The sequence below is a fragment of the Primulina huaijiensis genome, chromosome 12, assembly GCF_012295235.1.
Source record: "Primulina huaijiensis isolate GDHJ02 chromosome 12, ASM1229523v2, whole genome shotgun sequence".
In the NCBI taxonomy this organism is placed as follows: domain Eukaryota; kingdom Viridiplantae; phylum Streptophyta; class Magnoliopsida; order Lamiales; family Gesneriaceae; genus Primulina; species Primulina huaijiensis.
Window position 1 is genome coordinate 19,040,665 of NC_133317.1, and position 71,351 is coordinate 19,112,015.

At 36.1% G+C, this 71,351-nt stretch overlaps 8 protein-coding genes and 1 pseudogene across 11 annotated transcripts in view; 5 read left to right on the forward strand and 4 right to left on the reverse strand.

Moving 5' to 3' along the window:
- The window catches only part of LOC140989207 (E3 ubiquitin-protein ligase SINAT5-like), a 2,608-nt gene extending 1,582 nt beyond the window's left edge, over positions 1–1,026 (forward strand). Inside the window, exons 2-3 of the mRNA XM_073458345.1 lie at positions 1–163; positions 460–1,026. The exon at positions 1–163 is cut by the window's left edge and continues 224 nt beyond it. Of these exons, the coding sequence (XP_073314446.1) occupies positions 1–163; positions 460–822 (526 nt within the window). The 3' untranslated portion in view covers positions 823–1,026. The remainder of the gene's footprint in view (positions 164–459) is intronic.
- Positions 1,027–1,109: 83 nt separating this feature from the next.
- LOC140989206 (pentatricopeptide repeat-containing protein At3g49240, mitochondrial) lies at positions 1,110–3,247 on the reverse strand. The gene has a single exon (XM_073458344.1). It carries the CDS (start codon positions 3,213–3,215, stop codon positions 1,233–1,235), a length of 1,983 nt encoding a protein of 660 aa, XP_073314445.1. The 5' UTR covers positions 3,216–3,247; the 3' UTR covers positions 1,110–1,232.
- A 3,894-nt stretch (positions 3,248–7,141) lies between these two features.
- On the reverse strand, positions 7,142–8,598 carry LOC140989461 (protein ANTAGONIST OF LIKE HETEROCHROMATIN PROTEIN 1-like; annotated as a pseudogene).
- A 129-nt stretch (positions 8,599–8,727) lies between these two features.
- Positions 8,728–10,156, reverse strand: LOC140989462 (uncharacterized). Its single transcript, XM_073458658.1, has 3 exons — positions 9,812–10,156; positions 9,235–9,634; positions 8,728–8,864 (listed from the first exon to the last, which is right to left on the reverse strand). The coding sequence occupies exons 1-3, from the start codon at positions 10,154–10,156 to the stop codon at positions 8,728–8,730; spliced, it is 882 nt and encodes a 293-aa protein (XP_073314759.1).
- Positions 10,157–10,344: 188 nt separating this feature from the next.
- LOC140989463 (uncharacterized) lies at positions 10,345–18,258 on the forward strand. Its single transcript, XM_073458659.1, has 3 exons — positions 10,345–10,408; positions 17,465–17,688; positions 17,911–18,258. The coding sequence occupies exons 1-3, from the start codon at positions 10,345–10,347 to the stop codon at positions 18,256–18,258; spliced, it is 636 nt and encodes a 211-aa protein (XP_073314760.1).
- A 9,474-nt stretch (positions 18,259–27,732) lies between these two features.
- On the forward strand, positions 27,733–32,237 carry LOC140989254 (calcineurin B-like protein 4). The gene is made up of 9 exons (XM_073458422.1): positions 27,733–28,447; positions 30,344–30,422; positions 30,665–30,747; positions 30,903–30,962; positions 31,071–31,179; positions 31,270–31,322; positions 31,565–31,645; positions 31,728–31,840; positions 31,993–32,237. The coding sequence occupies exons 2-9, from the start codon at positions 30,344–30,346 to the stop codon at positions 32,054–32,056; spliced, it is 642 nt and encodes a 213-aa protein (XP_073314523.1). The 5' UTR covers positions 27,733–28,447; the 3' UTR covers positions 32,057–32,237.
- A 6,328-nt stretch (positions 32,238–38,565) lies between these two features.
- Positions 38,566–45,571, forward strand: LOC140989539 (uncharacterized). 4 transcript variants are annotated; one of them, XM_073458771.1, is made up of 6 exons: positions 38,566–39,025; positions 39,395–39,901; positions 40,407–40,598; positions 42,720–42,749; positions 42,875–43,978; positions 44,841–45,571. In XM_073458771.1, exons 2-6 carry the CDS (start codon positions 39,458–39,460, stop codon positions 45,390–45,392), a joined length of 2,322 nt encoding a protein of 773 aa, XP_073314872.1. In that variant the 5' UTR covers positions 38,566–39,025; positions 39,395–39,457; the 3' UTR covers positions 45,393–45,571. The 4 variants fall into 4 exon arrangements, with proteins under 4 accessions (XP_073314872.1, XP_073314873.1, XP_073314870.1 ...); XM_073458772.1 differs by having other exon boundaries at positions 39,476–39,901; XM_073458769.1 differs by having other exon boundaries at positions 38,566–38,814.
- Positions 45,572–46,508: 937 nt separating this feature from the next.
- Positions 46,509–49,736, forward strand: LOC140990040 (phosphatidylinositol 4-kinase gamma 4-like). Its single transcript, XM_073459625.1, has 3 exons — positions 46,509–46,636; positions 47,208–48,583; positions 49,019–49,736. The coding sequence occupies exons 2-3, from the start codon at positions 47,237–47,239 to the stop codon at positions 49,412–49,414; spliced, it is 1,743 nt and encodes a 580-aa protein (XP_073315726.1). The 5' UTR covers positions 46,509–46,636; positions 47,208–47,236; the 3' UTR covers positions 49,415–49,736.
- Positions 49,737–49,830: 94 nt separating this feature from the next.
- Positions 49,831–52,299, reverse strand: LOC140990039 (probable pectinesterase/pectinesterase inhibitor 61). The gene is made up of 4 exons (XM_073459624.1): positions 51,813–52,299; positions 51,050–51,571; positions 50,769–50,905; positions 49,831–50,638 (listed from the first exon to the last, which is right to left on the reverse strand). The coding sequence occupies exons 1-4, from the start codon at positions 52,235–52,237 to the stop codon at positions 49,941–49,943; spliced, it is 1,782 nt and encodes a 593-aa protein (XP_073315725.1). The 5' UTR covers positions 52,238–52,299; the 3' UTR covers positions 49,831–49,940.
- Positions 52,300–71,351: the final 19,052 nt, after the last annotated feature.

Here is a 71,351-nt window from a genome sequence, read left to right on the forward strand (position 1 = left end):
TCCGTATGCCGGATCAGAATGTGCAGTTACAGGAGACATTCCATATCTTGTCGCTCATTTGAGAGATGACCACAAAGTGGACATGCACACAGGATGCACTTTCAATCACCGCTATGTTAAGTCAAATCCCCGTGAAGTAGAAAATGCTACATGGATGTTGACAGTGAGTCTGACATTTTTTCGTATTCTTTGGTTTTGTTTTGTTGGGTAGTGGTAATAATAATGCAGTTATTTCTATGAGAAATGAAGCATCGACACTTTGATGGGGTGTGTGTGTTTTGCATCAAGCTGGTATCATATAATTGCTTTTTGTTACTCTAATGTGAACACGATCAAGCTCCCTGTGCTGTCCTGCTTAGTTTCCGGACAAGATCTTGACCTTCCCATTCAGCAGATCTCCTTGAATTCTACATAAGTGGGATTAGTTCATTAATCTCTGTCAGTTTCGTGCATTGGCAGGTATTCAATTGTTTTGGACAATGTTTTTGCCTTCATTTTGAAGCATTTCAGCTTGGGATGGCCCCTGTTTACATGGCTTTTCTACGCTTTATGGGTGATGAAAATGATGCCCGCAACTACAGCTATAGTTTAGAGGTAGGAGCAAACGGCAGAAAACTCATATGGGAGGGTACCCCAAGAAGCATTAGAGATAGCCATCGTAAAGTCAGGGATAGTCATGATGGTCTTATTATTCAACGAAACATGGCACTTTTCTTCTCTGGAGGTGACAAGAAGGAGCTTAAGCTCAGAGTTACCGGAAGAATATGGAAAGAGCAACAGAATCCAGAAGCTGGGGTGTGCATACCAAATCTTTGTAGTTAAATCTTGAAGTAATTATGTGTGCTTTGGCTTGTGTTTTTGTGTGGTTTATTTGTTTTTGTGGGATGATACATGACCGTGTTGTGTGTTGCAGAAGTTTATGCTTGTTAATGTATCAAATGTTTTATCACTGCATTTGGCTGCCCAAGTTTTAAGTCAAATTAACCGCATTCCTGTTTTGCTCTCTTTACAATGAATTTTTTTTAAGATTTTCTAATCAATTTTGACATCCATCTTTCTGATTATTTGCTTGATTTTCAAAGGCTTATAACCATAAATACACTGGAAGATACAGAAACGCATTAAATTAGATTTTCAGAAAATATTAATCATCCCCCACAAGTTCATCTCATAGATAATAATATTACAATGACGATAAAAAAAACTACCAAGGACACCCTCATACCACCATATCAAGCTGTAACCCGTTCACTTGCAAGATTTCTTTCAGCTACCACCATTTCTTCTTCAGCATCTCCAATGGCAGAGATAACCTCTGCAGAAGCTTCATGAGCTTCATCTTTTCCCTTCAGGAGTTCCCCGTTTGCAGAAAGTGGTGCCACCTCAGAACCCGCTGGTAACCCATCTTCTGTTTCGTTATTCTCACCATCTTTGTTACCCAACAATTTAGAAGGTAGCAATGAGGCAATTGCAGCCCTAGCACTGGCCTTGGCTCTTTCAGCTTCTTCTGCCACTTTAGCCGCTGCCGCAGCCTTCTCCCTTTCTATTTCCAATTTAAGATTCGTCACCACATCCTCTTTACCTTCTTTCCTCAACCACTCTCGAACAAACTCCTCAACTTCCTCAGTTAATTCATTTTGATCCTCCCTCAACATGCCATCTACGATCTTAAGCACTTCCTCATGCTTACCAGCCTTGAACAAAACATTCATGATGAACTTATAAGCATCATCATTCATCTTCAGCTTGGGCTGCATCAAATCAAAAAAAGACTTTGCCTCATCAACCTTACCAACCTTAATCAAACCATCCACCAACCGGTTATAGACTCCCAAGCTAGGCCTCAACTTTAAGTCAACCATTGTCCTAAAATACAGAGCTGCATCATCTGGCCTATTTTCCTTAAAGCATGTATCCATCAATGTAACAAAAGTATACTCATCCGGACTCACCTTCTTATCGCTCATCCCCTTATACAACTGCTCTGCCTCAGCTAACATGTCATTACTACATAATTGATCAATCAATACATTAAAAGATAACGGATCGGGATTGCACCTCTTCTCCCCCATAGAATTGAAGACCTCAATGGCCTCACTAAATCTCTTCTCTGCACAATACCCATCCACGATCACATTGTAACTTCCCAAGTTAACACTCAAATTTTTCGGTGGATCATGCTCGTTTTTCATCCTCTCAAACAACTTCAACGCCTCCTCAAACTTTCCATTCTTGCTCAAAGCCTCCATAATATAATTATAGGCAATTGCATTCATTTTAATTTGCGAACCCTCCCCTAAAACCTTTTTATAACAATCCATTGCCTCAGCTTCCATTTCTTTCAAGAAATAACCTTTCATCAAATTCCCATAAATCACCCCATCAATAATCTCTCCTGTTCCTAATTTCTCCTTCAATTCCTCATACAACTCAAAAATACCATCCGCATTAGAATTCTTAGCTTGCCCCAACATCAAATAGGAATATATGGTTGGGTCTGGTTGAAACCCCTTCGCCGCCATTTCATCCTTAATCTCCAGAGCCCTTTCTATTTCCTGATTATCAACAAGCCCTTTAATCAAAATCCTATAAGTGGTAGGAGAGGGGTTAAATGGAGCGTCGTTAATCAACTGCTTGTATTGCTCTAATGCTAGATCTGTTTTCCGGCAATCGAGATAAACGGTGAGGAGAAGATTGTAAGTTATTACATTTGCACCCACGCCGGCTTGCGTGATAAAACGGTGGAGGGAAAGAAGCTCCGCATACTTGGACTGCCGCAGCTGCGCCGCCATTACAGAGTTGCAGGTATAAATCGTAGGCCTGCAATTGGAATAAATGGAGTGGCGAGTGAGGAGGGCAGCTTCTTCCAAATCGTTTTCTCGTATAAGCTTCAAGATGCGGTTATGGAGGTTGAGCCGGTTCCCGGAGAGTGCAGATAGAGGTTCAGGAAGTTTGGGAGCATTGGGGTTCTGCGGGGTGGCGGAGGGTGGAGGACGGGGCTGCGGCGATTGCTGATGGCGGAGGGCGGACAAAGGGGGTTCGATACGGAGTCGCCGTTTACGTTTCCGGCGTTCTGCGGCGGCTTCTTCCGGAGTGGCGAAGGAGAAGAGGCGGATTGGGAGGAGGGTAAACGGCGGCGCGTGTAATTGGAAACGCTGGGGTTTTATTAGGGTTTTAGTGAGATGATTGAGAAGCACGAGCTTCGAAATCACCATTGTTACCACTTCTTGTTGACTGGCGACTGAATATTGATTTTATTTTTTTATTTATTTTCCAGAATGAATGACACTAACTGGGCTGGGCTGGGCGGGCTTATAGATGTCTTGGACCATGTGGAATATTCAGCCCACCAACTTACAAAACTATAAAAATTCAAGTTTTGGTTCCAATTTGAATGTAGTTTGTGACTTATTTGACAAGGATTTTAAATATATATATTTCAGATAGAAATTTATTCTAATGTCTCGAAAATTTGAAGTTCTACGTGAACCACATGCATGCAAGTTATCGAATTTTTTATGTATTTTATTAAATTGTTTTAATGCATTAAATGCATGTTTATTACATGATTATGTGTTTTAAATCTTGGTTTATTAAAGTTCATGTATAATGGCTTTTAAGTTGCATTTCACGCTCGAACGAGGAACGGAGACCGGAAATATTTAAGAAAATTGTTTTTTATTAAATAATTATGTTCAATTATTTAATATATGGTGTATTTAAGTATGATTTTTGAAAATGAGCCTTGGGTGTGTATTTTTACTCGTCGGATCGTATTTTTAACCGGTACGCAAATTTTAGCGAATCAGTGGACTTTTTGAGGGCTCGGACAATATTTTCAAAAACGTACCTAAACGAAATATTTTTCGGCAGTGTTTTTGGGCTTGATGGGTTTATTTTAATGATTAATGGGCTCAAAACCCTTTTAATCCACTTAAAATTTTAATTAGGGTCCATTAGTAACTTAATTACCATCTAAACTAAACCCTAAACCTTTTTTTAATGATTGGCTGCCCACCTCACATTTCAGCAGCCACTCCCCAACGCTTTTCAGCAGCATTCCCTCCCCTTCACAGCAGCAAGCTTCGGCCCTTCAATATTTTCAAGAAAATGTCTCCCCCGTCTCTCCAGTTTACGTCCCGCGCGTAGATATTCAAGCTTTTGATCATATAAACTCTAAGGCACACATGTATCTTCTTCCCTCTGCATTCACGCCATATTATTGCCGTTATATATGTAAATGCATGAGGATTCTTTTCGGCTAGCATGAGGGCTCGTTTTTGTGCAAGTTTTTGATATGATTGTGCATTCTTGTGTTGCATCCTCACGTTTTCTTGACTTTATTGCAAGGGGCTGCTAGATATATAATGCAAAGGGGCTGCACACGACTAGGATTAAGGTAACTAGGAGCTGGAGTCACGGCTTGGTTGAGTTGTTGGGTAACCTAGTGTGAAACGTTCGGTTAGAGCTTGTTTTGGCTAGGTCGGTGATTATGTGTGAACCGATGGTGCAAGGGCGGCTCCAGGCCTTGGATCAGACTCTGGTGGGTCTGAGTCATGGTCTGGAAAGGCTCGAACACTGCTGGTCTTGTCCTAGAAGTCGCAAGAGAGAGACGGGTGAGGGTTGGCTCGGTTGTTGCGGTTTCGAGAAATAGCGAGCGTGTGCATTGTGGGGCTTGCATGGGACTGAGGCCGTGAGTCAGGTAGGTCCAATAGGATCCTAAGGTGGGCTAGGAGAGGGGCTAGTGTGTGGCTGGTCCCGTCGGTTGTAGGTTAGGATCGAAAATATGGAAGGTTGTGCGTCTAGGGTTTCGAGTGGTAACTTGAAGATTTTTCCAGCAACTTTCAGCAAGGGTTTGGGGTCATACGGGGTCTAGAATTGTTGGGTTAGGGGCTGGTCCAGTAGATTTAAGACATGAATTGAGTTGGGATAAGATTTGGTTAAGTTTCAAGTTGATTCGGATTAAAACCGGGACCCCGGTCTATGTTTTAAAACGAATCATTTAAGTTTTGAAACGGGCTCGAGTTTACGTCTAAGAAATACTTTTAAATATGTTTTGGGATGTTTTAAAGAGTTTGGTAAGCTTCGGGTTGAAATGTAGAGGTCCAGGAGTAAAATGATCATTTTGAGTTTCTAGAAGCAAAATGATCATTTTGGGTTTCCAGGGGCAAAATGACCATTTTGCATCCAAGTCGAGATTTTGTCCGAGCAGCACCCCGAGCGCAAATTTATCAGGTTTTTAAATTTTATGTATCACGTGTATGATTTTTATGAAATTATGAACAAAATATGTTGTATGCTTGGTTTTAAGGAAAATTACGTATATGCATGATTTTTGTTAAGTGATGAACATGATGATGTTTTTGAAGGATGAGATTTGGTTGTGACTAACGATATATGTATACGATGATGATGAGTCCTAGGATCAGTGGATGGGTAATACTGTCGCTGAGGTCCGACAGCCGCCGGGTACCACAGTTATACGTAAATGGATCCATCATATAGAGCTGATACGATAGAGCTGATACGATTAGAGCTGATACGAAAGTCACAACTAATGAACTGAATTCAATTAAAGTAAATGTATAAGTATATGATGATATGATGAGTTGTTTTGACATGTATGCTTTTACGATATGTTTACGTTTACGCTAAGATAATGAAATGTATGTTGCTTACGGTATTTTTCACTGTTGCATGTTATGTATATGTATTCGATATAACGTTACAAGTGTGTTGAGTCTTTAGACTCACTAGGTGTGAATGATGCAGGTGAGTACATTGATGAGGAGGCAGGAGGTGCCTAGGACTGAGTATGCGGAGTTGGATGTGCGTACGCGAATCCGAGGACTTTGTATTTTTCCGCAAATATATGATTTTATGGGAACACGTTTAAGCAAATTTTTAAATGGTTGACGATGGTTTATGATTAGAATATGCTTACAAATTTGTGCTAGCTTATTTTGAATAAAAGTATGATTTTAATACATACGCCTACATATGTATTATTTGTTACTCGTTGATAGAACATGCTGAGTCATTAGATTCACTAGGTTTGTATGGTTGCAGGTGAGGGTGATATTGAGGGAGGCGCTGACGTTTGAGTGGATCGGATCCGGTAGTACACTCCCAAGAGACATTTATTTTCCGCACTTATTTAAGATTTAAAAGTTTTACGAAAAGATTTTGAAGATTTTCTCTTTAGAGATTTATGCTTTATTTTGAAGTTTAATTTTGGATTATTTTTAAATGTTGACGTATGATTTTGATGGTTGACAATTTATGGAATTTTTATGCATTTACGATTTTTGAAAAGTTGTGTAGTTTTTAATTAAATGTTTTGAATTTTATAAAGAAAAAAAATTTAGTATGATTTTAAAGTTTAAAGGTAGTGGACGATACAAGCTTGGAGTTTCAATAGGTCAGAAATAAGTCCTGTTGAAGTGCGTTGTTGCAAAATGTTTGTGATCGTCAAAGTCTTCTAATGATATACTTGAAGTGTTTAATTTTCCGAACTTCTATAAACAATTGTGTTGTGACTTGTTATTTCAATTTTCATATTCTTACTACTTTTTAATCTCATCCATTTATTATTCTACCGATTTAGTAAGATTATTTTCGCACGGTTACATAATTGCATGCTTATTAAAACCTAACCAATAAAAATTAAAATTCAATTGGTACTAACCCAATTAGATTATTTAAAAATTTTATCGACGTCGTTTATTCACCAGTTTTCGATTCAATCAACCAACTGGTCTTAAAGAGACAGAGATAGTACTATTATTATACCCGAACAAAGAGTCACAAAATCAAATAAAAAAACATATATATAAATACAGTCTCACGAATCTTTATCAGTGAGACGGATCCTCCCTATCGATATTCACAATAAAAAGTAATACTCTTAGCATAAAAAATAATATTTTTTCATAGATGACCCAAATATGATATCTATCTCACACAAATTTTTATCTATATTCAATTACACTCTTATGCCTCGAGAATCTACGCATTTATATCTAAACAACGCATATTTATCAATTACACTCTTTTAAGCCTCGGGAATCAACGCATTACTTATGGTTCCACTGCCACATACTCATTATTTTTACTTATAATACCCACCAACTCATCAAAATCATGGGGTCCACTGCCACATACTCATTATAACAACATATCTCTTTTACCAACATTCCTTTTAACACTCAAACTCATTATTTATGGGTCTCACAGTCCACTCAATCATCTTAAATTTTTTTCATATTAAATAAATATGTTTTAAATATATTTTACATTATTTAAATCATTATTCTAATTTTTAAAATATTCTTACTTTTTAATAAAATAATTTTATTAATTTTAATAAATAATATTAATGTTTTTTTAAATTTATTTATTAAATAAAGTAGATGTTCGAAAGAAATACCACGAGGGAAGAAGAATTTAAACAAGACGTGATCACAATTTATTTAAAGTTACAATATAATTATGAAAATGAAATGAAACAATAACTTACAAATAAACCACACTTTGATGAAATTAAAAATAACATATGAAATACAAATTCACAGATTGTTGTTGTATTGCTCCAGATATGTTCAACTAAGTCTGCAAGAAGTTGGTGATGAACTTGAGTGTCACGTAGCACAGAATTTGTCCGAAGATAATCTTGAAATCCTCGATTTGAGCCATGGATAGTTTGTTCGCGTTCCTCACCTTCATCGTTGTACCAATTTGTCACATGACCTCTCTTATCCTCAACGATCATGTTATGCAAAATAATGCATGCTAACATGATTTGTTTTAACTTTTTCCTATACCAATAAGGAGCTGGACCTCTGACAATCGCCCATCGAGATTGAAGCACCCCAAATGCCCGTTCGACATCTTTTCTTGTGGACTCCTTTCTTTCCTTAAACAACTTCCTCTTGGGATCCTCCGGGCAAGGAAAAGCCTTAACGAAAGTAGCCCACTCAGGATATATTCTATCTGTTAGATAATAACCCTTCGTGTATGCAGTGCCGTTCACCGTGAAATTAATCTCTGGCGCATTTCCTTGCAAGACGTTGTTGAATATGGGAGATTCATATAGCACGTTAATTCGTTACGTGAACCGGCGACCACAAAGAATGCATGCCATATCCACAAGTCATGAGACGCGACCGCTTCAAGCACGATTGTTGGTGACCCATGTCCCCTTGTAAATTGACATTTCCAAGCAATTGGACAATTTTTCCATTTCCAGTGCATACAATCAAGGCTACACAACATGCCAGGGAAGCCGTGGCTATCATCATGCATTTGAAGAAGACTTTAAACATCATCAGCATTTGGTCTTCTCAAGTACCTATCATCAAATATTTCAACCACGTATTCGCAGAAATTGAAAAGACACTTGATGAAAATTGATTCACCCATACGTAGGTACTCGTCAAGATTTTCGGCGGGGACTCCGTAAGCCAGTTGACGAATCGCAGCTGTGCATTTTTGTAGTGGTGAGAACCCTTTTCTTCGCACAGCATCGTCCCTCTGTTGGAAAAACGTTGAATTATTCTCTAATGCATTCACTATGCTGAGGATTAACTCTCTTCACATTCGAAATCTTCTTCGAAATATTTCATCGTGATACACCGGGTTCGTAGAGAAATAATCATTGATGAGCCTCTCATTCCCGACCTCACGATTTCTTTGGATGAACATTCTTCTTCTACGTGTTTCCCTCCTCTAATATGATTCCATAAGTTGTTGGTGTTGTTGAAGTACCAATGACATCTTTTCTTCAACCGGATCATAAGCTTGCTCATCGATTTCGACATGGATTTCGTCTTCGCTTGTCGAGCAAGAATTTGAGCTAGAGCTGCCTGTAGAATGATACATTTTTGGAGGAAACACGTTTTACTATATGTGTTTGCAAAAATGTATGTTAGTCAAATGCATCTATCGTAGCACAATGTGTCTTTATATATTGTTTTCCTTATGCAATGGCTAGATTCCAACGGCTAGTTTCCAACAGCTACTTTGCAACGGCTAATTTCCAACGACTACTTTGCAACGGCTAGTTGACGATAACAATTTTGCAAAAATGATAATAATTAAAAATCACATTAATCGAAATGAAAAATGCAATAATTAAAAATTACAATCACTCTGAAATATAATAATAATAATAGAAAATGAACGTTGAGTAAATAGTTTAGATATTCCATCTCGACCTAATATCCTGGCATAGACATTCATGTATGATAAGTTGTTCCTCTGTCATCTGCGATTTGTCTTTGTTCAAGATTTTGTACTCCTTCAATTTCAAGCGTCGATTCTTAGCTTCAGATCTGGACAAGGCAGCTTTTGCCTTAATCTCCTCTACTTCGAGTTGTTTTCGTTTCAGATGGACTTCGTACTTCTTCACGTTTGTGTACTCGGCGAACTTTGTGAAAATATTACTGTAGTTTACTGTCAGATCTTCTATGGTCGATTTGACTCTATCTTTTCCCTTCCTTTTTGCTGCCTTTTGTCCCATTGGACGAGTATCTTCATCATCAAGGTCTATGCTTACCTCTTGGTTAGAGGAGATGTTGCTTGCACCCGACTCTGAAGTCTTCGTCTTCTTTGTGGCCACATAGTGATCAGCGGACTGTGGAGTAAACATTGGACGGTCTTTGACAATTTTCCACACATTCTCGAGATTGAATGCAACACCATTGTTCTCGGATCGATATTTTTCGTACGCAAACCTCAATATATCTTCGTCACTATGACCACTTCGATATGAACTGTAAACACTATTATAATTTGCGTTGAATCAATATACCTTCTTTTGGATTGTATTGTGCCAATGTGAGCATATAACATTTGCGCTTTTGGTGTTTGAACCTGAGGGACGATTCTCATTGTAGTAGCTTGCAACACCTCCCCAAAAAGCATCCGCCTTTTGATCATTTCCGATTATTGGATCATCGCTGATAGTGATAAAACTTCTCGCTAAGACCTCGTCTTCAAGCTTTGTCCAACTTGAACGCTTTCTTGAACCGTCAGCATTTGAAACCGCTTTTTCTAAATTGACTACCTCAATTGGGGATTCACGATCGGAAAGTTGCGTCTCCAGGACAAAAGTCGGAGTTGCATGTTCATTCGACATTGGAGATGTGAAAGGCATAACATTTGTGAGCGGGGTGCTTCATCCATGAACAACCGGCGACGTGAAATACGGATGACTCATGTTTTGCCAATATTCGGCTAGAAGCGGTTGATATGGACCTCGAGGGGCATAATTCGAATGATTCATAAAATTTCCAGAACCTTGGAAATTTTGAAAATTTTGGGGAGGAAACGTCATATTTGGAAATGGATATGGGTATTGATAATTTGGTGAAATTGGTGGATTTTGGGAAGATGGATATTCTTGCGGGTTGTTTGTAGAATTCAATAAATTTGTAAAAAATGCCTTATTATTTTCATCCATTTTGGGTAGAAAATAAGATTTTTGTAACTTAAAAAAAATAGATGGGAGAATATTAGAGAGTAGAATTGGAGATTGTAGTGAGTTGGAATGAAAATATGTGTGCACATTTGTGGGTATTTATAGAAGAAAATTGAAACTAGCCGTTAAATAGCCGTTGGATTTTTTATAATTTAATTTGAATTTAATTAAATATCTAAAATAAAAAATTAAAAAAAATAATTACAACGGTTATAAAAGAAAATTAAAAAAAAATTAAAATCCTACCGTTAAAGAAATAGTTAATATTTAAAAAATAAAAAAAATTAATTTACAATATGCATGGGGCTCGCATGAAAATAAATTTTTAAAACAAAACATGTGGGGCCAGCCGCCACGCGTTTTGTGGCGCGTGCCAAATAAAAAAAAATTTGGGAGAGGGGCGTTCAAACAATTGAACGCTCCTCTCTCTCTTTTTTGTGAGTGGGCGTTAATGGGTGTTATAATACCCATTTAACTCCCGCATCGTGGGTGCTCTTATAGCTTGAAAATCTCGAAGAGTTACTACTGAATCTTGTCCTACGACATTCTATTTATCATACTTGAGAAATAGTCTTCAAAATAATAATAAATATACACTGATTTTTGTCATTATTTTCGAAAATGTACCTACTAAAATGTATTTATCAAATAATAGTTAAATATGAAAAATAAACACATATTTATATATTACAATATAATTATAATTAATATATTTGCATACACTCTTTGTATATTTTAACTTGGAAGTGATACTTACACTTCACAAATTATTAATATTAAATAATAAATATATAGAATTGCAATTTGACTTTTTGTGTTATAAACGGACAAATTTACTCTTCATACTATTATTTAATTTTTTTAATAATTAAATTTACACTTATCGAACACTAATTTTTGTCAATTATCTATTTTTATTTTGACAATAGTCAGTATTTAGTACGACCTATGTTATATTAATATTTTTTCTGTTCATAAAAAAAATTCAAAACTATCTCATTCTTGAACTAAAAATGATCAAATAAAAGATAATTAAAATGAATTATAAATTTAATATTATTCATCATGATATTAATTGATAGGATAGGTTAAGCTAGTTGGAGTGCTTAAAAAAGGGTTGAATAAACATTCTGGATTTTTGTTTCCTTTTCAAATATGAATCAGTTCTTTGAGGAACTAATCCTGAAATCTTGTTTGTCGATATAAATCAATCAACTGATAATAGTGCGGAAATAAATTGAAATACAGATTGAATACTGATGAATGATAAAATGTAAAACTGAAAGTATAACTGAAATGAACATTCGAATTTTTATGGATGTTCGTTAACTTCAAATGCTTCTACGTCAACATTTTTATCATGAGGATGAGTTTTTACTAAGAGACTTTGATATATTACAGTTCAGTACAAACAAAGTCTTCAGTTACGATTACTCGATTTGTCCGATCAGTTTGGTTCTTCAGTTTTCTTACGGATTATGTTGTTAAAACTCTATAACTCTTCATCACTTGAGCTGCTTGAGTTCTCGGTTTCAGATGCATCACTGTCAGAGTCAGCCCACTTTGACTTATTCTCTTCAGCTACCAAAGCTTCATGCTTCTTCCTAGATGACTTTTTCTCATCCTTGAATCTTCTTTTGTGCTCGAAGGACTTTTTAACCTTCTCAACAAATCTTCGGTCGTCCTTTTAGGCTTTGGACAGTCAGCAATGAAATTGTCAGTCTTTCCGCAGTTGAAGCACGCATTTGATTCCTCCTTGGATTCATTTCTATGATAGTTTCTCTGAAAGGAATCTTGATTCTTTCTCATGAAATTTCCAAAAAATTTCGCAAACAATGACATTGCCTCATTGCTCAGCTGTTCTACTGACCGGTGGGGTGGAATTATTGGTTCACTTTCTCTGGTTTGCATCTTGAATTCGTAGGCTTTTAAATCTACAAATAAGTCATGTAGTTCCATGAAACGTCTGCTCCTTAAAATTCTACTGAAATAAAATTTTTTTAAAGCTATGGCCGAAAATACACAAACATCAGCATAAATAGCATGAATGATGAGAGAAAAAAAGATTTATGGTTTGGGTCCATTAAACCATAAAATAAACCCAACAAGCACAATAACACTCTCGAAAAATATTTTGTTCAGGTACGTTGTTGAAAATATTGCCAGAACCCTCAAAAAGTCCCTCGACTTGCTAAAATTTGCGTACCGGTTTAAAATATGACACATCGAGTAAAAATACTCCACCAAGGCCCATTTTTGAAATTCTCTCTTAATTACACCATAAATTAAATAATTAAAAATAATTATTTAATAAAAATATTTTTCCTGATTATCCTCGATCTCTGTTTCTTATTCGAGCGTGAAATACTGCTAAAATCCTTATATCATGCAATGTTAATGAACCAAGAATTAAACATATATATTCATGTTATCATGCATTAATGCTTTAAAAATAAATTAATTAAAATACATAAGAAATTTGAACTTGCATGCATGTGGTTCACGTGGATCTTTAAATTTTTGGGACGTTACAATCTATTCTCGTTAAATTGAATTTCGTCCCCGAAATTTTACTTATCCTCGATAAACAAAAAGTTTAGACTCTTAATTCTAGTATCTCAATATCCACGCTTCCGCTGCACTACTCTGATAAAATAAGTGTTAGGCCGTCGTCCTTATGTATCCTCAAGCCTAATTAAATTTGCCTTCGACATCCTCATTCGTAAATCGCAACTTAAAACGACCTATGGTGACTTAGTTCTATTTTACTATGACCTTGAATTTTGACTTTTTTTACAATTCCTAGTACTAGAAGTGGAGGTCTAAACTTATCGCATTTTACTTTTCTTTTATTATACACAAGATGTTCATCTATCTATTATATTTCAATATTAAAATTCCACTAGCATCCTTTCTTAAAGTTATTGAACTTAGGGTATGCTAAGTCTTTAAATCCAAATATTAGCATTTATGCAGTTTAACTGAAGAGATCTTAGCACCCAAAGTTACTAATCGACTTCTATCATCGGTAATACACTTAAAAGTTAAACCTTATCTCAACCCCATAATATTATTATCCTAATATCCTTGAATCGAATCTTTATCATATGGCATCAAACTAATGTAACTTAACTATTTACAAGTACATTCCAAATATAAAATTGTTGCAAATATTAAATTTCGAGTAATGTTAATCCGTAAAATCCAAATATACAATATTGATATTCCACCTATATAATAAAACCCTTCTAGCATCAGTTACATGCTTAAACTATTTTCTTCCCAATTACAATATAGTTGAGGCCTAAGACACTTGGACTTTCCTCATTAGAACGAATGTCGCATTGTGACGTATCCTTAATGCTTAATTAATCATAGTGTGTAAAACTTAATAACTTATCACATGTTAGCGTTAGAATAACTCTAATAATTCAACTTTACTTAAAATCCGTAGAATTCTAGAATCCACATATCAAGATTTTAGTTTACTTATCAAGATTTTAGTTTACTTACCGGATAAAAATATCTTAATATTTGTTCATTGGTAACATATGTTGAACACAACTAATTCCTTTTTGTTTTTAGTTCACCCAACATTTTCATATGAACACCTAACTCATAAACTTGAAATTCAAACTTACCCAACCCAAATCGTCTTAGATAACATAATTCCAATACACGTATCCGCTTAATCACAAATTTCTTAATGACTTTCGAAAATTTCTCAAGTACCTTTATAACTTTATTCCTTATAAAACATAACATCTAAATGTTCGTGAGTATACCATATATACTTACTTCCAAATATCACGATATTACTTGCCTTTTAAGAACAAACATTTTTAATTTTCCCAAGACATGGTGTGTATCTCACTTCTTTCATACGTCTCTCAAGTAACCTAACCATCAATCATACCCAACTTTTTTAAAAATTCAACTCTAACAAAGGTATAATTTTAACTCATAAGATCATGACTAAAATTTATGATATATATAAATCAAACCTTAAGCTCCTAAAAATATGTTAACTTAATGTTTAATCCTATAACTTAACTAATTGATCAACTTTATATTAAATTTTCATCGCTCTAAATTTTTAATTTGCTACAAAATTTGTAAGGTCTAAGAAATTCGAACTACGTAACCCGACTGCATGCAATCTAAGGTTTTTATTTAAAATATGTGTTTAATGATTTTTATGCATTTATTTCATTATTATCGTTAAGTTCTTTAAAATGGGCCTTGGTTGGGTATTTTTACTCTCCGAGTCATATTTTTAATCGGTACGCAAAATTTAGCGAGACGAGAGATTTTTTGATGGTTCGAGCAATATTTTCTAAAACTTATCTAAACAAATATTTTTCGAGAGTGTTATTAGGCATGATGGGTTTATTTTTATGCTTAATGGGCTCGAAACCCTTTTCATCCCTTAATTTTTATGTTAGGGCCCATTAGTGCTTAATTAAACTATTTAAAAACCCTTATTAGCAATCCTAAACCTATTTTTTTATTCAATTGGCCGCCCATCCCATTTTCCAGCAGCGACTCCCCACGTTTATCAGCAGCAAGCTTCGGCCTTTGATTTTTTTTCAAGAAAAAGGCTTCCCCGCCTCTCTGGTTCACGTCCCGCGCATAGACTTTCAAGTTTCCTAGCGCTTAAACGTTCAGGCACGCCTTAAATCATCTTTTTTTTCTCATTATTCACACTGTTTATGTTGTTATATATATATTTGCATGAGACACTCTTTGATCTAGCATGAGCTAACTTTTTCGTATGGTTTTTTTCATGGAATAATGGTTGAATTTTTGCAAACTCAAGTGGAGGGGTAGCTAGGCGTGAATCGTTCGAGTAGGATGCTAGGGTGTTGAACATGTCAAGGGCTTTAGGAGCTGGAGTCATGGCTTGGCCAAGTGGAGGGGTAGCTAGGCGTGAATCGTTCGAGTAGGGCTTGTTTTGGTAAGATCGGTGGATATGAGAGAACCGGCTGTGCAAGGACCGTCTCTAACCATGAACCAAACACTGGTGGGTCTGAGACATGGTTTAAGATGGCTCGAACACTGCTGGACTTGGTCATGAAGCCGATCGTGTGCGTGGGTGCTAGGGTAGCCACGAGTGCGTTCTTTTGGTGGCTAGCGGATTGTCGCGTCTTGCAGCATGAATGGGGCTGTGAGATTGGGTTCGATCGGTCCAGGAGGGTCCTAAGGTGGGCTAGGAAGGGTTGGTGCAAGGCTGGTCCTCGAGGGTTAGGTCTAGGATTGATAAAACTTGAGTTTGGCCTGATTAGGGTTTGAGGATTTGCAAGGGCCGAAAATCCAGCAGATTTAAGGATCTGTTAGAGGGGCTTAGTGGACTTGTATAGATGGTTTAAGGGCTGTTAGGATGTGATTAAGTTGTGTTAAAAAGTTGGGAAAAGTTTGGTTAATTTCAGGTTGATTCGGGTTAAAACCGGGACCCCGGTCCAAGTTTTAAAACGAATCGTATAAGTTTTGGAACGGACTCGAGTTTACATCTAAGAAATGCCTATAAATATGTTTTTAGGTGTTTTAATGAGTTTGGTTGCATTTCGGTCGAAATTTTGAGATCCAGGTGTAAAATGGTCAATTAGGGTTTCCAGGGGGAAATGATCATTTTGCACCCGGGTTCAGTTTTTAGTCCTAGCAGCACCCTGATCACAAATTTACCATGTTTTTAAATGTTTACGTATCACGTATACGACATTTTTAGTAAATATGAAAAAGATGTTGCATGCTAGGTTTTAAGGAAAATTACGTATATGCTAGTTTTTATAAATGATAAAAATGATGATGTTTTTGAAGGATGTGAGTTTGTTGTGACTGATCGATATATGTATACGATGAGATATAAAGCCAAGGCTCAGTGGATCGGTAATACTGTCGCTGATATCCCCGCCACCGGGTACCACGTTTATATGTAGATGGATCCATCGAATAGAGCTGATACGATAGAGCTGATACGAAAGTCACAACTAACGAACAGAATTTGATTAAAGAAAATGAACAAGTATATGATGTTAAGATGCGATGTTTTACACGTTATGCTTTTACGATATGTTTGCGCTTACGCTTTTAAGATCATGAAATGTATGTTGATTACAGTACTTTTCATTGTTGCATGTTATGTATATGTACTCGTTATAACGTTACAAGTGTGTTGAGTCTTTAGATTCACTAGGTGTGAATGATGTAGGTGAGCATGTTGATGAGGAGACTGGAGGTGCCGAAGTCTGGGTAGGCGGGGCTGGATGTGCGCACATGAACCCAAGGACCATATATTTTCCGCACATCATGATTTGAGATAGGAGTGGACACGAATATTTTTACTCATTTATTTTATTGTGTTATTGCTTATCAGGATTTTTACTCATTCATATGTGTTTTATTTTAAATTGCAGTATTTTCATCATGTAAATGATCCACTGCCCAGGATCGAGGATTTATTTGATCAGCTTCAGGGAACATCAGTATTCACGAAGATAGACCTCCGATCTGGATACCATCAGCTGAATGTAAGAGAGTCTGACGTGCATAAGACGACATTCAGAATGTGTTATGGACACTATGAGTTTTTGGTGATACCTTTCAATCTGACTAATGCGCCAGCGATCTTCATGGATCTCATTAATCGCGTGTTTCAGCCATATTTGGATCAGTTCTTCATAGTTTTCATTGATGACATCCTGATCAATTCGAAGAGTAGGGAGGAACACAGTCCGCATCTGAGGACCGTACTGCAGACTTTACAAGACAGACGGATGTATGCCAAGTTCAGTAAGTGCGAGTTCTGGCTAGACAGAGTAGCATTCTTGGGCCACATTGTATCTCTGGATGGTATAGAGGTCGACCCCATTAAATTTGAGGCACTCAGAGATTGGCCAGTGCCTAAGAGCGTGACAAAGATCCGTAGCTTCTTGGGATTGGCTGGATATTACAGAAAGTTTATTCAGAGCTTCTCTTCTATTGCAGTGCCATTAACCGCCCTGACGAAGAAGAATGTGAAGTTTGTTTGGGGGCCTGACTGCCAGAAGAGTTTTGACATGTCGAAGCAAGCGTTGACCATGACACCAGTTCTAGCTATGCCATCAGGGCAAGGAGAGTTTGTGGTTTATACAGATTCTTCGAAGCTCGGTTTGGGCGCAGTGTTGATGCAGCATGACATAGTTATAGTTTATGCGTCTCGACAGTTGAAGGTCCATGAGTAGAATTATCCGACTCATGACCTCGAGCTAGCAGCGGTGGTTTTAACATTGAAGATTTGGAGACATTATCTGTATGGAGAGAAGTGCAGGATTTTCACTGACCATAAGAGCCTGAAGTACTTCTTTATACAGAAAGAGCTGAACATGAGACAGCGGAGGTGGCTAGAGCTAGTGAAGGATTATGATTGCGACATTAGCTACCATCCGGTTAAGGCTAATGTAGTTGCAGATGCCCTAAGCAGAAAGACTGTAGTGATCACTCAGTTGTTAGTACAGAGATCGTTGCAGGCAGAGATCCAGCGGTTTGAGCTTGCAGTTTATGTCAGAAGTAGTGCTCCTAATCTTTCTACCCTGAAAGTGAAGTCGACACTGAGAGACAGAATTTGGGCAGGGCAGACTTCTGACGAGCAGCTGCAGAAGTGGAGACAGAGGGATAAAGCTAAGGGCCGGAGGTTGTATACAGTGGTGGATGGCATAGTCAGATATAGGGACCGACTATGGGTTCCGAGCAGGGATTCCATGAAAGCAGGTATCTTGAGCGAGGCCCGGGGAGAAACGTAAGGTCTAGGAAATTCGAACTACGTAACCTGACTGCGTACAATCTAGAGTTTTTATTTAAAATATGTGTTTAATGATTTTTATGCATTTACTTCGTGATTATTGTTAAGTTTCACACATTAGGATGTTTAGATGCATTTCGCGCTAGAACGAGTAACGGAGACCGGGGTATAATCAAGAAAATATTTTTTATTGAATAATTATTTTTAATTATTTATTATGGGGTGTTTTTAAGTATGATTTTTTTAAAATGAGCCTTGGTTGGGTATTTTTACTATCCTAGTCATATTTTTAATTGATACGCAAAATTTAGCGAGACGATGGACTTTTTGAGGGTTCGGAAAATATTTTCTAAAACATATCTAAACGAAATAATTTTCGGAAGTGTTATTGGGCTCGATGGGCTTATTTTTATGCTTAAGAGGCTCAAAACCCTTTCATCCCTTAATTTTTATGTTAGGGCCCATTAATGCTTAATTAAACTATTTAAAAACCCTTATTAGCAACCATAAATCTATTTTTTCTTCGCTTGGCCACCCACCCCATTTTCCACCCGCCACTCCCCACGTTTTTCAGTATCAAACCAGCAGCAAGCTTCAGCCTTTGATTTTTTTTTTGCAAGAGAAAGTCTTCCCCGCCTCTCCAGTTCACGTCCCGCGCGTTGAATTTCAAGTTTTCTAGCGTCTAAACGTTAAGGCACGTCTTGTATCATCCTTTATCTCATCATTCAAACTGTGTATGCTGTTATATGTATATTTGCATGAGACACACTTTGATCTAGCATGAGCTAACATTTTCGTATGGTTTTTTTCATGGAATAATGTTTGACTTTTTGCAAACTCGCGTTTTTATTGAATGGTTGTACAAGGTGCTGCTGGTGTACGTTGCTAGGGTGTTGAACATGTCAAGGGCTTAAGGAGCTGGAGTCACGGCTTGGCCAAGTGGAAGGGTAGCTAGGCATGAATCGTTCGAGTAGGGCTTGTTTTGGTTAGATCGATGGATATGAGCGAACCGGCTGTTAAAGGACTGTCCCTAACCTTGAACAAGACCTTGGTGGGTCTAAGACATGGTCTAAGATGGCTCGAACATTGTTGGACTTGGTCATTAAGTCGATCGTGCGCGTGGGTGCTAGGGTAGCCACGAGTGCGTTCTTTTGGTGGCTAGCGGATTGTCGCGTCTTGCAGTGTGCATGGGGTTGTGAGATTGGGTTCGGTCGGTCCAAGAGGTCCTAAGGTGGGCTAGGAAGGGTTGGTGCAAGGCTGGTCCTCGAGGGTTAGGTCTAGGATTGATAAAACTTGAGTTTGGCGCGATTAGGATTTGAGGATTAGCAAAGGCCGAAAATCCAGCAGCTTGCAGGGGCTGTTCGAAGGGCTTAGTGGACTGGTCTAGATGGTTTAATCGCTGCTAGCATGTGATTAAGTTGTGTTAAAAAGTTGGGAAAATTTTGGTTAAGTTTCGAGTCGATTCGGGTTAAAACCGGGATCCCGGTCCAAGTTTAAAATGAATCGTATAAGTTTTGAAACCGGCTCGAGTTTACGTCTAAGAAATGACTATAAATATATTTTTAGGTGTTTTAAGGAGTTTGGTTGCATTCGAGTCGAAATTTTGAGGTCCAGGGGTTAAATGGTCAATTAGGGTTTCCACGGAGCAAAATGGTCATTTTGCACTCGGCTCGAGTTTTTAGTCATGGCAGCGCCCTAATAAAAAATTTAACATGTCTTTAAACGTTTACGTATCACGTATATGACCTTTTAGTAAATATGAAAAATACGTTGCATGCTTGGTTTTAAGGAAAATTACGTGTATGCACGTTTTTATAAGTGATGAAAATGATGATGTTTTTGAAGGATGAGAGTTTGTTGTGACTGACGATATATGTATACAATGAGCTGTAAAGCCAAGTCTCAGTGGATGGGTAATACCGTCGGTGATGTCCCCGCCACCGGGTACCACGTTTATATGTAGATGGATCCATCGAATAGAGCTGATAGATAGAACTGATGCGATAGAGCTGATACGAAAGTCACAACTAACAGCAGAATTTGATTAAAGAAAATGAACAAGTGTATGATGTTAAGATGCGATGTTTTACACGTTATGCTTTTACGATATGTTTACGCTTACGTTTTTAAGATCATGAAATGTATGTTGATTACAGTACTTTTAACTGTTGCGTGTTATGTATATGTACTCGTTATAACGTTACAAGTGTGTTGAGTCTTTAGACTCATTAGGTGTGAATGATGCTGGTGAGCATATTCATGAGGAGACTGGAGGTGCCGAAGTCTGAGTAGGCGGGTCTGGATGTGTGCACGTGAACCTGAGGACCATATATTTTCCACACATCATGATTTGAGATAAGAGTGGACACGAATATTTTTACTCATTCATTTTATTTTGTTATTGGTTATCATGATTTTTACTCGTTCATATGTGTTTTATTTTAAATTGCAGTATTTTCATCCAGTAGATGATTACTATTATTTTTGAAAAGTGAAATTTTCAGCAATGTTGCATGCATGCATGATCCACGCTATTTATGCTGATGTGTGTGTATTTTCATTCATAGATTTTTTAAAAAAAAATCAGTAGATTTTTAATGAGGAAACGTTTCAGTTGGTATCAGAGCAAGGGTCCTGTATATGGTTGTGCCACCAACAGTTTCAGCAGCTCAGTCTTCAAGCCACAAGTTTGTAAGTTTGCATAATTTAAACGTTTTGAAAGTTTTATGCCATCATCTGCATATTTACATAATATACGTTTTACAGTATATGTTTATCTATCTATATGCATGCTACAACATGAAATGAGAAATTATATGATTTTCTTGCATGCTGGCTTTGTGGTGGAATTGGACATGATTAAGAATCTGGCTAATGGGCGTTAGGAAAAGATTGAAAATGATTTGACTATATGGATTTTTGGTTAGTAGTACTGATGTTCTACTTATTGGGTCATAAGTTAGTCATGAAGATTATGAATACTTTTGGGACATGTAGATTTTCTAAGAAAATACTGATTATTCGTGGCTACTAGTTGAGTTAATTTTTTAGAATTTCATATGAGGAATAATGAGTCGAAGCCTACGACGATCTTCGGGAGTATAAAAATGTATAATTTGGGATTTTAGGTATTGATGGAAATGTAAAATTGGTTATGAAATTGATTTTTGGGTTTAATAAGCTTAAGATGATTGAACTTTATGTTATGAGAAATCTATAAAATGGAATTAAGAATGCCAAGAACTCATGGGAAATTGTAGAATTTTCGAAATTAAGGACCAACTGGATAATTTTCGAGAAAATAATGAATTTATATTGCAATGGTTAAGAAATTTTTGGACTAGTTTAACAATAAGTGAGAATTGAATAGTTTTAATGATAGGAATTTTCGATTATTTAGGCTTGAAGGGATATTTAGAACCTTGAAATAACTGAGTTATAATGTGTTGGAAACTTAATTTCGGCTGTTTGACAAACCATTTATCTATTGGACTAACTGATCAAGTATTCAAATTATACAACTTGCCTAACTGAAGTATCGCGTGAGTTATCAAAGGCAACCGAATCCAGCTGAACTGAACTTTCGAAGTTAACCGACTGATCAGTTGGAAATTGATCGGTTGAACCTAACTGGATTCCTGAAGACATCTGATTAATCAGTTGGAAACTGACTAGTTGATTCACTCAGCACAAGCTTATCAGCTACTATTTATCAGTTGATCGCTCAGCCATACACGTCATCAAATGAAAATGACGTTCAACCGACATTAGTACAAGCAGACTGCAACTCGTAGTGGAACGCCGCATTTCAGAGTCTACAGTGTACGATTGTCAGGAGAATATCGACGTGGCAATCAACGGATATAATATTCAAATATTATATCAAGTTACCGTTGGAAGGGAATCCTATAAATAGGCGAAGAGAACAGCTAAAGAAATAAGGATACAAAAACAACTATTTTACTCAAGCTGTTACTCTGCTGAAATCAAAAGCTCACACTTACTAGTTCTATCTGTAGCATTCAAGGCTACCGTCTTGAGCTTGTTAGCACACTGTAATCCCTGTTATATTGTTAAGTTTTGCTAAGATCAGTCACGAACTGAAATAGCCTGTTGTAACTAAGAGTTTCGGTTTTGGCATTGATAAGACTAAACTGAAGTGGGTCAGTACAAACATTGTATTCGATCAAAGTCTATTAGTGGAAATCCTATCTTCGTGATAGAAGGAGTGACGTAGGAGTTATTCCATTCTCCAAACATCCAGAAACAAATCGCGTGCATTTCATTTCAGTTACCTTTTATTTCAGTTATTCTATCTTTCAGTCAGTTTACTTCCGAAACTGTTTTTCAATTAAACTGATTGTCATCGACTGACGGGATACCGAGTATCAGTTTGTCATTGAACTAAACTCAATTTACGAGAAAAGAACATAATTCGTGAGTGTTTATTCAACCCCCCCTTCTAAACACTTTTCACATCACAACCGATCCTTTCATAATGCTATAAGGAATGGTAATCAAGGGCATGGTAGGATGAATCGATATTGGACTTGAAAATCTAAGCGTTAGTTGAATAATGTTGAATACCCCGTACGGCTTCTCCTCTTCCTCTCTCAAATCATCTATCAACTTTGTTCCTTCCCCAATTCTCATTTTGGCTCTCATATTCGCCTCCCAAATCAAACTCATCCTCGTATTAGCCTCTACCCACATGCTTAGGCTTAGACCTACTCCCTCTAGTATTGCCCTCAAGCCTATCCAACATCTCGTGTAAGGGCTTTAACTGGGTCCTCATCATTCTACTGAATACACCGAACGACGCCTCCATTTGGACATTAAAAAGTCCTCGGTTCCCGTCATCTAGTACTTCCTTCTCCATTTTTCTTTCGAACATTATACTCGCAAGAAATGTTAGTAGATTAAAAAGATAATCCCCACACGAATTCTCACAGTCACTCCAAAAAAAATCATTTGTTTCTCCTTTTTTTTCTCTTCTCACTTCAAATAATCACTAGTCACTCTAAAGAAATAACGCTCGCATCACTCGAATTTGAGAGTTCTCTAGAAGGTTCCCTCAAGCTTTATATTTGTATATTTCAAACTGATCAGATTCAACTCGTGGACACTCGCAATTGTCTCACTCAAAGCTAAGAAATTTGAAAATATTTTTTTTGTTTGTGAGAGATACTTGAATATGACTCACAAAAGAGAATAGAACAAAATTTCAAAACCAAACGATAGAGAATTTTCGAATTTTTGTACTATTTTTTTGGGATTTGCACAAGGATGATTTGTGCAACTGAAAAAAAAAACCTAAGCACGACTCACAAAATTTCAAGAATCAAAAGATTCACAAAAGAAGAAGACGATGGAGCAAGCAGATTTGAAAACAAACGAAATATTAATGCAAATCTGATAATAAAAACAATAGACTTACTTGAATCAAATGTAACAAAAAGCTTTGATACCAAATGATACGATTTTTCAAACAAGAAAAGCAAACACACTCAAAAACAGAGTCACGCCATCGATTCGATGAATTAAAGAATGTAGTGTTGTCCCGATCTTTTGAAACAAGTAACGATCTGTGATATCCACCCTTAAACTATGAAAAGTTTAGTAACAAATAATCACGACTGAAACAATTGAGATTCAGATGAACCTTCAAAGAACTCGTCTTGACAATCTGTGTGAAAAAAATCGACAAACGCCATAAAGATAATATCTTTGATAAGTTTGATTTGTTTGAACAAAAAATATTTGAGAACTTTTGAGAGAAAACTCACAAAAATTTTGTATAAAATCAATAATGTGTTAGATAATACTCAAAATTCGTCTTTATATGTTTACAAAATAAAAAGTTATCAATAATCAAGTTCCCTAAATAATTTGGACTCTAAACTATGAAACAAAAATCTTTTCCGCGCAGCATGGCGCACAGGTGCGCAGGTTCCGGTGTAGGTGCGTGCACGCTACTGTAATTTCTTCACTTCGGGTAGTAAGGGGCACACAGGTGTGAGGCCCGGGGCCGAAGAGGGAGGGAGGTGATTGCCGGTGTCATGAGGTTGCACGGACACTGAGCGGCTCCTGGCAGGCTTCTAGGCGGAGTGAACATGAATGAACCGATCTTACACCAGAAGGAGAGAGATTCCGAGACTGTTCAATGTAATGGACTGTACAGTTGAAGAGGGCTTAAAAGATTTGATATGTACTACTCATACCACGAAGATGCATCTTCTTTTCGGTAGCTTATTACATAAGAACTCCAAAGTTAAGCATGCTTGACTTGGGGCAATTCTGGGATGGGTGACCTCCTGGGAAGTTTGCTAGGGTGCGTGTGAGTGAGGACATAAGCACGCTGGAAAGACTCGTCTTGGTACAGTGAGGACAGTCGTCAAATCTGGGGCGTTACAGTTGGTATCAGAGTCGACCTCTCCTAGTACGATGTGGATTCGGGGACAAACCAAGCGGAAGCTGGTGGGCATGTGAGTCCCGGGGCCGAAGAGGGCGGGGGTGATCGCCGGTATCATGAGGTTGCACGGACAATGAGCGGCTCCTGGCAGGCTTCTAGGTGGATGGAACATGAATGAACCGATTTTACACCAGAAGGAGAGGGAGTGCGAGACTGTTCAATGTAATGGACTGTACACTTGAAGAGGGTTTAAAAGATTTGATATGTACTACTCATACCACGAAGATGCATCTTCTTTTCGGTAGCTCATCACATAAAAACTCCCAAGTTAAGCGTGCTTGATTTGGGGCAAATCTGGGATGGGTGACCTCCTGGGGAGTTTCCTAGGGTGCGTGTGAGTGGGGACATAAGCACGCTGGAATGACTCGTCTTGGTACAGTGAGGACAGTCGTCAAATCTGGGGCGTTACAGTTGGTATCAGAGTCGACCTGTCCTAGTACGATGTGGATTCGGGGACAAAACCAGCGGAAGCTGGTGGGCATGTGAGTACCGGGGCCGAAGAGGGCGGGGGTGATCACCGGTATCATGAGGCTGCACGGACAATGAGCGGCTCCTGGCAGGCTGCTAGGCGGAGGGAACATGAATGAACCGATTTTACACCAGAAGGAGAGGGAGTGCGAGACTGTTCAATGTAATGGACTGTATAGTTGAAGAGGGTTTAAAAGATTTGATATGTACTACTCATACCACGAAGATGCATCTTCTTTTCGGTAGCTCATCACATAAGAACTCCAAAGTTAAGCATGCTTGACTTGGGGCAATTCTGGGATGGGTGGCCTCCTGGGAAGTTTTTAGGGTGCGTGGGAGTGAGTACATAAGCAAGCTGGAAAGACTCGTCTTGGTACAGTGAGGACAATCGTCAAATCTGGGGCGTTACAACAGGTGCGTGTGATTCGGCGCTGGTGTGTGTCAGCTTCTGTACCGTGCCACTTTTCTGCGTTGTGCGTGCATGTGTGCGAGATTTGGCACGAGTGCTAATATCATCTTGATCATTTAGCACTTGAATGACCTTGCAATGACATCAAACACTGTTTCCATGTTCCCTATAGCCCTCTAATTGGGACATCATGTTTGTAGACCTTTTTTGGTAGCTCACTATGAGTACTTGAACTGCTTCCTTGAACTTATTGCTTTTTTGTCCCCTCTTTATAGGTCCTTCTGGCAACTCTAGCGGATCTTATGTTTTCTTTGCAGCTTGATCAACCACGAATCAATACATCCCCAAAAGACAAACAATAAGTGAAGGTATGATCTGAATGCCTTGGTTATAGCTCAGGATAAGATTTAAGAGATGTAAGCATGTTAAGTTAGTAATACCATTCTTTTGGTTATAATATCCGGGCTTGGAGCGTAGACGTCTATACTATGTAGAGGTATGCAATCTATGTATTATTGAGATAGTCTTGTTGAGTAGGGACGCTCAACCTTGTTTCTTTCATGGATGGTTGGATACCGAGAGTCATAGTATCCTATAGGGCAAGCGGGGTCTGGTGACCCAAGACATTTCAGGTCCACATCTTGATTTGAGTATGAAAGTCACCCCTTGCTTATGATAGATCCGATATTAAATACTCAGACGTCCCTAAACTGAGCATGAGATTCCAAATTTGATTTTTGATCTCGGGTTCATGATTCATGCATTTCATACAGTGCAATTAGTGACTCACTTTCTTGTTTTCATTTAGAACGGGTCAGATGAACATGAAAGTAGCTAAGCGAGACTTCTTATCAGAAAGAGGTTTTATTCGTTTTGTGCTTCAGTTTTTAGCATGTTTTTTTCGACGCGGTTGTAAAAGACTCAACTTTATTATTGCTTATACTTTTCGATGAGGTTGTATAACCTTTTTAATAATTGATTTTTCCACTATTGACTTGATGATTATGGGATAATTTTTTAAAGTTTGATTATACACGCATTTTAGATAATTTATAGGTTTGCATTGTAAGTGGCCACAGTTAAAAATTTTAATTTTGAAAATATAACAGGTTGTGTATATAATGAATATTTATTTATATACGGCAAAACATTAAGAATCTTTTTAATATAATTTAATATAATATAAGTTTTTGGCCTTATTTATATATCTTTACCGTTGTTATATTATATGACATTGGATCAGATTCAAATATGATTTGTATCCTCTGATCACAACTTTATTTATTATATTAACATCTATCCTCGTACACATATCGGCAGCTATTCAACTTTCATCCACATCTCTATACTCGTCGGATGATCGAATATCCATACACTATCCAAATATCATATTATCACCTATAATTATATTTTTTCAAATTTGATTTATTTCGATAAAAATATACATATTTACCTAATTTTAAGAGAAAAATAAAAAAATAAATATAAAACAAATTATAGAAAAAATCCACAATTACTTTTTATTGTGAATATCGGTAGGATTGACCTGTCTTACAGATAAAGATTTGTGAGACCGTCTCACAAGAGACCTGCTATATATATACATATATTTAATTTAATTAGATATTTGTGTCAAGTATGTCTAGGATGCTGCTAGACTAATCTTCATCTTTGAACATAAAAATCTTCATATTCGTTTATCGAAAGGTCTCTAATATGAAATTTTCAATAAAATTGTCATCCGTACGCGGGAATAAATATGTTACATAATTCTGATCGCTCTAATGACGACATTATTTTAATTTTTATTAACTCCCTGATCTAATAAAAACAATATTTTAATAAAGGTCAACCTATAAAAAAAATATTTAAATGATAAATAATAATAATAAATATGGATAAACTAGACAAATTTTGTCATCTCCAATGCTTACCGTTGGATTCGGAATCATCTCGTCCCACGCATGCCTGGCGAGAACGACTGGATGAAAAAAAAAATAAACGCCTAGATTGTAATAGAAATACCCCACAACCAGTTGTCCTGTATTAAAAAAATATAATTTAATGACGGCGCTGTGGACTGGTTCAGTGCATTTATGTCGTGGTATATCGCACAGAAATGCAACCAAGATCAAATACAGCAGCCTTCCCAGGATCCTGTGCTTATCTTCCCGAGAATGTCGGTTTCTATCTCGGTTTCTATCTGCTTCTACTTTTCATGATCACGTTCTTCATGGTTTTTTACCAATTACCGAGTTGTAATCTGGTTTTTGTTGTGCATTTTGCTCTAAAGCAATTACAAGGAGAAGAACTTTGAGGGTTCTTCTGGTTTTTTTTCCCTCTTATGGATATAATTCGATCCCATTTCCATGTGAAATACCCAAGATTTGATCTTTTTTAAATGGAGGGTTCTTGCGATTATGTGAGAAAAAAGTCGCAATCTTCTGTGTTAATTTGTTCAGTTTCTGTTTTGTTTCTTTTCTTCGAAATGTGCTTGGTGCAACTCTCACTTAAAACGCCACTGCACTTGGTTCTTGAAACACATGCTGGATCGATTGCCTATTTGGTTCCTGTTTTTCTCTTTTTTACAATCAATTCATCTGAAAAAATTGCTGTAATCTTGGTGGAACTAGGAAATGGAAGTGTTCTATCTCTAATCTTGTGCTGTAAAATTTGATCATTTGTGTTGTTTCTTTTTTCTTTTTGGGGATATGAAGTATATTTGGTTGATCTTTCAAGAGTCACAGTGAAAAATATTGAAGAAATCAAGTCAAGAAAAGGACAAACAAGGATCACCAACAAGTAATTTGTTGGATCGGGCCTAATAGGACTACACCTTTGGTATGATTTTTCTTTTATCACTTCACAATTGACAATTCTAGTAAATTTGGTTGGTATGATTTTTCTTGTTTATGAAACTCTATATATTTAGTCAATGTTTTTTGACTTGTGAATATTTTAACAAAACCAATATCTTGTTAAGAAATATGGGTTTTTTTCTTTTGGACTGTCCTTTTGTACTCAAATTAGTATTGTTTCTGTTAAATGTCTCACATGATCGAAGGATTAAGGTCTTGAGGGTGTATATACGGACTTGGACAATCTTTTTTTTTTTTTAGCTAGTTTTGGGTTTCAGTTCGGTTCAAGTCTCAATCTTAATAGTGTCACATATCAGGACCACCGTGTTGGACAGTTTTATGAGTTACCCGATAATATTTTATGAACTTCACGCTCTAGTTGTTCATTCCTGGGCGTGGAGTGTCTTAAATGTCTCAAATCGGTTGGATTAAGTTCTTGACGGTTGTATATATAGACGTGAACAATCATCCTCTTTAGATAGCTTTTGGGGTTGAGTTAGGTTCAAATTCTAATATTCATAGTTTCTTTTTGTGTTGAGATATGTCCCTCTAAACACTTAAACACAATATGTGAGTTTCTTCGATTAGTTTAGATGAGTTGGCAACTAAACTTATTGTCCTCGAGTGTCTATATCAGTTTGCTAACATATAAGTGCGTAAAGAAGTTAGACTGACAGATTTGAACAAAGCACATAATGAATGGTAAGGTGTAAGCTGAAGTGTAAAGATGACAAATATGTTTCTGGATGTTCGGAGAACTGAAGCTCCTACGTCACCTTTTTTTCCTCTAGGGAAGTTCGAACTAGAAGACTTTGGATGATACAAGTAGTTCGCAAGATCCCGATTCAGTTTGGTCTTAAACACTATCAAACTAAAACTCCTAGTATCTCAACTGATTAATAGACATTCTACAAACTGCTATACACGTGTAATACACAACGATACTAACTTAGCACGAAATGATCCTTAAACGATCAGATAGAATTCTTTTATGGGGTGCTGAATTGATTCAGTTTCGCTCAAGAATATCAAAGATTTTGAAGACTTACTCATGATGGTGAAAAATGATTGTATGCTTCTTTAATTCAACTCTTCTTCTATTTATACTTTCAGAAATAGATCTATTTAATCAAAAGTGTCCGTTAACTTGTTTTTAGTTCATGTCAACGTTTTTCTGACAGTTCGTACATTGTTACGAATAGTCTTGACTCGTACACTGTTGCGATCAGTTTGTTCAGACTGCTTGATGTGGACATCAATTTAGTGTTCTGACGTGGACTGATTATGATTTTTGGTAAACTGATATCCTTTATACTTATTTATTTAGTTTGGAATGATATTAGTTTTTTTTGTTTAACTGTATCAGTTTCTCTTAAATCAGTTTTGTTTTTTTTATTTGTTAACCACCAAAATATACCAAATTCTTGATCCAACACTTTTTTTCATAAAGTTGGTCTGTTTAAACTTTTTTGATTGTTTAGAGAAACACTTGAAAAGTAAGAATAATGTCCTGTTGAAATCTTGTAAGATTTTATCTATGTTCCATGAAATAGTTTTGCTGGAACCGTTTATCTCACTTGCATTGCTGATGTTTGCATATGATATCTTTATTTGAACCCACTATCGAAATCACTTGTGCCAAAAGTTCTAGCTTAACTGAGACGATATAATCAATAGTTTGTACATTAACAACTATTTCATGAAATTTTCTTTGTTCTAAATACTTTAAGATCTCATCGATGGCAAAATATTAAGGTCTGCATTTGCAAACAGTCATGATCCATAATGTTACTTTCGAAATGGATTAAGTTAATTTATCAAGAATTTGAAATGATGGGTGATAACATAAATTGAAGCATAAAATCCCCAATCTTTTCAGATGGGCTGCATAAACTCTAAAAGTCGAAGAAATATTCCTGGTTATGAGGAACCTTCCGTTCTTGCTGCTGAGACGCCTTGTGAGTATGCATCCACACTCGATTGTGTAAACTTAAAAGGCCATATATGTACTTCGTGTACTGTAGAATCCAAAAAAAATGTCATCAAATTGGGCATCCTCTGTTAATGATTTTGGATAAGATGCACATGGTGAATATCTCTCAGTGCTTGTAGAATATTCATCATTATTCCGCAAACCTTTGTGATTTAATTTGAATCTGACTATTTGGTCAACGGGTTTTCATGCAAACAAAATTTTCAGTCACAGTGAGCGAAGTCGAGGCTTTGTTTCAACTATTCAAGAAAATAAGTAGCTCCATAATCGATGATGGGCTCATTCACAAGGTACACTTACCCGTTGGCTTATGTTATACTAGTAATTCCTTCTCATTATTTTGTGTTCTTATTGATTGGATTACTACCGTGTTCCGACTTCCGTCACAAACATAAAATTTGTGTCATGAAATTTTCAGTAATTTTAATATAATTTGACATCCCAGGAAGAATTCCAGCTAGCACTATTCAGGAACAGAAACAAAAGAAATCTGTTTGCTGACAGGGTATGATGACTCCGCTTTTCTTGCTGTACTCCCAGATAAACAAATGCAGATCTTTATACCATCGTTCTTATGATAGTTTCAGTTGCATTGTGAAAATTCTCTATGTAGATATTTGATTTATTTGATTTCAAACGGAACGGAGTGATTGAATTTGGAGAATTCGTCCGATCGCTGAGTGTTTTTCACCCTAATGCACCAGTTGCTGACAAAATTTCCTGTAAGATTTACAGTTACCTTCACATTTATAACAACTTATGCATTTGCGACACCTCTGTTCTCATCATTTGTCATTTTGTCATTCTGGCAGTTGCCTACCGATTGTATGATCTAAGGCACACAGGCTTTATCGAGAGAGAAGAGGTAGGCTTCTTACACATTCCTAAACGTTTTATGTCGTAAAAATCTCACTTTTCTAGTCTAATGTTGCGTCATAATTGTATTAACATTCGCTTTTTAGGCAAATTTTTTTATGTTTAATTCTGCTTCTGAAATTAACATGATCCCTGAAAAGTTTCTTCCACCCCATAAGTGTATTAGCGATTGGAAAAAAAAAAGAAAGAAAAGAAACACTAACTGATGGCTTTTTTTGTTTATGACTTCAGTTAAAAGAGATGGTTTTGGCGTTATTACACGAATCCGATCTCATTCTATCAGAGGATGTCATTGAAATTATAGTGGACAAGGTGAAGATATCTCTACTCGGGCTTCTGCGTTTTCTTGATCTTCGACTTTAAATTCAAGATTTAACAACTTTTATCCCTGCAGACATTCTCTGAGGCAGATACAAAATGTGATGGAAGGATAGACCAAGATGAGTGGAAGGAATTTGTATCAAAAAATCCATCGCTTATCAAGAATATGACTCTGCCTTATCTCAAGTAAGCTCATGAATAAAGCTCTATCTTGTAGTTTATCTAGAAGCATAAATTTTGCCGCCTCGTCGCAAGAAAAATTCTTGGTTCGTCCTTGTTTACTCAAGTTAATACGGAGCTACAATTGTTAGACATGTTGTTATCATTGTAATTTTCAGGGATATAACAATAGCAGTTCCAAGTTTTTTGGCACATTCTGAGCTTGAAGACTCGGAGTTGTAAGCTTCTTGGCTTAATCAGTGCGAAACCAGACATCTATGAAACTTGCTGGTTTAAAGTGCAGAGAATGTAGATTAGCACGGTTTCTATTAGAATATGTCAACAAGTTTCTTGTAAGCTATGTATTTTGTCATTAGAATTTGTGTCAAATATTGATATATAAAATACAAAGGCTTCTCGTTGATGACTTACAGTCCCCTCACAACGAAATTCCAAGTTTGGGGTGAGGTTCGGACTTGAGACCAGCTTAAGAAATATTTGCTGCATTGACCAATAATAAAACGTGAGAATTTAAAGGGAGAAGAAATAAGAACTCTATAATTTACTCTTTTTTTGCATTTTCAGAAATCCTCCTAGCTTTAAAGAGGTATTGGCTCTCTTCAGTTTGTCAAAATTAGACAATCAGGCGCTACAATTTGCTTAAGCTTATTGAATATTATATAAAAGGCAATTGAGAAACACGTTTCTATAAGTGAACCACGTTTTAGTATTTCTAATTCTAATTCTAATTCTTCTTATATGCTTTAATTCCCAATTTTACCATATATACGGTAAGTGGATCCTCAAGCTTAATATTAAGGAAAAATAATAATGGAAAGTTCTTCTTTTCTCTCCAACTATATCTCTAGTTCCTAATATGGTATCAGAGCACTAAGGGTGCACACGCCTCCCCATGGCGAAGGGAAATCAAGCAAATTAGGCTCCAAATCATGCAACGATTGGATCGGGAAATCGCATTGCTATTGACGATTCCGGCAGTCCATTTTTTTGCAGAATGGTGATCATCCTGGCTTAATTCTTGTCTCGCACCCACTTTCTGGAGGAAACTACAACACATGGAACCGAGCTATGTCCATGGCGCTTACAGCCAGAAATAAGCTCGGTTTCGTGGATAATTCAATTCAACGTCCACATCTGGACGGTCTCTTGTACGGCGCTTGGCTACGCTGCAATTCCATGGTGATTTCGTGGATTCTTAACTTTGTTGCTAAGGAAATAGCTGATAGCTTGATGTACATACCAACTGCCTATGAAATATGGATTGATCTACGAGATAGGTTCCACCAGAGCAATGCACCGCGGATTTTTCAGATTAAGAAGTTGTTGAGTGGATTGCACCAAGGATCGATGGATGTAACTACTTACTACACTCGCCTAAGGACACTCTGGGATGAGTTGAAGGACTTCCAACCAGTTTCTGTGTGCAATTGTGGATCAATGAAGGATTGGGTGAATTTTCAGAATCAGGAATGTGTTATGCAATTTTTAATGGGTTTGAATGAGTTATATGCTCAAATTTGCGCACAAATCCTACCGATGGATCCTATTCCTATCATTTCAAAGACCTTCTCATTGGTTGTGCAAGAGGAGAGACAACGCTCCATACAACAAGAGAGCATTTCTTTCCAAATGGATTCGAATCCACCAGTGCCACGCTCACCTAATGTTGCTACTGTTAAGTCTTTCTCGAATGTCAAAGAGAACATGTATGACAAGCTTGTATGCTTTCACTGTGATGGGGTTGGACATACTGTGGATAAGTGCTATAAGTTACATGGTTATCCACCTAGTCATCCTAAGTACAAAAGCAAGCAATATCCAAGCAAAGCATCTGCAAACCAGGCCCGGGGACTTACTAATGACTTAGTTTCCAACCCCTGTGAGACTTCATTAAATCAAGAGCAATGCAAGCAACTTATTGCAATCTTAAACACTCAGCTTCATCCAATCCTGGATCCATTACGACTCCACAACACAATGAGCCTTCAGTTTCGTTCTTCAATGGTATATATTCCTTGTCCATTGATTCTAGTTTGTTGTAACAAAGCAGCTAGGTATTAGACACAGGAGCAACACATCATATTTGTTGTTCACTGTCTTCTTTCTACTCTTATACCAGATTTCGCTCCACAGTCACATTGCCTAATGGCCTCACAATACCTGTTTCACATATCGGAACCGTATGCTTATCAATGCATTTGGTGTTGCATAATGTCCTTTTTGTCCCACAATTCCGTTTTAATTTACTCTCAGTTAGTTCTATCACAGCCAGTTTGAAGTGCTCTGTCTCATTTTCTTCATCTTTATGTCACATTCAAGCTTTAAGCATGAAGCAGAAGATTGGGATGGGTAGAATAGTCAGAGACCTCTATTTCCTTGAACCATACAACTCCTCCACTATCTGTAACGTTTCTTTCAATAAGACTGAATTGTGGCATTGTAAACTAGGCCATCCTTCATTTACCCGATTATCTGTAATAGGACATGAACTACAATGTACACCTGTAAATGACATCTTACACCCATGCTCTGTATGTCATTTTTCCAAGCAAAAGAGATTATCATTTCCATCAAATAAGTCTATGTGTGCATCTATATTCGATCTTGTTCATATTGACATTTGGGGCCCATTTCATCCAATTAGTATTGAAGGGTATAAGTTTTTTCTTACGATAGTGAACGATCATTCTCGGTTTACTTGGGTGTATATGCTTAAAGCCAAATCTGATGTCTTGCATATATTCCCCACCTTTTGCACTCTAATCCTCACTCAATTTGGGAAACAAATCAAGTATGTCCGTGCAGACAATGCTCCTGAATTAAGTTTTACTGATTTTTTTCAGTCCAAAGGCATTGTCGCCTATCATTCATGTGTTGACGACCACCACAAAATTCTAATATTGAGCGAAAACATCAACATATCCTCAACGTGGCCCGGTCATTAGGGTTTCAATCCAACCTTCCACTGGTCTATGGGAGTGACTGTATCTTCACTAATGTATATCTCATCAACCGGACACCTTATCCTCTTCTATCTCACAAGACTCCTTTTGAACTAATTCATAACAAGGTCCCAGTTTATTCCCACTTAAAAGTCTTCGGCTGCCTCTGTTTTGGCTCTACTCTCCCACATACCCGAACTAAATTTGCTGCCCGTGCTACTCGGTCAGTTTTCCTTGGATATCCTCCTGGATATAAAGGCTACAAATTGTTCAATCTCAACACCAATGACATTTACATCTCTCGAGATGTTATATTCCATGAACACTCATTTCCTTTCAAAGACGTTTCCTCCACTCCAGTTGATATTGAGTTCTTCTTTGACAACATTTTACCCACTCAAAGAAGCCTTCAAATTGGTACTCCTCACCGTGAGTCCATTCGTTCACGTCGCCCTCTCACTACCCCAACTCATCTTCGTGATTACCAGTGTTACTCCATCTCTACTAGTCTCTCTTCCTCCACTGCTCACCCATTATCCTCTGTCCTCACTCCCAACAGGCTGTCACAGCAACATCGAGCTTTTATTCACAACATTTCCTCCATCATTGAACCACGAACATTTGCTCAAGTTGTTGTCCATCCGGAATGGAGACATGCTATGGATGAAGAATTACGAGCACTCGAACGTAATGGCACATGGTCCATTGTTTCTCTTCATCCTCACAAAAGTGTCGTTGGATGTAAATGGGTATACAAGGCCAAGTTTCAAGCTGATGGCTCGCTCGAACGATATAAAGCTCGCCTTGTTGCCAAAGGGTTTACGCAACAAGAGGGTATTGATTATTTTGAAATGTTTTCTCCCGTTGCTAAACTTGTGACAGTCAAAACTTTACTAGCCGTGGCAGCTGCCTGTGGATGGTCTTTGATGCAGCTCGATGTCAACAATGCTTTTATGCATGGTGACCTACATGAGAAAGTGTATATGTCGTTGGCATTGAGGTTGCGAGGTCTACTCAGGGTATTTCCATTTGTCAGCGTCATTATGCTCTTCAGCTCCTCACTGATTCAGGTATGCTTGTGCAAGCCTCGTACCACTCCAATGGAATTTGGTTCTAAATTGAGTCAAGAGGACAGTGACTTGCTCAAAGATTCTTCTCAGTATCGAAGAATGATTGGTAGACTCATATATCTCACAATCACTCGCCCAGATTTGTCCTATGCTGTTAACAAATTGAGTCAATATGTTTCCAAACCAAGAGTAGCACGTCTGGCTATTGTGTACAATGTACTTCGATACGTCAAATGAACTGTTGGTCAAGGGTTATTCTATGCCTCCTCTAATGACCTCCGAATTAATTCCTTCTCTGATTCCGATTAGGCAGCATGTCCTGACACTCGTAGATCTGTTATCGATTTTTGTGTGTTCCTTGGAGATTCTTTGGTATCTTGGAAATCCAAGAAACAACATACGGTCTCTCGATCATCTTCAGAAGCGGAATATCGATCCATGGCTAGTGTTACCTATGAGTTAGTATGGATCATTTCACTGCTCAAGGACCTGCAAGTTGCACAAGGTGAACCAGCCACTCTCTTCTATGACAACCAATCAGCAATGCACATTGCTTCCAATCCGGTATTCCACGAACGAACCAAGCACATTGAGATCGATTGTCATTTGGTTCGAGAAAAGCTTCACGCCAAAGTCATTAAACTTCTGCACGTGTCTTCCGCAATACAGCTTGCCGACTTGCTTACTAAACCATTGCTACCAACTCAATTCAAGCTGCTACTGTCCAAGATGGGAATCATCAACATACATGCTCCATCTTGAAGGGGCATATTGAATATTACATAAAAGGCAATTGAGAAACACGTTTCTATAAGTGAACCACGTTTTAGTATTTCTTATTCTAATTCTTCTGATATGCTTTAATTCCCATTTTTACCATATATACTGTAAGTGGATCCTCAAGCTTATTGTTAAGGAAAAATAATAATGGAAAGTTCTTCTTCTTTTCTCTCCAACTGTGCCTCCACTTACTAATAAAGCTCTCTCTTCTTCCACTGCACATGCACCGAACAGCTAGTAGTAATTGACTTTTCTTACCATATTTATAATGGACTTAGTCATTTATTTATTGACGGATTTGGACGAGAAGACGTCTACTTATGGAGTTGTTATGCTATGAAATTTTTAAAGGGAGAAGACGATCAACAATAAAATGTGAGAATTTAAAGGAAAAATCTACATACGATAGATGCTCTAAGATATGAGAATTTAAAGGGAGAAGACATGACCGTGAGGAAGTTATGATATTTGACCAAATAAAATATATTTTATTCATTCCAAATATATATGTTAAGTTTCTTAGTTGTCTCAAAGATATTGTCCAATGTCTATTTTTAGTTGTATTTCCACTAATATAATCATAATAACTAATATTTAGAAAAATGTGTGATCATTTCTTGAATGAATCAAATAAGGATAAAATAAAAGATTTATTTATAAAATTTACTTTTTTCAATTATATTATATATTAATGTGTGAAAAGTATGACGAACCGTGTTTTAAATACTATTATTTTAATAATTGCGGAAAAACTTTAAATAATTTGTTAGAAATATAACTCGTAAAATAAATCAAGCTCACCACTCGTACTAAAAATAAAGTTAAGATTAAACTTTCATCAAGGTCCCTGGGTTTGCACTGTCATTGGCTCGAGCCTGCTCACTGGTCACCATCTTCCGTCTCCTCAACTACATCATCTGTATCGATCAAATTTAGTGAGTCTAATGACTCAGTATGCATAAACAGTGAATACCAAGTACTTCATGCAATTTAAACATAACTTGTACATATAATAACATAAGAATAAATGTGTATAACGCGACTTTCCTGCATAAACATTTTCATAAAATCGTATTTTCATATTCGTCATAATAATCGTAATCGTAAATCATTTTGCGTAGAGTTCTGTTGAATGTAAGTAGAAAATTTTTTGAAGCAATATGTAATTTTTTCATCAATGATGAGAGACATACTAGCAATTCAGCTCAAGTGTAGCGTCCGTGTAATTGAATATTAAAGAAAAAGTCTATGTTGAGAGTGGCTTTCATGCTTGTACTACTACAAGATTGGTTTCACATAAAAAAAACATAATAGGACGATAGAGTTATTGATGAATTTGCTAGCCAAAATTACGAAATATATGAAAAATATTCTAAAATAGTTTTTATTAATTACGATGAAAATTGAGATGTAATTAACATGTTATTCTAAGTTGAAACTTCAATAAATATATATTTATTTTTTTGTAATTTTGAAATAGTATTCTCGTTTTGAAATAGTTATTTTTAAGAATTCTTCCTTTTTTTAAAACATTACATGAAATAAATGATAAAACGGTTTAAAAAAATAGTGGACTCGAAACCGAATCATAATACTTAACCGAGCATCTGATTCAATTCAATATTAGTTCGGGAACCGGAATCGGAATCGGAATCTAGGAACCCTTGAACATCTCTATGTCTCATGATATCATAGTCATTGTCTTCACGTCAAATTATTTATAAACTAATTAACATGGAATTTAATAAAAATGAATTGATTCCTAGAACTAAACAAATTTGTTATTGAAATTAAATTACTGAAAATGAAGCCGAAAAGCATTAGGGAATTTAATTATTAATAATGTATAAATTATTTTTAAATAGAACTAGATATAAAAATGAGAGAAGCATATAGAAAATCATTACGTTGTAATCAAAAAAAAGAAAATCATTACACTCTGACTTGACTCCTGACGCGCGTTTCAACGGCGAGTGTCGTCACGCGCCTCTTCCCCAGATATATTCGTTTCCTACCACTAATCTAGTTCATCATTGCCATTTTCTAGTTCTTTCAAATTCAGGATTTGGTTTTCTGTTGAATCTGATTATAGCCTCTTAATACTTGATTGGACTCGTTGTTAAAGGGAATCGAATTCGAATCTCGAATCCAGAGTCCGGTCTTTTTCATTGTGGATCATCCCAAACAGGTCAGATTGCAGTTTTTTATTCCTCTTGTTTTGATTAATCCAATTCCGAGGGTTTTTGTTGCATATTTACGATTATTATCAGTAATCACTGTCATGGATTGAGCTAATTTTTAAATTTTCGCGGACTTTTTTTTTTACCCGCCGATAATGTTCAACGCGTTGATATTGCTATTTGTGATAAGCAACTGGGTTTGATTCTGATGGTAAAAAGGTAGACTCTGTCCTTCGTTGTTCCAGTTGCCAAAGTGGGGAAGGGGGGGAAAGAAAAAAGCAGTTCGACAAAGCAGCTTTATAATTTAGTCGAAATTCTTATTCGAGATTAATTTAGTTTAGATAAACTTTTTTATTTATATAATAATTTTAGTAGTTTCCCACGTTGAAAAATGAAGTTTAAATTTTTGTTTGTGTTGTTTATTACTTTCACTCTTCTTTGGGTCTCGAATGTTTATTAATTTGGTTTAATTGGGGTATATACTTAAAGAAGGGTATTCAGATTTCAGGGGTTAAAGTTTGTAAGGTTTTCTTTGTTTGGGAAGTACTATTTTCTTTTACAAGTTTCTGATGTACTAGCATTTAGCAGATCATTATTCAGCATGCTTGCATTGATGCATTGCATATTCAATTTTGGATTATTTTTTCTGTGATGCAATCACGCAATAAGAGTGCAAAAAGGAGGAATTTGAAACGTTCAAGAACGTCTCCTCAAGAGATGCCTGCCACCGACACAACTGCCTCAAACTCTCTGGATGATTTCAATGTATTCCCCATTGAAGAAATAGTTCAGTACCCATTACCAGGTTACGGTGCACCAATTTCGATCAGTTTTAGCCCTGATGATAGTTTGATAGCGTACTTGTTCAGCCCTGATCAGACATTACATAGAAAAGTGTTTGTATTTGATCCCAAGACTGGGAAGCATGACTTGTTTTTTAGCCCACAAGATGGTGGACTTGATGAAAATAATTTGTCTCCCGAGGAGAAATTGAGAAGGGAGCGACTAAGAGAGCGTGGCTTGGGTGTTACACGATATGAATGGGTTAAGATGAGCTCGAAGAGAAAAAGACTTATGGTACCTCTACCAGCTGGGGTGTGTTTCCTAACATCTCAATTTGTTTTCTGTTTCTGGAATTCTGTTGTAATAGAATGGTGACCTTGAAGTTTATTTAGTGAAATGTGAGCCCCACACCTTTTGTTTAACATGCTGTGTGAAGTTGTGAAAAAGGTAGTTTTCTCAAGTTATAAAGCATTGTATTATTGGAACTGAAAAATATAAATGTGACTAGAAAAATTGGTCAGCTTGGCTCTTTTCTTAAAACTTGATTTGTTTAGTGGTCTTGTATTAAATTATTAATTAAAACTTTCGTCTCTGATTTTGGGTGGGACAATGAACAATCAATTATGCATGTTATATAACAATTAATGCGTGATAAAGGGTATATGGCGATTGGATGCACAAACACTGAACGCAAGTTCACTCCATGTACTCTATTCTTGTCCTAAACTGTCTGTTTAATTATCATGAGACGAAAATCAAGCTTTCTGTAAGTTGCCATAGTCACATATAGTAATCCATCTCTATAACATATTCGCAGATCTATATACAGGACTTTGCCGTTCAACCAGAGATTAAGCTTCCTAACACCTCTTCCTCGCCAATTATAGACCCACATATCTCCCCGGATGGCACCATGCTTGCTTATGTGAGGGACAATGAGCTTCATGTGTTGAACCTTCTGTACAACGTGTCAAAACAATTGACTTTGGGTGCTCATGAAAATACTATAGTAAGCCTTGGATTCCATTTTAATTAAATTGGTTTCTGTTTTCCTCTTTAATTAATGTCCTCGCCATGGTTTTTTCCCCGTTTGGATTTTGTTGTTGAAGTGCACCTGATTGCTTCTGTAAAAAATGCTTGCAGATATCTTAACTTCTTTCAGTTTGCCTTTAATAAGGAAAATTAGATTTCATTTTTTGAATTCTGAGAAAGAATGCACAGCCGATAAACGAGTATTAAAATTTTGTTTTGTCTTACTTTTTACATCTGAATGAGTACTAATTTTGAAGTTGGGGATGTTCAAAATGAATAACATAAAATGAATTTGGGAAGGAATCAATGCTGAAATAGAAGTGCAGAATGACTGAGAAAATCGGTAGGGAGATAGATAAATGCATGACACAATCTCATGCAGTTTGAATTGGACTTGTCAAGGGAAATATACTTTTTCCCTTAACTTTTCTTACAAAATGTATCAGTAAACAACCAGTTGTTTGTATTGGATATAGCGGCAACCTAATCCTCCATAGTCACAAAGAATGGTCACAATGACATTCTATGTTGCATGGATACGGGTAAAAGATACACGATACGGATTGGCGATACGGAAAATTTTGAAAATATAAGGCATGATAAGGTTGGGATACGACAATTATTAAAAAATATATAANAGGAAAAGAATTTTTTTTGACGAAACGTATACGAAAACGTATCTGTGGCGTGTCCTCGCTGTATACAAAACATATCCGACTAGTTAACCCTAAAAAGTCAACGACACGGATTTTGCCGTATCCGCGTGTCGTATTCGTATCCGTGTCGTATCTGTGCCCGATACTTCAGAATTTTTTTAAGGTGTCTGTGCTACATAGCTGACATTTGAGGCTAGGTCAAATTTTCATTTGATGATTGTCAGACCAAAATTTATTTTTTTTTTCGACTGCACCGCCTACGCATGAGGCGGCTCTTTTAGGCGGCAGGCGGTCGAGGCGACGAGCACGCGGGCTAGGTGTGACAGTGAATATTTTTAAGTTGTAGTCGACAAATTTTAAAAACCTAGTCAAAGTCAAATAATATTAAAACTCAAAACCCTAGTTATTTAAATCACACCCCACTTTATTTTTTTTGGTTCTTATTCCTTCTCACTATCAACCACTCAGCCCACCACACAAACTGTCTGTCGCCACCGCTCGCCGCCAAGGGAGAATGGTAATGGAGGCCTCGGGAGCGGATGAAGTGCTACTACCAAGGAGGAGTGCTAGGAACATCCCCATTAGAAAACTTGACGAAGATTTAGATATTTCGAAGGAGGAGAATGAAGAAGATGTTGATTTTTAGTCCGATGATGAGAGGATTATAAATGTAGTAGATTGTACATATGTAGATGATTAGGAAGATTAGTTATGTTTAGTCTAGTACTTGTTCTAAACTTTGAAATTTAAAAATTAAAACTTAGGTTTTTAGTAAAAGTAATTATATTACTTTGTAAGCATGATAAAATTAATATGATGATGAATTTTTATTAATTATCTTGTTAGTTTGTATTTATATATTTATTTGCACATTATATAAATGATATTATATTGTATGAAGTTTCTTTATGTTTAAACATTATTTAATTACACATCTTACATAAAAAATGATAACTATTTGTGATTATATTGCATGAATATATATGTTTATCTATTAAAAATCACTTTAAAAATTCATCCGCCTCGGCCGGCGGTCACTAACCGCCCCGCCACCGCCACCGCCTCCCGCCATTTACAACATTGGGTATTTTATTGCTCTTCTAGCAAAGACAGGTGTTTGTTCCTAACAATCCCTCAAGAAATGCACCAACTTACAATCATGGAAATCAAACACTTGTCTTTATCTCTAATATCAATGGATGATCCAACCGCTTTCCATTAGATGAAAAGTTACCATTGATCGTAATATTGCAACTCATATTTTTTAAGACTTTACAGCAACATACACACACTACTTTTTGATCGTCCTTTGGCAGGTCAGCTATGGCTTTTAAACTAGGTTGATGCCTATCTCATGTTTAGTTTCTACAATGTGTTTTGGTGCAATGAAAATGTTGAATTTTTTCTATTGTTTAGTGATGGATTGCCTTGTTTTTTCCCAGACACATGGACTTGCTGAGTACATAGCCCAGGTGAGATCCTTGTTGAGTCAGCATTTACATTCTTCTCGAAATAAATGCCTTTTTTCCCCTACACATTCAGAAGGAGCCCAATTTTTAGTTGCATACTCAACAAGGCTCGTGTTTTCTGGCTGTAGGAAGAAATGGAGAGGAAGAATGGTTACTGGTGGTCACTAGATAGCAAATTCATTGCATTCACTGAGGTTGATTCATCAAACATACCTCTGTTTAGGATTATGCACCAAGGAAAAAATTTTGTGGGTTCAGATGCACAGGAAGACCATGCTTACCCTTTTGCAGGCAGTTCAAACGTAAAAGTTCGTTTGGGCGTTGTTCCTGCTGCTGGAGGACCAGTTAGTTGGATGGATCTTGTCTGCGGAGGAGGGGGCCAGGAAGATAATGAGTATTTGGCACGAGTGAATTGGATGCATGGGAATATTCTTACTGCTCAGGTTTTGAATAGGAAACATTCTAAATTAAAGATTATCAAGTTCGACATTAAAACTGGTGAGAGGAAAGTCATCTTTGAAGAAGAACATGAAACGTGGATCAATCTGCACGATTGCTTCACCCCACTAGACAAATTACCAGGCAAACCATCCGGGGGGTTTATTTGGGCCAGCGAGAAAACTGGATTCCGCCATCTATATTTGCATGATTTGGATGGGGCGTGCTTGGGACCCATTACCCATGGTCATTGGATGGTTGAGCAAGTTGCTGGTGTAAATGAGGCTTCTGGCATAGTTTATTTCACTGGAACTTTAGACGGTCCTCTGGAATCTCATCTTTATGGCACTAACTTGTTCCTGAATGGGAGCCGTTCTGTACAAACTCCATTGAGACTGACCCATGGAAAGGGAAGGCATGTGGTTGTGCTTGATCATCAATTGCAGAGGTTTGTAGATATCCATGATTCCTTGAGTTTGCCTCCCAAGGTTTCCATACACTCGTTACACGATGGGAGCTTGATTTTGTCTCTTTATGAACATCCAGCCGACATTCCCAGATTTAGAAAACTCCAACTCGAGCCTCCAGAGGTGATTCAGGCAGAGGCAAAGGACGGAACTACATTGTATGGAGCGTTATACAAACCAGACGAAACAAAATTTGGACCACCACCGTATAAAACAATGATTCAGGTTTATGGTGGTCCTAGTGTACAACTAGTCTCTGATTCTTGGATAAATACAGTTGACATGAGATCCCAATATCTGAGAAGTAAAGGAATATTAGTCTGGAAGGTATTTGTTAGGTGACCTAATTTTTCATTTTAAGCTCGATTCATGTCATTTTCTCTCACTAGTACAAGTATAAGACACATCTTCACTACCTTTATTCTACCTTCTTATTGTGCAATTGTGGCCCTTAATGAACCCTAGGTATACATGTTAAAATATTAATTATTATTTGAAACCACCTATGCTCAATGCAATGTCATTTGCACTCTTTGGTACAATAATATGATGCATCTTTAATACTTTTAAGACACCGGTTGGCTCGTAAGATGAGATGATGAATGACTTGCTAGTAAATTGCAAGACAAAGATAACATAGTTATTTTTTAACTTTAGTTATTGTAAAACTTGAGTCAAATATTGGATTAGTCAAGGATGTTCAACCTTATCCTTTGCACCAAATAATGTCTTGATGTAGTATTGTATTGTACAATTTGCGGTCCTTCATTGAACTTTATAGATACCTGTTAAGATATAAAACTACTGTTAGAAACCATTTCATTCAAAAGCTGGGAAAAGTGGTCTTCAATGCAGTATTGCGTTGAGCCAAGGGTGACATGTTCAAAGTCCTGGTGCATAAGACCCCTTATGTAAATTAGTTTGGTTTTGGTTGATCTTGATTGCCTAATATACGATCAATATGCATGTTCGTGTTAGATATTAAATTCAAGCGTATATTTCTTAGCCTTTTGACTTACATGAGATGGAGTTTAAAAACAATTGTTGTGCCACCTTCCATGAGCTTGAGCTTATGGTAGTGGTGGTTTCTGACGATACCAATGTTTTTCAAAGTTTAACTATGTTTAATATTTCGACTCTTTCCAAAAGAAATAAAGACATTTCTGATTGTGGTTGCCACATTTTCCAGATGGATAATAGAGGAACTGCTAGACGTGGACTCAAATTTGAAGGCGCAATCAAGGACCACTGTGGCCAGATTGATGCAGAGGATCAGCGAACTGGAGCTGAATGGCTCATCGAGCAGGGATTAGCCAGACTCGGTCACATTGGGTTGTGTGGATGGAGTTATGGTGGATATCTCTCGGCCATCACACTAGCAAGATATCCTGAAGTTTTCAAATGCGCAATTTCTGGTGCACCGGTCACATCTTGGGATGGGTATGATACTTTTTACACCGAAAAATATATGGGTTTACCTCATGAAAATGAATCAGGATATCTGAATAGCTCGGTGATGCATCACATTGGAAACATGAAAGGGAAGCTGTTGCTAGTTCATGGGATGATTGACGAGAATGTGCATTTTAGGCACACGGCTAGGCTGGTGAACGAGCTGGTGGCGGCTGGTAAGTCATACGAATTGTTGATTTTTCCAGATGAACGGCACATGCCTCGTAGGCTTAGGGATCGCATATATATGGAGGAGAGGATATGGGATTTTATCGAGAGAAACTTGTAGACGGCTACGGTTTGTTGAGTGATGTGAAGATGAAGCTCTTCTTGTTCAGGAAGATTCGTTTTTGGATGCTTATACCACTTAGATTTTCAGTCGTTACCACTTTCATTTCAATTCAAGCCACTGAACAAAGAATGCCTTTCATTTCTATAAAATATGTTCTAAATTATTATTGCTACTTATTTTTGTATATGGAGTAATTGAATGTGATAATTATAAAATAAATTTTCATTTTCAGTAGTCCAAATACAATACCGAAAAACTCTTTTTCTACCTTTTTTTTTTTCAAGGTCAATCATTACTTTTTCCTTTTAAAAACAGTTCTAAAAATTAAACTAAAAATCATATATATAGTCTATGTAGTTCGATGGATTTAGTCTTTATTTTTTTAGCATCAAATTAATTTAATTTTTATTTGGTCATTTTTCTTTTTTTCTTTTTCTATTTATTTTTTTATTTGATATATGTAAATGACAATGTAGTCGTCATTATTTTTATAATTATATTTTTATATTCGTTTAAATATAAATCAAATGAATTATAAAAAAAATATTGTATAAAAACGCAACACGTTCGTCAGCACATTAGTATGTATAAATTATGAGTAAGTCTTTTGTAAAACATTCATAAACATACGAATTCGTAAAACAGGCTGATTCAGTTCATACTTGAAGTGAGAAGTAATATTTTTGACATAAAAATAATTTTTTCATTGGGTCGGATTAAAGATTTGTATACCTAAATCGTCATGTGAGGCAATATCATAAGAGTTTTTGAATATTAAATAACTTTTTGTGTAAAAATTTTAGATACTATATCATAAATTTTAAAACTATGTATATTATTTTTTATAATTTATTTTATAAATATATATGAGGAGGAATAAGAAAATTTAAATTTATTTATATGTTTTTTTGCACACTAAATTTTTTTTGATATGATCTAATTGGTAAAATTTATGACTTAGATATCAACCCAAATAAAATTTACATGTATTTTTAAAATTTGCTGCAAATTCTAGAAAAAGAAAAAAAATAATAATAATCAATTAATAATTAATTGTGGGTCCAGATGGAACTCTTTTTTATTAAACCTTAAATGTATAAAGATCAAAGATACGTTACACTTCGCCTTCAGCTCTGCATAGGAAGGAGCCTTTATGAGTTCAAAAATTCTCTGCAGATTTAAAGGGAATTTTAATCGATTTTTCTTACATTTATGAGCTGATCATTAGAGATTAAACAGAGGTAATGAATTTTTGGTGTCATTCTTTGCGATTTTGAATTCCATTTCATGTATCGGGATTGAATCTTGGTCTGAAACTTTTCGCTTTTCTTACTTGTTAAGAATTTCATGTTTTCTTTTTCTTGAGAGCATCATATCCTGATGGAGATTTCTTGGTGAAGAACTATTTGATTATGTAATGACATTTTCTTGGACTCTGATTTGGGTGGAGAAGTGGGGCTCGTGTTTTGTTCTAAGCGCGATGAATGATTTTGCGTTGAAAGATTTAATTTTGGGAATAAGGATTCGATTTCTGCTCTATTGTTTCTAATGATCGATCAAATTTTCATTATTTCTATTTTTCTTGAAGCAATTTTATTTTGATTATTTAGTTGATAGTGTCCCGGTATCGAATCAAATTTAGGTTTTTGGTTTATGGGGCATTATCATTTTTTTTTATTTTCTACCTTTTGGGCTTTCAAAACTTGGTTGGTGATATTTTTTTGAGGCTAATTGATTTTTTTGAGATTTTATATTTTGGTGATATTTTGATTGGATGTTGAAATTCTAAAGCATTAACATTTGGTGTTATAGGTAGAAGGGTTTGATCTTCTTAGGCTGCAATGTCTATTGCCAGTGTTGCTCTCAGTCCTGTCCATGAAGATTATTCTTGTTTTTTAAGAAGTGTGTGGGCTCAGAATGGCCACTGGTCGAATGACTCGATCTTAATTTACCTAACTGTTGGTGGTTCCGTGATTCCCATTCGAGTTTTGGAATCGGATTCCATTGCTTCTGTGAAACTTAAAATTCAGAAATGCAAAGGGTTCTTTGCAAAGAAGCAGAAACTTGTTTTTGATGGGAAAGAATTAGCACGGAGCAACTGTCGAGTTGGGGATTACGGTGTGACAGATGGGAATGTATTACATTTGGTCCTACGGTTCTCTGACCTCCAAGCCATCACTGTTCGGACTATTTCCGGCAAGGAGTTTGAATTCCACATTCCAAGGAAAAGGAATGTGGGCTTTGTTAAACAGAAAATTGCTGAGAGGGAGAAAGGTTTTTTTGATCTTAAGGATCATGGATTGTTCTTTGATAGTGAGGAGCTTGAAGATCAGAGAACGGTAGATGATGTGTGTAGGGGAAATGGTGCTGTAATTCATTTTCTAGTTAAAAAATCAGCGAAATTTAGGGCTGTGCCTCTCGAAAGCGAGTTTGAGGTATCGATAGTTGCATCAGATGTGGAAGAAAAGGTAGCTAATGATTTTGAGGTTGTAAACCTTCCACATGTAGCTGTGAATTCTTTTAAAAAAGATCTTGTCCTAGAACCACTGACTATTAATCCTAAGATTGGTTTGTCTCCAGTGATTAAAAAACTACTTGATGCCACTTTTGACGGGCTAGAGATGGGTAACCAACCTGTTCTATCTTCTGAGGGATCCGGAGGTACTTATTTCATGCAAGATTCATCAGATCAGAACTATATTTCTGTTTTCAAGCCAATAGATGAGGAGCCTATGGCTGTTAATAATCCTCGGGGACTACCCTTGTCTTCTAATGGTGAAGGGATGAAGAAGGGCACACGAGTGGGTGAAGGGGCTCTAAGGGAAGTTGCAGCATATATTTTGGATCATCCAAGAGGAGGTCCACGCACCATCTATGGTGATGAGAAAGGCTTTGCTGGAGTTCCACCAACAGTTATGGTGAAATGTCGGCATACAGCATTCAATTATTCAAAAGGTACACAAACATGCGATAAGTTTGGGTCGTTGCAGATGTTCGTAAAGAACTGTGGTAGTTGTGAGGACATGGGTCCTCGTTCTTTCCCTGTAGAGGAGGTGCACAAGATTTGTGTACTGGATATAAGGTTAGCAAACGCAGACAGGCATGCTGGGAACATTTTGGTTCATAAAAGTGTTGATGGTCACATTGTTCTCATCCCTATTGATCATGGTTACTGCTTGCCCCAAAGTGTATGTATTTTTTTCCCTCCTTTCTTTATTGAATATTTGATTTCAAGCTTTTATTATCCAAAATTCATGCATATCCTTCTTGAGCACTGATTATTTCATCCGGCACACAAAAATCTGTGGAACTCGTTGTGAAAAGAATTCTGAGTCAGGGTTCTTGCTATGTTAGATTTTACTTCTAATTAAGTTCCTGAAACTGCCTTGGATCCTTGCTATGATAAAATAGAATAATCCTATCTAGTGATGGTACTTGATTATTAAAATAAGGGAGAGCTTATGCTGCATTAGTTGCTCTCCTGCAATGTCTTTTCATGGCTGGCCGATTCAAATTAGATAGATATATTCATTGCAATCTTATACAACTTCATGTAGTCGTTGTGCCTCATACATGTTTCTTCCTCTGTGTGCCTTGTATGCACCATTTTCTCTTTGGTGCAGTTTGAAGATTGCACTTTTGAATGGCTATATTGGCCTCAAGCTCGAAATCCCTTTTCTCCTATGACAATTGCCTACATAAACTCGTTAGATGCTGAAAAAGACATTGAACTCCTGAAGTTTCATGGATGGGACCTTCCTCATGAATGTGCACGTGTCTTTCGGGTTTCCACCATGCTTCTGAAGAAAGGTGCAGAGAGAGGGCTCTCCCCCTTTAGTATTGGAAGCATAATGTGCAGAGAAACTGTAAAGAAAAGATCTGTCGTTGAGAGAATGGTTCAAGAAGCTCAGGAGTCTGTGCTTCCTGGGATGAGTGAATCAGCATTCCTCGAATCTGTGTCAATGATCATGGACCGTTATTTTGACAGGCTTTTGACCTCAGATCAACAGGGAATTTGACAAGTGTAAAGAACATGTGAAAAAAAATGCTGCTCTGTTGCGCTCGTTGGACCACGAATTTTAAGGGACGTGCAACTGTGTTCGGAGCTCAGGAATAGAATATTGATCTGTGTGGTAAATTGTATTAAATTTGTGTTTGATAAATTGTACAAACTTAATAATCTGCTTTGGTTTGATGTGCTTGATAAATTGTACAAACGTAATAATCTGCTTTGGTTTGATGTATGATTTCATGTAAGTTTGTGATGCCACTTGTTACTTGGCTTTTTGTTGTGAACTTGGTACACCATGTATAAATGCTTGGAAAATGTAGAGTGGCTAATACATGTAGCTGATATATATATGTGTGTGTGTCTGTATGTATGTATGTATGTATGTATAGAGTCCCTGTGGAAAATTTGATTTCATTTTATTCAATTTTACAACAAGATAGTGATACTGCATAATTTATACATAATGAAAAGAATACCATTCAAGAAGACATGGGAGCCATTTTCTTTACACAAATCAAAGGCAGATGCAAATTTTAAGTCGAGAGGCCTTCCGCAAAAGAAACTCCGGTGGATGGCAACCACGCCGAACCATAGATGAATTGCCCCACCGTGAACTTACTAGCTTCCGCTGAGGATGTGATCACATGAAACCCCGGCCATTTAACACGTTGCCCCGTAGCCCCACCTGGGCCATAGTTCATGTACTCACCATAATGCAACGTGTCTAGAGCAAATGTGGAGCTCCACTCTAACCATCCTTTAGGGTGAACGTGATCACCCATGTAGGATAACATGTAGACGACTCGAGAGTACAGCTTCCACGGTCTTCCTAGGTACGTCGGGTACGAGCTTTTGACACTCTGGAGATCGGGTTCTGCCACGAGCCTACAGGCATGGAATGACATACCCGTGTTCTGGTTAGGATCCTGACGATTCTGGGCAGTGATGGTGATCTTCTGAAACGGTAAGGGCTTTCGAGCATGTATGTTACAGTTCTGGAAAACAACCGCGGCGTTTCCGAATATGAAATCGACGGTGCCATGAATATCGCAGTCACGATAGAATTGTCTCTGGGAATACACGTAAAGAGTGTCTTGATAACCGATGATGCTGCACCTAAATATCACGGCATGATCCGCACCAACTCGAAGGGCCACTGCTTGATGTTTGCTTGGACCGGCGGTGTTCTCAAATGTGATGTCCCTTGCAATGAAACCATCTCCAGTCGTAGCTGTATATGCAAATTCAAGCATTGCATGCATCATTAATTATTACTCTATAGACTTTAGAAAAAAAAGGGCAAGAAAGTAATTAAAGAGGAAAGAATAAAAGAAAAAGGGTGAAATTGGAAATATATATACCGAAAGTGGCAGAACGGAACGTGGTTACGCCCTGTTGTATGTTTCTTCCACCTGAAATGACCGTCCTGCCCTTGCCATCTCCAATTAACATTATGTTCCTCTTTTTCCTCCCCACAGTCAATATATCCTCCTCGTACCTAAACATTACAAAGAAACCATTTTAAAAAAATCAATTTATGGTTAATGAATTTTTATATATTATTTCAAATTTTAATTAAAAATTGAAATCAAAACTTAAGAAAATATATGCCGAAACTTTTAAGTCCATATGTGAAACTTACCTCCCAGCTTTGACGTAGATAATAAATCTCCGTCCGCTGTTCTCCGGCGCCTTCTTGATAGCCTCCGCGATCGTTTCACACGTCCCGCTGCCGTCTTTCGAAACTACCATATGTGCATTGATCCCCTCCGCGGGCGAATCCAGCAGCTTTCGATCTCTCCTAGTTAACCACTGCGGAAAATTTTGGTGCACATTTACGGAGCTCAATAGCTTCCGGCGGCGGTTTTGTATGGGTATGCCGTAGAAAGCCTCCTCTCCTCCGGCTGCGGAGTAAATCGCGAGACAATTGCTGACGAGTCCTGATAAATCCTTCAGCATGTCAAACATTAGGTGCTTCACGTTGCCATTTAATTCGTTGAATCCTTCTGTGCAAGTGTCGTGGTTCGTCAAGGCTGCGCTGAGCCAGGTTAACACATCTTGTGTTGACCCGGTGGCGCCGCCGCCCGGGGTGGCGGATGATAGCGAACGCGAGAGATGAGACACTGAATCTTCGAGGAGCTCTAGGCAATCCTCGTAAGCCGACCTGAAGCAGTACTGGCATTATCAGTAACCGATGTCATTACTTACTTACGTAGGATATCACTGACGTGACGTCAGCTCGTCGTTAAACGAGTAAAGACATTAAACAATTCATGTTATTGAATTACAGGTTAAAATTTGACTAATTACATAAACAAAATCAAAATCATATCAATTTATTGGATAAAAATTTATTTATTTTTCAATAAGTATGGGTACTTATAATTATTTTTTTAGCAGATCACCTGACGTGAGAATCCATGAGAAGATTGGTGATGTTGGAGGCCAAATAAATGGCACGATCGAATCTATGGAGAGTTACGTTAAGGGAAATATGAACAAGATCTTTTTCGGAAGCGTCCATGGCGTCGGGGAAATCGACGAGCGAATCGACGCAGAGAGTTGGGTATCGAGTCATGCTGCATGTTCGTGAAATGGCCTGAGATGGCCGCCGGATTTTGAATCTCGCGGCGGCGCTGGTGCTGGAATTTCGATTGCTGCGGATCACCACCACCAGGGCGGCGGAGATGGCGGACGCCACCATGAGTGTCGAGGCGAGGATGAGAAGAATCTTGAGTTTGGATTTCTTAGGTGTGGCGCTGGGTTCGGCGGGTAAGCTTCTGTTTGAGGAGCCCAGAGGTTCGGGTTTTCCGAGCCTATCGTATTCCATATTGCGGAAGCTGCGGCAGGCAGGATATTCAAAGGGGAGAGATTGAGGCTCGGATAGCTGATGGATTACGGAAGAAGGTACGGAGTGTGCTTCACAGTGTGGTGGTATATATAGGTGAGGTGGAATGCGTACACGTAAGTTATATATTGAATTAAATTTGTAAATTATTTTTGAAATTTAATAAATTTATATTTTTAAAAAGTCTATAAATTGTTTTTTTTAAAAAAAAAATAAATGACGTGTAAGATTTGAATAATTTTATTTGCAATTGTTAATTCATTTGTCGTTTGTGTGTCAAGGTGGGATGGGCAAAATGAAATTAATATGTATGCAAAATAATTAAAAAATATTTGGAAAAAAATAATTATATTTTTTGGAAAAATAAAATGTAAAATCCAATTTAATTTTGAATGGGTTTCATGTGAGACCGTCTCACGGATCTTAATCTGTGAGACAGGTCAACTCTACTCATATTCACAATAAAAAGTAATATTCTTAGCATAAAAAGTAATATTTTTTTTATGAATAACTCAAATAAGATATCCGTCTCACAAATACGACCAGTGAGACCGTCTCACATAAGTTTTTTCCTTTAATTTTTGAATATATTATTAAAGAAATAATTTTCTTCTCTATTTATAATGTATAAATCACACGAGTTTTTATATGATTCCCTTTTTTTCTTTGGTTTTTTGTTTACCTTTTTAGCTAACCGAAATTGAAAATTTTCCTCTTCCATAATCTATTTAATTTATTATATTTCTATTAATTGATTTAGTCCATATGTTTCTTGCAACTACATTAATTAATTAGTAGAAAATAAGAAATGAATGTTCAATTTTAATTTAAAAGGCGTTTTTTTAGTCATAAATTTTTGTCTATTTCACACCACATCTTCCTTAATCTCATTTATGTTTTATTTTAGATGTCGAATTTATTGAATGTTCTAATGTTGTCCCCACTCGATGTTTTATGCTACCTACACACATGTAATATTTGGGAATTTTTATTTTTATCATTTAATTTGGTTCTTTTTATGTTTTCAAATTTTATCTTAATATATCATATATTTTTTTTCAATTTTAGTTATTTTTCGACGTGACATTGATTTAGTGTCGACGTGGTGTTAATATTATAATGATGTGTATAATGTCGTATTAGCATTTCAACTAGATATATACAAAATGACTATAATTGCCAAAAGTTGCAAAATACATGATTAGATAGAAATAATATTTGATAATATAAATGATCAAATATCAAACAACATAATGTATCAAAAACAACTCTTCTTACAATTTTAGAGCTAAAAATATTAATCAAATATGTATAATCAAGATGTTCAGTATTTTCAGAGAAAAAACAACTCAATAAATTAAGCACTAACATTTTCATTTTCAACATTTGTCTAGTCAATATACAATTTCTCTACACTATTTCTGAAAATAAAAGAAGAAAAATAAAAGCAAAATCGAGATTCAAAGTGAGTAAAACGAAAACATTAGTGAATATTAACAATGAAAATGATTATTCGATTGTAATGCATGGTTATTATTCTATAAATTTCAAAACTATTTCCAGATCACATAATCAAATTTACCAATAATTTCCTAATAAATGCATAAAAATTTAGAGTATGTCTCTGGTGAAACGATCTCACGAATCTTTATATGTGAGACGGGTAAACCTTACCGATATTCACAATAAAAAGTAATACTCTTAGCATAAAAAGTAATATTTTTTTAATGGATGACCCAAATAAGATATTCGTCTCATAAAATACGACCCGTGAGATCGTCTCACACAAGTTTTTGCAAAAAAACATAGTGATCAATCCAGCTAGACTCGTACAAACTTGAATCACAAATAGTAGCGAGATGATAAAATTCAACGCAATAATTGTTGCCCATAAAACTAACTCAAACATTTCATCAAACAGTTTATATACATCAGCAGAGAGTCACCCACATATGATATAAACAGAGACGAAAAGAAAAACAGACCATGAGAAAATAAGCAAAATCTTCCAAAAAAAAAAAAAAAAACAAACACTCTTTTCTGTGAGTCGTGATGCTTATTTTTTGCAAAAAACCCATGACTAATAAATTTAAATTAGATAATACTATATTTTAAAAAAAAATTGGGATCACAAAGAATACAGGCATGAGTCGGATCACTCTTTTGACTCTAAATAAGAACGACACTGGGTCTTATAGATCTATATATGTGAGATGGGTCGATTAAATATTTATGTACAGTAAAAAAATAATATTTTTGACATAAAAATTAATATTTTTTTCATGGGTTTTGTCGGTTTGATATACGTCTCACAAAATTAACTATGAGACGGTATCTCGAGAGTTTTTGTGTATACGTTATTCTTATTCATGCAGACAAACTAAAACCGTTTGGCATGCAGTGATTATTATGTATTTTGTTTTTCAAAAAAATAAAAACATTATTAAGAGAGTTACTTTGAAAAAAATAGGAATGTTTTGAAGTTAAAAAGTTGGGCTTTAAAGATATTAATGGGGATGTAAATGAACCAAATCACATGTGAGTTATTCGAAACTCGATTCTATAAAATCTCGTTTGAGCTCGTTTATTGAGACTTGTTAAGATAAACATATCAAACTTAAGTTTTACAATATTCGTTTCGTTAGCTCGTGAATATGTTCATTGGTAAGTTCATAATCCATCTCTTAGATGAAAAAATAATAATTTTGATATTTGATTTAATGTTTGAACATTACTTATGAAATATATAGAAAAATCTATTAGATTTATTTATTATAATAAATATAAAATTTTTAATAAAAAATTATATTTTTCTCTAAATATATAATTTACTTTTTAATGAATTTAATGAAAAGTTAAATATATAATTCATATATATTAAGCTCGTTTAGACTCGATAAAAACTTGAATAAGTTCGTGAGTCATGAATATATTCTTTAATGAAGCTCGAGCTCGGTTCGATTATAAAAGATTCAAGCTCAAACATTCAGGAGTTCGGCTCGACTAGATTACATCCCTAGATATTACGATCAATAACACAGTAAAGATAATATGGATATATATCATATCAATTAGAAGATTTTTTTTTAATTCTATATATACCTCTGGTTAGCTGCATGCATGTGATTCAAATTAAAGGAGGAAGTCCATTTAATTTCCTAGTTGAATGTTGGTTGAAGTTGCAACTTAAGACGGTGGAAGAGATGGTCATGATCAGTCGGTGAGCCTAGAGATATATCAACCGATATTCGAATATAAATACATATATATAATTATTATTATTTTTAATTAATATTAGTGAAATTATATATAATTTATCTTTTATTTTTTATAAATTCAAAAAATAGATAGTGATAAATAATATACTCTATATCGAACTAACCCTAAAATCTACTAACTAATTAGAATGAAGAGTAGTTCTCTTGTGAGACGGTCTCACGAATCTTTATCTGTGAAACGGGTCAATCCTACTGATTTTCACAATAAAAGTAATACTTTTTCATGGATGACTCAAATAAGAGATCTGTCTCACAAAATACGACCCGTGAGACCGTCTCACACAAGCTTTTGCCTAGAATGAATACATACACCATTATAATTAAAATATTCCAACGAACTCAATCCTATTTACTTTATGTATTTTTCATATTTCACAAAATAGAATAGAATACACGTATGAAGAAAGTAGATGGATTGCACTAACTAAAAAGGGCTAGAAATCAATATACTTGCACCACATCATCAGTAGCTCACAAGACCAGACAGTGTTGTTTTCAGTTTCCAGATTAGTGAAGAGCTAATTAAGTATAAATTATTTATTTATTTATTTTGAATTAATGATTGCTAGTTTTTGTGGTCAATAGTCGAAGGAAATATGCTGTCTACTTGGACCAACTGTGGCTAGACAACAAGATACTAGACTAGAAAGAGTTGTCTGGGTGGTTCATGTTTTCACATATATATATATATACGTATATATATTTATTTTATTTTATTATGTTGGAACAAATTATGTTGGAACAAGTTAGGATCAATCTTGGCTTTAAATGAAGGAAGCTTCGTTGGAAGAAAATGGGTGGTTTGATATCGATGATTGAGTAGGTTCCAATATATTTAATTAATTAATTTTGTGGTATACAATACTATATAATAATTTAATAAATTGTTGGGTACGTATGAGAATGTCATTTTCTTCAATAGACATAATTTTTTTTTAAAAAAAAAAAATAATAATAATTTGTTGTGGGTTATTGCAATATTTGTTTAATGCACAATTGGAAGAGAGGAATTGAACTTATGCCCCCATCTTTATGGGCTGAAATTATGCCATTTCGATCCAATGGATTATGACATACACATATATAGACATATACGAATATAAAAATAAAATTATAATAATTATTTTAAAGGTAAAATGAGAAAAAAAAATATTCAAACCCAAACTTAACTTTATTTTAAACTCCTGCCCATCAAAACTTTGTTTCCACTCCCTAAAAGCATTTAAAAGGACAAAAATACCCTTACATGTGATATATTAAATGATTGATTTTTCTGGGTCGAAAATGATATCAGAGCGAGGTAAAATTATTTCAAACATACAAATTTATTATTACTGAATTAATTAAATGTTTGAGGAGGAGAATTTTCTCAAATTACATGAATCCGAACTCAGATACGATATTAATTATTTACAGGAATTATTCCAGAAATCTGGAATATTTGAAACAAGAAGATCTAATCAAGGTTAGATATCAAGAAAGAACTTATCTGAGTCTTAAGGTAAATTTATGATTCAAAATAATAAGTTCTTAGGAATAGTACAGGGTTCCTCTAAACTCTCCGGATATCTTAGAGAAATTCAAAAGACAATACATAATTATGGCAATATGCTATATTATGTACCACAAAATATGGAAAAAAATCTTTGAAAACCAGGAAGAAATTCTTGGAATATTAAACGATATTCGAACAATAATTCAAAACCTAGAACAACAACCAAGTTCTAGCAAAAGAACTTCAGAAGGAAGGTTATCACCATCATTTAGTATTAAACTTTTATTACATCAAAAAGAGAAGGCCAAAGTGATATCAAAACCTCTAACTGAAGAAAAAAAGATGATCAATCTAATCAAAACAGTCTCAGAAAAGAAATTAATATGATGATAACTTTAGAAAAGATTGGTCTAAAAGATCTACAAGACCTTGCAGAATTATTTGCAAATCTCAAGGTTGAAGATTTAAAGATGAACACAAATGGAGGTGAAAAACCCACAATAACATGGTCATCTTCGCTAGAACCACCAAAAGAAAGTGTGAGATCTCAGAATTTAAATATGAGAGAATCCCAACCAGACTTTTACTCTGTTGGAGAATCACACCCATCGGGAACAAGGTCAAAGAAAAGTCAAATTCCTTTGCACCAAACACCTTATCAGAAATCTGTTTTAGAACATATACATCTTTATGGGGTTATGCTTAACCTAGATGTATTAGACTTCAAAAACAGAGAAGATCTTATAGATTATTGGACATCCGTTATGAGAATCGCAGCAGGAACACTTGATCTCAACAAAGAATGATTCATTAAACTTCTAGAAATGAGTCTTATGATATCAGTTAAAATTGCTTGGGACATGACTTCGGTTGAAACGAAAGAATCAGTCCTAACCGATAATCTCTTAGCGAGATAGTTGGAAAAATGACTACCCTTTTTAAAGCACAATTTATAGGGATAGACTATTTTAACAGTCAAGATACAGAGAAGAAAAAAAATATACTCAAGCTCTGTATAATTTTGAATTACATGATATATCTTTAGTGGATGAATACATTATGTTGTTCACTAAATATAGATGGAATTCAGGGGTCGAAGAAGAAATAACAATGTAATTTTTCTTCGCAAAAATGACAAGTACCTGGAGAGAAATGCTAATAAGAGAATATGTCCCTGGCAACCCAGATACATTGGCACGAAGAGCCTCTTTTCTCAAAGGAAAATTGACAGAATGATGTCATCTAGCAGCATTACAAAAGAATTACAAACGATTGAGAGGTATTTAACAAAAGTACTCCTTTGTGTTGTAAAGAAAATGATCTTCCAACAATTATTGGAAGTAAACCACAAAGGCAGAAGAGGAAGAGTTTTAGATTTCATCCTTATGCTAGAAGTGGAAGAAGTTCGTGGAAACCAAGAACAGTATGGTCTAGACAAAAAGCCAGATCATACAAATCTGGACAAAGAAGTGGACCATCAAGAAGTAGGATATCATCTCAAACATTGAGTACATCTCGAAGCACATGAAGAACACCTACAAGGAAAAACTTCAGAAGAGCTCACACTCGAGCTAATGAAAGTTTTAAGGATTTCAATTGCTGGACATGTGGAGAAAGAGGTCATATTTCGACCAACTGTCCAGAAATTGAAAAAAGAAGAATAAAATGCTTCGATCCGAACCCGGATATTGAAGAAGCAGTTTATTATAAGGATCTTAGGTTAGAAAAACCAAACAGACATGGCAATGATTTACGTATACGTAAAAATAGTAATATCCTATTTGTTTTTATCTTGGATACCTTATTCCTGCTTGGTAGGTCTTAGGTTGGACAAACCAAACAGACAAGGTAGTGACAAGACAAGACCAGGTTCCAGCAGGAAGAGAATTTACTAGATATTTATTGAGATTTTAAATTATATATTTCAATTGGATTGTATAAATATTTAAGTTATGATATTTCATTTTGTATTATGGAATTACGATATGTATGCACTCGTTAATCGTGGCACTTCGGGTAAGGACACTATATTTAGTCGATAATTGTAGCGTTTCATGTAAGGATTATACATAATAGCTTAGCTCCCACATGTGTCGTTATTATACCCAATACTGCTACTTGATGAGTCTCATAGAGTTAGTAGACGAGCCAAAGTACATCCCTAACATGAATTTAAAGATTTTATTTGGAATTTCTTTTTTAATTTATTTAAAAAAGATAGAACAACTTATCCAAAACCATAGTTTCCCCACAATGCATGTATTCATTATTTCCTCATTATCCACGTGTTTTATAATAAATAAAATAATCCCTTTCAAATCTCAAGAATCAAATACCATAAATTGCACATTCAATGTTAGTCTGACCTTCCAGAAATCGATTTTTTTCAGAGCGCTGGGTAGTGAAGAGAGAAAACTGATACATCGATAACGACAATGAAAGATTGAAAGATTAAAGAGGAACAACAAAACAAAGATGGGATGTCAATAAAGAGAGATTAACTGAGAGTCATGACCAACAAGGTATATGGATGATGAGAGTTGTTCATGAGAGTGAGAAAGAAAAGATGAAAGACGAAAGATGAACAATATTGAGGGGTGGGGGGTATTTTTTTAACACAAAAACTCATGTGAGACGGTCTCATTGGTCAATTTTGTGAAACGGATATTCTATATGGGTCATCCACGAAAAAGTATTACTTTTTATGTCAAATGTATTAATTTTTATCATAAATATGGACATGAGTGATCCGTCTCACGAATAAAGATCCGTGAGACCGTCTTGTGAAAGACCTACTCTTTTTTTAATCTAACTCGGATCAACTATTTTTTTTAAATAACCTCCTATAGTATATTTCAAATACATTTCAGGTCATTTTTTTAAAAAAAAGTTCCACCGTATCAATTTTCCAAATTTCTCCGATGGGCCAATATTATTTAAAACATTGGTTAATTAATTTAGCCAATTTTAAAATATAAAAAAGCAAAACCGAACTATTTTGATCGATATTTTTTAAAATTAAAATAGATTTTCCAAAATAATCGAAACAAATTTCTGAATTTATTTGACTCGATAAGTTAATTTGGTTTAACCAAAATTTTGTTCACCTCTATTTCTAATTTCCTTGGAGGTCATATATGACGTACCGTACATATAAACTATTTAAAATTTGCGGAAAAAAAATTTAAATAAGAAATAAACCTTCAAATTTCGATTAAAATTAGCAATTAATCCAAAAATATTTGCAATAAAAAGATCACGCATAAAATTTGCTAAAAAAATACTTGTTTAAACATCGTAAACACATCTCATGAAAATCATAGTATTTGGACATGCATAAAGTCTTAAAACATGGACGGTCCTCGGGTTTAGCCTCATGCGCAGTCCAAGCCGGCTCATTGGTCCCCACCCATCATCTCCTCACACTCGTCCTCACCTGCATCGATCAAGTCTAGTGAGTCTAAAGACTCAACACATATAAACTGGATATAACAAGTAATACGTAATAAAACCACATGCATCTTTAAAATAGAATGTACATACTTGAAACTTGAACATAATAACATAAACACAGACGTGCCATCAACATAAAACTTTTCATAACATGCTTGCATCATACATACTTGAACATGCATAACTTCATCATTTTTTGTAGAGATGTGTTTCAAAGCAAGTGACTCATACATAGATGCGTCTGATCAGACTAAACCACAGTACTAGGCTGACAGAAAAAATCCACTACCACATACATGAGATCCCGGGTCATGCTTTACCGGGTGGATTGGTCCCTGATCATGATTTACCGCTTTCCAATCCTGATCTAAACGTCGTCATGTTTTAAAGAGGTGGAGAGGTCCTCGGCCACATTCACCGACTTCCAAACCCGTTCATTATTGGTCACCATTTAGCATATGTCAAAAACATAAAATATTTTCCTTTGCACGTCGAACATACTTACATGATGTTGAGGGATTCGTTGGATCTCGTTTGGGGCCACTGCAAGCACTTAACTTCCATAACTTAGACATAAAAGTCATGCTCACCACCCGAAAGGATAATTTACTTATGACGTTCTAAATCGCTCGGGACTTGACCTCGTTTAAACATCGTACTAAGACATGACATCGAACCCCAAAACAATCTTTATATGGAGTGTGATCATTTCCCAAGCAATGGAAGACACGGACCCTGTGTACACATCCTGATCTGGTTCCATGTAGCCTCAATAAACTCAACCTACAGAATTAACAAAGGCACGGACCCCGTGACAGGGTCCGGCTCCGGGTCCGTGTAGACTCTGAAATTTCACACTTCGAAAGAAACAAGGGAACGGACCCCGTGTCAGGGTCCGGCTTCGAGTCCGTGTACCTATGAAAATGGTAAACCAACGGTACACTTGTGGTTTAATCCTCCTAACTCGATCATACGGACCGTGAACCAACACACAGAGACTCATCCTAGGACGCTATGGCAATGATTCAAACTCCCATGACGCCTCAAAACAATGATGCAAATCATACAACGCAACTCAAACGGTTAACACGACATTTTGACACCAAAATGCTTCCTACGACTTCTAATGCAACCAAGTGCCTATCGACACGAAACGAAGCACCAAAAATTATCCCAACATCATACTCACAATATTTAAACACAGCAGCAATCACCCAATGGTTCCCAACGAAGCCTACAACAAATAAACTTCAAGAACATGTCAAGAACACATTTTAAGAAAATTATAGTTTGAGCAGTCCCACGAAAACGATCATAACTCACACGTTTTTTGTCCAAAAATTATGAATTTACTGTCAAATCCAAGGTATCAAAAAGTTCTACGTTTTATATATTGAAAAAGATTCCAGAAAATCGACCAAATTTTTTCAGAAATCGAAATGACAGCAAACACGTTTTTATATCTAAAAATTTTGATCCAAAAATCATTTCAAAAGTTTTTGCTCAAACTTTTACACAACATACATAGATTTTCACGCATAATAAACAACAAAACATATAATATGACGAGGTCGATGCAAAAACGAAAGATTTTACATGCCTTGATCTTTAAAGTTACCGAAACAACGACACTAAAGCGGGAAAGATGCGAGGGTTGATCCGGGACGAACGTGGCATGATTTTCTTGCTACAAATTGGAAGAGAATTGCTGGAAAGTTGGAGAGGGAGGGGGCAGCTGTTCTTGCCCTTAGAACCCTAAGTTTTACTCTAAAAAAATGAAATGAAATGTGTGTGTGTGCGGTGTGTGATGTGTGATGTGTGTAAAAGTGGGTGTGTGCGTGCGTTTTGTGTGTTAACGTTTGTGTGAGTTATTATTAGGGGCTAATCATACTTAGGTAAATAATTAGTAATAAAAAAAATAATCCTAATCTAATTACTTACCCACATTAAAAGATTTAAATAACCTAATTTACAAGGTTTAAAAATTCCTACTACATTTACAAAATCTCCTAATTACCAAAATAAATTCTACAATCGCTAAACTTTAAAAGTTAAAAATCTTAAAATCACCTAATAATTAAATTAGGATTTAAAAATGCTAAAACTTACTAAATCATTTAAAATGACATTTTCTTGACTTGAAATAAAATAAAACATTTTAAAAGTGCCAATATCGTCGTAGATCTCTTTTCCTCGATCCCGCATCGAATAATCGCCAGAAACATGAAACTCGAAGAAATATTTTAACGTGCATCACATAAACTTAAATAATTTAAAATAATGCAATTAAATACATCATGCATCGCTAAAATCAAATTTTAAATTTAAATAAACGATTTAAATAAATACATGGGCTTTACATGTACTGAATTTGGACTCTACAATTCTTCCCCCACTTAAATAAATTTCGTCCCCGACTTGACATCCAGATGATTGGCGAATGTCTCCGAAATAAAAGAGTGAGTGGCCCCGGAATCTATCAAGGCCTTCGTGGCCACCCTCTTTATAAAAATATTGCCTGAGAGACGTTACCACAACACAAAACTTATATCCCAACATTCTAACCTTAACCTCATGCATAGTAGAAAGTCTCTACACAAGTTACCAAAAATACTATCTAGCCCACCAATAATCCCAAATAAAGGTTCGAAACATGGATGAAAAAATATAATATTGTGCTGAATTTAATTAGTTGCCAGTCAACAAGGTAGTGTTTGGGTTCGCCTCATCTGCCTGCATGGCGAACACTCTACCTTTGGTCGCCTGCCTCCACTGTGGGCAGTCTCTCAGCATATGATCACTGGCTCCACATTTGAAGCATTTGTCCGATCCCCATAAACACTGTCCCGGATGCTGGGGGTTGCACTTCGGGCACACCGGGCGCTCTCCCGACCTCTGAGGAGCCTTCTGCTGTGGAATAGGACCCTTGACTTTCGACGGTCCCTGAAATGACATCTTCCCCTGCTGACCGTGGAAGGGCCTCTTAAACTGGGGTCGCTGTTGTTTCTGCTGCTGAGGTGCCTGATAGGGCCTCTTGCCTTGTCTATCACTCTCGATGTCCCTTTGGTCCTGCTCTGCCGCCAAGGCACTAGATACGGAAATGGCATAAGTAGTCGGACCAGCAACCCTAACATCACGGCGCAAGATCGGCCGCAACCCATCAATAAAATACCTCAGCTTATCTCGGGTATCATTTGCAATCAAGGGCACAAAGTGACACCCCCTCTCGAACTTCCTCACGAACTCAGCTACGATGCTGTCTCCCCGACGCAACGTCATAAACTCCCTAATCAGTCTGGATCGTACTTTCTCATTGAAGTACTTGGAGTAAAAGACCTCCTTAAAGCCATCCCATGACAGAGTATGCAGATTCACCGACACATATGTGCTTTCCCACCACAGCCTGGCGTCCTCTATCAACAAAAAAGTGGCACATCTAACTATTTCTGCATCCTGCAGGTCCATGAAAGCGAAAATCACCTCGATGGACTTAATACATCCCTCAGATATCATCGGGTCAGTCGTCCCCGAGAACTCTTTTGGGTCCATTCTCCTAAACCTCTCATAGACCGCTTCTGGTCTGGGCCTCGCCCCTGTGTCTCCTGCAGCCTGATTCCCCGCAAACTGTGCAAAGAACTGAGTTATCCCTGCAAGCTTCTGAGCCTGCATATCTTAGGGTGGACGAGGAGGAGTGGCCCTCTCTTCATCCTGAGCTTCCCTATTCTCATCGCTTGCTTCACGCACAATACTATATCTGGGAGGCATATTGTTCCAAAATTTTCCCCAACACGTAAGCCCAACAGGCATGAACATAATTTTAATATCATAAGATGCACGTAATTTGAATTTAAATATGCACATTTTGAAATCATGCCTTGATGCTTACTACATGAAAGAATTTAAAACTTTAATACTTACAGACTTGAGGTGTACTTCGTGAGCTTCTCGCAACTGGCAGCAGGCATAATCCTTTACAAGAACATGGCTCTGATACCAACTGTGACGTACCGTACTTATAAACTATTTAAAATTTACGGAAAAATAAAATTTTTTCTTAAATAAGAAATAAACCTTCAAATTTCGATTAAAATAAACTGCTCATCCAAAAATATTTGCAATAAAAAGATCACGAATAAAGTTTGCTAAAAACTACTTTTTAAACATCGTAAACACATCTCATGAAAATCAGAGTATTTGGACATGCATAAAGTTTTAAAAAATGGATGGTCCTCGGGTTTAGCCTCCTGCGCAGTCCGAGCCGGCTCATTGGTCCCCACCAATCGTCTCCTCATACTCGTCCTCACCTGCATCGATCAACTCTAGTGAGTCTAAAGACTCAACACGTATAAACTGGATATAACAAGTAATACGTAATAAAACCACATGTATCTTTAAAGTAGAGCGTACATAGTTGAAAATTGAACGTAATAACATAAACATAGATGTGCCATCAACAAACAACTTTTCACAACATGCTTGCATCATACATACTTGAATATGTATAACTTCATCATTTTGCGTAGAGATATGTTTCGAAGCAAGTGACCCATACATAGATGCGCCTGATCAGACTAAACCACAGTACTGGGCTGGCAGGGAAAATCCGGTCATGCTTTGCTCGATGGATTGGTCACTGGTCATGCTTTACCGCTTTCCAATTCTGATCTAAACTCGGTCATGCTTTACCGGGGTGGAGAGGTCCTCAGCCACGTTCACCGACTTCCAAACCCGCTCATAATTGGTCACAAAACATTTAGCATACCCCAAAAACATAAAATATTTTCCTTTGCACGTCAAACATACTTACATGGCGTTGAGGGATTCGTTGGATCTCGTTTGAGGCCACTGCTGCACATACTAACATGATTTTCAAGCACTTAACTTCAATAAATTAGACGTAAAAGTCATGCTAACCACCCGAAAGTACAATTTACTTATGACGTTCTAAATCGCTCGGGACTTAACCTCGTTTAAACATCGTACTAAAACATGACATCGAACCCCAAAACAATCTCTATATGGAGTGTGATCATTTCCCAAAAAATGGAAGACACAGACCCTTTGTACACATCCTAGTCTAGTTCCGTGTAGCCTCGGCAAACTCAACCTACGGAAATAACAAAGGCACGGACCCCGTGTGAGGGTCCGGCTCCAGGTCAGTGTAGACTCTGAAATTTCACACTTCGAAAGAAACAAAGAAATGGACCCCGTGTCAGGGTCCGGCTTCGGGTCCGTGTAATTACGAAAATGGTAAACCAACGGAAATCGCTACACTTGTAGTTTAATCTTCCTAACTCGATCATACGGATCGTAAACCAACACATAGAGACTCATCCTAGGACGCTATGGCAATGATTCAAACTCCCATGACGCCTCAAAACAACGATGCAAATCATACAACGCAACTCAAATTGTGAACACGACATTTTGACACCAAAATGCTTCCTACGACATCTAATGCAACCAAGTGCCTATTGACACAAAACGAAGCACCAAAAATCATTCCAACATCATACTCAAAATACTTAAACGCAGCAGCGATCACCCAACGGTTCCCAACGAAGCCTTCAACAAATAAACTTCAAGAACACGTCAAGAACAAATTTTAAGAAAATTACAGTTTGAGCATTCGCACAAAAATGATCATAACTCACTTGTTTTTTGTTCAAAAATTAATAATTTACTGTCAAATCGAAGGTATCAAAATGTTCTACGTTTTATATGTTGAAAGTGTTTCCAGAAAATCGACCGAATTTTCTCAGAAATCGAAATAACAGCAGCCATATTTTTTGATTTAAAAATTTTGATCCAAAAATCATTTCAAACGTTTTTGCTCAAAATTTTACACAAAATACATAGATTTTCACGCATAATAAACAACAAAACATATAATATGATGAGATCGATGCAAAAACGAAAAATTTTACATGCCTTGATCTTTAAATTTATCGAAACGACGACACCGAAGCGGGAAGGAAGCGAGGGTTGATTCGGGACGAACGTGGCACGATTTTCTTGCTACCAAATTGACGAGAATTGCTGGAAAATTGGAGAGGGAGGGGATGGCTGTTCTTGCTCTTAGAAACCTAAGTTTTACTCTAAAAAAATGAAATGAAATGGGATGAAATGAAGTGTGTGTGTGCCGTGTGTGGTGTGTGTAAAAGTGGGTGTGTGCATGCGTTTTGTGTGTTAACGTGTGTGTGAGTTATTATTAGGGGTAATTAGGGGATAATCATACAAAGATAAATAATTAGTAATAAAAAATAATATTAATCTAATTACTTATCCACATTAAAAGATTTAAATATCCTAATTTACAAGGTTTAAAAATTCTTACTACATTTACAATATCTCCTAATTAGCAAAATAAATTCCACAATTGCTAAACTTTAAAATTTTAAAATTTTAAAATCACCTAATAATTAAATTAGGCTCTAAAAATGCTAAAACTTACTAAATCATTTAAAATGACATTTCTTGACTTGAAATAAAATATCACATTTTAAAATTGCCAAAATCGTCGCCGGTCTCTTTTCCTCGATCCCACATCGAATAATAGCCTGAAACATGAAACTCGAGGAAACATTTTAACGTGTATCACATAAACATAAATAATTTAAAATAATACAATTAAATACATCATGCATCGCTAAAATCAAATTTTAAATTTAAATAAACGATTTAATTAAATGCATGATTTATACGTGTACTAAATTTGGGCTCTACATCATATATTTTTGTTCAATACACTGATCACCCTCCTACAAAATATTTTATATTATACCACGAAAGTCTCTAACTATCAAGTATTTATAGTGTTGTAATATAATATAATATTTCAAAAGTATCACCCATATAATTTAAATTATATTTGAATTCTTTTAGAGTACATTTGGATTGAAATATTTGAATGAATTTGATTTCAAAATCATACGTCAAATTCATTGTATCCATTTAATTTAAAATTAGAATGAAAGATTTGTAATATCTAATATTAATTAATTATATTGTTTTGCGACTTAATACATAGCATTCTAATAACCAAGACAAAGAAAGCAAATACATGATTGTTAACAGATCATATTCTTAAATATATGGTTGTTTTTTTTTTATTACAAACTTATGGCTTTTATCATAATTTTTTCGTGAAAATGATATGATTATTTGAAAATTTAAATTTTGGATAAAGATAAAGAAATATTTTAGAAATTCTAAATTTTTTGAAAGCTTATGAGATATGGTAGTTATATAAATTTAATAAATATAACTTTATTAAATATATTTCTATGACAATTTATAAAATAAAAATGGATTAATTTTTCAAATTGACAGGGTTATTTTTTAAACTTTAAAATAAGACAATGACACCAAATTGGTTACTACAGAGTATAAGCCCATCAATGTTCTCCAACATGTCTATATTATTAAACTTTGAAAAAGTTATGGATTTATTTTTTTTGGATATAATAATGAAGAAGATATATAGAAAAAAATTAAAAATTCAGTAATGACAAATTAATAAAAATTCAGTAACATAAATAACAAATCATTAAATATTTAAATCCTTCGTTCATTAATTAGCAATGAATTAGATCATGAATAATTGTATTTGCATGTGTATTTTTATGTGTTGACTGATTATATATATCTAGATTGTAAAATTGAATTGGGTAAATCATATATATTCAGATTTCAATATTTATAGCATCTGCAATTAATTAGCGATTGTCGAATTACATCACATTTTTAATGTTGTTATTGCAAATGCATGAATGACAATATTAATTATCGTCATATTTCCAATTTCCCATTTTGAATATTATAGACAACTTTTAAATATAAAATATTTTTAAAAAAATAATACCAAAAGATTACTCTCTTCTTCGTGAGATGCTCTCACATGTCGTATTTTGTGATACAGATATTTTATTTGGGTCATGCATGAAAAATTATTAATTTTTGTGCTAAAAATATTACTTTTTATTGTGAATATTGGTAGGATTGACCCGTCTCACNTGCTAAAAGTATTATTTTTTATTGTAAATATTAGTAGGATTGACCCGTCTCACAGATAAAAATTCGTGGGTATATTTAACTTTCCATATAAATGGTAATATATACAGTATAAATATTGGTTTGTAATATTTCCCAAACAACAGTGAAGAATGAAGATGAATATTACTTACATGGTGTCTGCAATCCTTTTGCTGGTTTTATTAGGGTTGGGAAGCACCAACTGCACATATGCCGCGAGGAACATTGGGAAAGCCGAGAAGATTACCTTTCACATCCTCCCAAAAGGAGTACCGATTCCGCCGACGGCACCATCCAACAAGAGCAACATTCCGCCGCCCTTGCCGCCACTGATGGACGGACTCCTCCGCTGATTCTCATTGATATTAATCAATATATACTTTCTATGTCTCGAAGTCTTAATTTTTCAACAGAAATCCTATTCTTCGATGATGAATAAAGTTACTGAATGGGCAAATATTAATATCCAGTTTTTCTTCTATATATGTTCTGCTCAAAATCTTAATTGAAGAGATTATGAAGTTCTTTGCACAAAATTCTCAAGAATCACAAACTTTATATGTAGTTATGATCTCTTAGACTAATATGCAGTAAAAACAAAAAAAATAATAATCTTAAAAAATTGTTGAACGAATAACCTTAAACTTTGAAAACGATCTCTTACACGTGGTTAGCACATAGGATAAAACTAACAAGAGTCTAAAAATATTAAAATGATAAACTAAGAATGAAAATTACAAGAAAACAAAGCTAAAATTAAAGTTTGTTGGAAACTTGAAAATATAAAATTCTGCAGAGAACTGTGTTTTTTTTAAGTTATATGTGTTGTGTTGTGTCTTCTTTCTGCCGATGCTTCTCTAACTTTTTCACTGCTTAGGCGGTTCTCTGTCTTGGTTAACGATCTTCTCTGCTTGGCCGTTGTTTGATTTATTCAAATTATTTTGAATTGAAAAGCTTCATTCTGTTGTGGTGTTCCAGGGGCTGTTAAGTCTCTAGCAATCCCTTTGTCTTGACAGAACTTATTGAACTCCTTGGAACAAAACTCCAATCCATTATATGTTCTTAAGAGGTTCAATTTCTTTCCAGTTTGGTTTTCTTGAAGTGTTGTCCATTGTTTGAATCTGTCGAGTGCATCACTTTTGTGCTTTAATGGATACACCCAAACTCTNCCCACCCCGATGCTCACGGTTATTGGCAATTCGTTTTCCAAGATACAAAGACTACGGCTTTAAAATAGTAGCACTACAAATTTCAAAGCCACACGAACTTGAAATATTTAGAACGCTATCGTACATCAGCGATCGAGGTCTGCAAGAACTAAGCAGACCTCAAATGCCACATGTTAGTGTTGTCTGTTGATCTTGTAGCAAGGGTAGTAGGTTTGAAATTGGTATTTCCTGAAAGTACATACAACCCATTGATTAAGTTAACTTTCATGACCACAAGTGATCCTTTTGTCACTGTAATCTTTCCACTTCTAGATTTGAAGGTACATCCTTTATTGTCCAATGCTCCAAGATAGATTAAGTTTCTTTTTAATTCAGGCACATATCTTACATCATTTAGAACCATTTCAGTGCCATTATGGAGTTTGAGTCTTATAGTACCGATCCCTTTAACCTTGTAGTTCTTGTTGTTTCCAAGAATTACTTGTCCACCATCCAACTCTTGATATGATTCAAAACTGAGCAGCCACTGTCCATTACCCAACCATCATCAATTTTCTTATTTGAAACACAGAGTACCTCTGCACTCTCATAACCATCCTGAACAACTTCTAATTCACCATGGATTTTGATGTTTTCTTGGCCTTTTTTCTTTCTGGACAATCTCTTCTATAATGACCCTCCTTGTGGTAGTGGAAGCACTTGCCCTTGACAGTCCTATTCCTTGATCTGCTCCTTGATATGCTCCGAGACTTTCTTCTGTCACTCTGATCTCAGGCATTCCATGCACCATGAGACTGTCGACATTTGATAGAGATTGATTTTCAGTGAGTGTATCAGCTTCTTTAGATCTCAAGGCCTTTTGTACATCATTCAAGGAAAGTGAATATCTAGCATATTTTAGAGTTTCAACAAAGGTTGAATAGGACTTTGGAAGAGAGTTCAATAGAATGATTGCTTTGTCCTCATCATCGATTTTGATTCCAATATGTTCAAGATCGAGTAGCAGCTTGTTGAACTCATCAACATTATCTCTTATTGTCTTTGTTTCATTCATCTTGAAACCAAATAATTCTCTTCATGTAACTACGATCTTGTTGAGATTTGGTGAGTTATAATTCTTCCAGTCTTTTCTACAAGCCAGCTACAGTTGTTTCTGATGAAACTTCTCTAAGCACCTTATAATCAAGATGCAGAATTAGAGTGTTGAATGCTAGTTCCATTTGTTCATTCTTCTAGTCTTCTGAAAGTGATTCAGGTAGGTTTTTAAAACCGCCCAATGCCTTTGCCACCTTCTGTTGAACAAGGATGGCATGTATTCTTCGTCGCCAAATCCCGAAGTCTCCTCTGCCGTTAAACGCCTCCACATCATCTCTTGTCGACATCATTCTTTATTCACAATCGATCAAGAAACCAAGCTATTATACCAATTGTAGTGAATTATAACAGAACTAACGCTTGATGAAGGAGCACAATGACATGCACAACTATGGAGTTGCTTAGAGATTACAGAACAATAACAAAGAATCGCTAAGAATCTAAGAACAACACGAAAACAAGAACACGAGAATTACGTGGTTCGATCAATATGATCAACATCCACGGGAGAAGGAAGAACACTTTCATTAGATTGAGATCTGATTACAAGGATTTGAAAGTAGTACAACTCA

Coding starts and splice junctions, on each gene's coding strand:
- LOC140989206 (XM_073458344.1), bottom strand. CDS start 3,215: ATGGTGATTTCGAAGCTCGTGCTTCTCAATCATCTCACTAAAACCCTA.
- LOC140989462 (XM_073458658.1), bottom strand. CDS start 10,156: ATGCCTTTCACATCTCCAATGTCGAATGAACATGCAACTCCGACTTTT. Junction 9,635..9,811: donor ACAATACAATCCAAAAGAAG/GTATATTGATTC, acceptor TTTACTCCACAG/TCCGCTGATCACTATGTGGC. Junction 8,865..9,234: donor ACAACTTATCATACATGAAT/GTCTATGCCAGG, acceptor ATCATTCTACAG/GCAGCTCTAGCTCAAATTCT.
- LOC140989463 (XM_073458659.1), top strand. CDS start 10,345: ATGGATATGGGTATTGATAATTTGGTGAAATTGGTGGATTTTGGGAAG. Junction 10,409..17,464: donor GAAGATGGATATTCTTGCGG/GTTGTTTGTAGA, acceptor CTTCTATTGCAG/TGCCATTAACCGCCCTGACG. Junction 17,689..17,910: donor ATGCGTCTCGACAGTTGAAG/GTCCATGAGTAG, acceptor CATCCGGTTAAG/GCTAATGTAGTTGCAGATGC.
- LOC140989254 (XM_073458422.1), top strand. CDS start 30,344: ATGGGCTGCATAAACTCTAAAAGTCGAAGAAATATTCCTGGTTATGAG. Junction 30,748..30,902: donor ATGATGGGCTCATTCACAAG/GTACACTTACCC, acceptor TTGACATCCCAG/GAAGAATTCCAGCTAGCACT. Junction 31,180..31,269: donor AGTTGCTGACAAAATTTCCT/GTAAGATTTACA, acceptor TCATTCTGGCAG/TTGCCTACCGATTGTATGAT.
- LOC140989539 (XM_073458771.1), top strand. CDS start 39,458: ATGCAATCACGCAATAAGAGTGCAAAAAGGAGGAATTTGAAACGTTCA. Junction 42,750..42,874: donor TTGCTGAGTACATAGCCCAG/GTGAGATCCTTG, acceptor TTCTGGCTGTAG/GAAGAAATGGAGAGGAAGAA. Junction 43,979..44,840: donor AAGGAATATTAGTCTGGAAG/GTATTTGTTAGG, acceptor CACATTTTCCAG/ATGGATAATAGAGGAACTGC.
- LOC140990040 (XM_073459625.1), top strand. CDS start 47,237: ATGTCTATTGCCAGTGTTGCTCTCAGTCCTGTCCATGAAGATTATTCT. Junction 48,584..49,018: donor GTTACTGCTTGCCCCAAAGT/GTATGTATTTTT, acceptor TCTTTGGTGCAG/TTTGAAGATTGCACTTTTGA.
- LOC140990039 (XM_073459624.1), bottom strand. CDS start 52,237: ATGGAATACGATAGGCTCGGAAAACCCGAACCTCTGGGCTCCTCAAAC. Junction 51,572..51,812: donor CTCATGGATTCTCACGTCAG/GTGATCTGCTAA, acceptor GTACTGCTTCAG/GTCGGCTTACGAGGATTGCC. Junction 50,639..50,768: donor GTTCCGTTCTGCCACTTTCG/GTATATATATTT, acceptor TTGCATATACAG/CTACGACTGGAGATGGTTTC.